The 59,676-nt window shown below is 52.6% G+C and overlaps 1 protein-coding gene across 1 annotated transcript; it reads left to right on the top strand.

Moving 5' to 3' along the window:
• Positions 1-7,706: 7,706 nt before the first annotated feature.
• ZMAT4 (zinc finger matrin-type 4) lies at positions 7,707-53,364 on the top strand. Its single transcript, XM_032712549.1, has 7 exons — positions 7,707-7,790; positions 22,790-22,891; positions 33,880-33,969; positions 38,752-38,908; positions 43,566-43,793; positions 47,217-47,313; positions 52,920-53,364. Exons 2-7 carry the CDS (start codon positions 22,790-22,792, stop codon positions 52,933-52,935), a joined length of 690 nt encoding a protein of 229 aa, XP_032568440.1. The 5' UTR covers positions 7,707-7,790; the 3' UTR covers positions 52,936-53,364.
• Positions 53,365-59,676: the final 6,312 nt, after the last annotated feature.

Raw genomic sequence — 59,676 nt, 5'->3', positions numbered from 1 at the left:
AATCCTGCCGGGCTGTCTTATCTGCTGTTCCCTTTGCTCATTTTTGATAGCAAGGGGCACTATAAATATACATAGCTATACATAAAAATGAGAAACCTTGGCAACCAAAGAGAAGGTTGGTTGTTTTCTCGTGTTCCTTTGCTGTGGGCAGGTGGGTGCGGGCAGACAGAGTTCATCAGCCTCCTTTCATCCTCACAGCCACTGGACTGAGGCTGCGGCCGTTTGTTGAGTGTTGGGCTGAAAGGGGGTCACGTACCACCGGATTATTTTTTCCTAGAGGTCCTTGTTACCCCTCCAAAAATAGCGGCCGTGGTTTCTGGGGCACTCTGACGAGGTTGGCGGGGGAACAGAAGCGACGCGTCGGAGCCGGGGGACGGGAGCGGCCGGGTGGTGACGGGGCCGGGGCTGAGCTCGGCAGCGTCCCGGGGAAGGGGCAGGGAGGGTGGCAGTGCCAGGCTGGGATGCTCTGGGATGTGCCTGCCTGGCTCCAAGGCAGGGCAGTGCAGCCCCGGGCAGAGCCCTACGGGAGCCGGGCACACACCTCCCTGTGTGCTTCCCTGTGACCTCCAAACCCCACGCAGCACCTTCAGCCTGCACTGCAGCACACAGGTATTGCCCTGTGGAGCCCACAGGATGGTTATTGCCCCCCACACAGGCGGGTCTCTGCTGCAAGGAGTGACTTGGATCGTTTCCACACGACTGGGCAAAAGAATCTGCCTGATCCTTTCCTTTCTGATGGCTCTTGCAAAGAACCGCTCTGCCAGGAGCCCAGCAGGGTCTGCTGAGCAGGGCTCAGCCTCTGCACAGTGGATGGAAAATCTGGCTCTTGGAGCCTGGGCCACAGAGGGGAGCTGGGGCCCTGCAGGTGGCACCCGCTGCGTTGCTGAGCTAAGTGCTCCTTGGCTGTTAAGTTTTCCAGTAATTTTCCCAGGCAAACGATGCACCTGCCATGGCCTCGGGAGAAAATGTTTATTGCCATATCCATCCACTGTTCAGAAAATGAAAAGTTATTTTGGCACTGAAATACCTTTCTCCCCTCCAAAAGCTGCACCTTGCGCACGCTGTCATAAACGGGAGAACTCAAACAGCAGAAGTTGGGCTGAAACCGCGTCAGGTGTCGCAAGATGAGCTTTCCTGGCATTAGCATTTTCTGAACTAAGAGCCCTTCCACAGAAATTCCTGAGTGCACTGTTAGCAGGGCACATGGAAAGGGAATGTCTGGACAAAGGGCAGCCGGGTTCCAGCTGGGGCCTGGCAGGACTGAGTGCTGTGTGACAGTGCAGGGTGACAGTGGGGGTGACAGGGCAGGGCAGGCATGTGAGAAATGCCCCTTTTCAGTAGGACAAAGCAAGCAGTTGCCTGGTAAATAAGGCAATCCAATTTAAAATCAAGGGTTAATTGGGGATCTGATATGAAGCAGGTCTGTACACTCTGGAGTGGTACTGTGAGGGTACAAATCACAGGTGATGTTTACGTGGAATTGCAGCTCTGTGAGATGCCACCCAAGGCTGATGGGATTCCTTTTAGTAACTTGGAGTATGTATGGTTTCCAGATGTCTCTTATTTAACATTAAGAAAGACCCTTTTATTTTTTTTTTTGCTTTCCTGCACTCGTGACTTGATATTCCTTGGAATGATGGAGGTGACGTACAGGGATGTTCTGCACAGAGCAATCCAGCCATGCTGGGTGAGTGGGCTCAGACATCTGCATAGTATCATTCCCCTGTCACCAGCTGATGGTGGTATAATTAGAAAAGTCATTAATCCTTGCTCAGCAGTGCTGGAAACTATTTATAGCAAGGTAGAAAACCCTGCACGTGAGGCGAGGGTGGATATAGAAATTGCTTCTGGTGCCATGTGTGTTGTGGGGCCCAAATCAAGAAGGTAATTTGCTTCTGGGAGGGAACTTCCCCTTCTGGCCATATGCAGACAGGTGCAAACTGCCTCCTCTGCCTGAGGTATCACCCTCTGGGCTGGCCATGGGGGATTGCTTTGGACATCCCCTGCAGGCTGTCACCATCCTGGGCTTGAGGGGCCTGGGAAGAGCCTCATGGTGCCTGTGGAAGAAGGCTCTTGTGGGTGCCTGCCCAGCTGCTCTGCATCTCCCATCGCTGTGGGCAGCTTGTGCCACGTCCCACCCTACACTGCTCACCCCTGGGCTCAGCCATGGGGACTTTTCAGGATGCTTTGGCAGGTCAGGACCCATCACTCACCTCTCCCCCCCGGGTTCTCCTGTGCCAGCTGTACCTGTTCCCTCGGTGTGTTACCACTCTCTAACTCCAGACTGATGCTGCTGGTGTGGGCAGAGGTTGGTTCCTGAGCCAGAGGAGAAACTGGGGCATTGGCCGTGCTCAGTAAGCCAGAGGCCAGGGAAGCTGCAATTTACAGGCTTCCAAGATGCAGCTCAGCCTGGGCTAAGGTCCATGTTTTCCCTGTGCCAGAGCCAATCTTTCTGCTCGAGGGGCTCCATCATCTCCCAGCGCCTGGGCTTTGCCCTGGTGCCAGCCCCCCACTGCCCATTCCCTGTTCCCAGCACCAGGGCAGGGGCTGCAGGAGGGCTGGGAGGGACCCTGAACTCTCTGGAGCAGAAAGAGGCTGCAGTGGAGAAGGGCTGGAGGTTGGATGTGTGCGAGGAGCCCGCAGGGCTGGTGTGGAGGTAACTCCTGCTGGGCAGGGGAGCACTGCAGGCAGCCGGGGGAGTGGGGAACGGGGGGAGCCACGGGGCTGTGCTGGGGTCAGCTGAGGTGGCATCGATCCGAGAAACGCTCCCGTTGTCGAGTTAAACACTTCACTGGGTTTTGCCTAGTGAGGCACAAATAGCCTGTCTGTGTGCTGGCAGCCAGGCAGCAGCATAACCACAGGGGAAATATGTTTCTGTCTGGGCTCGCTGCATCTTCCAGGCTTTGCTGGGAGGATTTCTCAGAAGAGAGTGGAGAATTATTTTAGCCTCTGACATTAGAGGACCAAGCCTTGCCCTCCTCAGCAACGGGACTGAAATCCCTCTCACAGGGGCCTGGTGGGCAGCTGCTCCCTTCTGTTGCTGCAGGGTGGGCAGCAGGGTATGAGGGAGAGGACCTGTTGGAGACGGGGCACCCGCTGTTCCAGCACTGCAGGAAATCCCAGTGCTGGCTTGGGCTGTCAGAGGCTGCACTCTGTGCTGTGCCTGTGGTGAGCCTGGATGATAAAAGGTGACCTCGGAAATTGCAATTCCAAACATCTTCCCCTCTCTGGGAAGGATGGCATTGTTCCCAGTGTTTCAGGCTGGGACTGCCTGGGGCTCTTTGTTTAAGCTCCCTGGGTGCTGCAATTCTAGCACAGAGCCAACGTGGCTCTTCCAGAGCCGGAAATCCTGGAAGGCGGCTGCGGATCAGCCTTTGTTATCCTCAGGATTAAAAACTGCAGTTGGGGATGGACTGACAAAATCAAAGTAACTTATCCAGGGACATCCTGCGGGCATATTTAGCAGTGTGATGGAGCCAGGGTCAGCCACTCCTTCAGGTTGTTTCAGGCAGCACGAGCTGGCAGGAGGGCCCACAAACCTCAGGGAAGAGGCACGGAGTGTTTTAAACACGCCCAGCAAACTTTGTTTTGCAAAGAACCTGCTGCTGTCCACTCTGATTTCAGTGCTGAATGCCAGGAAAGGAGAAGTCCAAAGGACATCGTGCCTCAGTGCAGGAAATGGAGCCTGGAGAGCACAGTACAGCCCAAGGGAGGGAAGGGGAACAGCTCATGCAGAGAGGAACACCAGATGTTGCTGCATTGCACAGTGGAGCATCATTTCTCCTCAGAACTCACTCTTGAATCCACAGGCTGACATTCGATTGCAGGCGTTCCAGGGGAAGGTCTGGAATGGTGCTCCCTGGACAGTGTGGCATTCACCACACCTCAGTTGTTTTACTGGACTGAGACAGAAAGTAGATTTTTAAAGTGAAAGATGCAGCTCCTTGCAGCAATCCCCCTCCATCTGACAAGGTGACCTACACCCAGTCCTGGTGCTGCTGTGCTTGGGCAGGTTTTGCAGTGTCCTTTGGCGTGCTCTGATGTGCAGGCACTGAGCTGTGAACACACACAGCAGCTGGGCCTCCCAGTGCCCTGTGAAAAACCCAAATATTGCTTTCCCTTTGCTCATTTCCCTTCCTCCAGTGCCTTTGCCTCGCCCCCGACCTGTGCCGTGGCCGCTGATTAAGAAAATGGCTTTGAAGAAGCAGGTTTCTCTTTTTCCTCCCCGGGGAAAGGAGGGTAAAGAGCTTTCACACAAGGGCAGATCAATAGTCCTGCAGAGCCTGGTTCTCTGTTATCCTCAGGGCTCTTTGCTGCCCCAGGGCTGAGGGTCCCACGTGGGGAACCCCCAAATGCTGCTGTGCTGGGCGAGGGGCTCTGCCTTCGGCCTTGCTTGCAGGGGCTTGGATCCCTGCACACCCTAATTAATGCCAATCAATTGCTGACCAGATAATAGGTCCGTATTTAATTGGTGGTTGAAAAAGATTTTGCTGAGCAGCCCTGTGGGGTGATGGTTACTGGACCATGTGCTTGCCATGGGCAGTGCTTGGCTTGGCCTTTGGGAGGGAGCGGGGCTGGTGGAATGGGCAAATTAGTCAACATGACTGCCCACCAGAGGAAAACTAGAGAGAAACGGATTTTTTCTCATGGAAGGGAAAAAAGCAGAGTTCCCATAAAAATACAAGGAATCTGAAATAATTCATTCCCATAACGTGTGTGGGGGGAAGGGTGAGCTTCCTCTGGGCAGGGAGGTTGGATGGGAAGTTCAGTTCCTCCCTCGGCTGCAGGGCTGGGGGTGCCTCCTGTGCTGGCTCAGGGTGCCGTGTCCGTCGGGCTCGGGGTGTGTGCAGGGCCAGGCTGGGAGTGCTGGGAGGGGAACCCCCGTGCAGGTGGCGTGGGGACATCTCAGTGTTTCCTTCCCAGCCGCGTCAGCTCGGCACGTTCGTTCCTTTGTCCTCATCTTCCGCATCCAGAGGCACCGTCCGAGGCAGCACAGCACGTCCAGAGCCTTTCCAGGGAGGAATCAGCTCCAGTCTGTGCTCTGCTTTCTTCCGTGGCTGCCGTAACCTCCCCTTCTTTGGAGAATAAGATGTTAAAGAGCTTTTGAAAATGATCAAACCCTTCAGCTTCACTACTGTGATTAATCAATCACAGCTGCTGCTTTACAGCTCCTTGTTTTGATGTGTTTCAGGTTGTTCCAAAGTTAGCCCAGCTCAGGGCCAGGAAACACATTCCTGAGCCCTGCAGGGTGCTGGGATGGAGCAAAAGCTGAATTTTCAGCATTATTTCCAACATTTTTTGTGCCAATGCTGCCATTCGTTACCAGGGAGCACGGGATGCTCCTAGGAATTACATAATCCTAAAAAAAAAAGTGAGGAAGGGATTTAAGAACCATCTCTTCCCTGGATGGCAGCTGCATCATTGCAAATATTGTCTGATCTGCCCTTCTTAGCACTGAAGTATCTGCAACTCCAGGTGGCAGCTCTAAAGGGTTTGTGTCAGTTTTGGAGGCTTAGTTAAATGTTCCTTAGCACTTACTTTTTTACAGCCAAGCAGGATCACGAAGCATCACAGCTCAGATAGTTTGTAAAACTGCTGTCAAGCCGATTAAGCTGGAAATGGAAAATTTGTTGGTGAAGTCTTTTCTAATATTTGTGTGATAGGGGGTGATTTAAAGTCTATTTCACCACCGAGGTGAGGCCCCAGGTAGCAAAAGAGCAGTGGCGTGGCTCAGCCTGCTGCATTGCACAAACAGAATCCCCGAGACAAAGCATATTTACTTTGTCTGCAAAGTATATTTAGCAGAAACAAATCAAACTACACAGACTCGCTTCTTGGAGGTCCTGCCAACACCCCCTTAGTGCCTCTCAGCCACGGCTGGGCTGTGGGTGCCTGCAGAGCTCTCACAGGTCCCAGGCCCGTTTTTGCCACTGCTCCATGGTGCGTGCAACAACTGCTTTCCAAAAGGGTGAACTGCTTAAGGTGCAGCATTTTTATCAGGCTCTGGCAAAGCTGACAGCAGAGCAGGCTGGGGAGAAAAGGGGGAGCCCTGTAAGTGCCCTGGTTAGCCAAATGTCCCAGAGGGGAACGATGAACACCTGCTTTCACCTGGCTCTGGAAGTGAATCTTGGCACGCAAGGCGTCTGTGCCCCTGTTCCTCCCGACTGCTGGGGGCTGCAAAGCCTTTGAGCCACCTCCCCTCCCCTGCAGAGACCTGCTGAGGGACCTGCTGAGGTGGAGCAGAGCCAGATTAACTGCCTTTGTCCTGGTTGTTTGCACAGCTGCACACCTGGAAATGTCACCTCGCAGGGCTTGAAGCACAACTCTCTGCTCCACCACATCCCTGTTTCTTACCTCACCTGCAAGGCTCGTCTGCTGGCAAATGAGGTGCCTGCTAATTCAGCAGAGCTGGGATAGAAACCCTGCCTGGTACCAGCCAGTCCATTGCAGGCAGAAAGGAGGGCACTGAGATGACATTGCTGCTGCAGGTGTGTGTTGGCAGAGGGTGTACGGGAGTGTGCTCACCTACACCCTGGCTCCCAGGACTGTCAGTGTGAATTCTCAAGTGGTTTTGCCTGGGCATACTGTGCACAAAGATAAGGGAAATCCACCCTCTTTCCAGATTAAGCTGTCACTGGATGTCAGAGTGGAGACACGGTTTGGTTGGAGGCTGGCTCTGTGTCACAGCCTCCCGTGTGCACGGTGCTGTGTTAGGGATCATCTCCCCATCATGTACAGTTTGCAGGGGCCTGCATTCCCCCCCAGTTTCTCCTTTCCCTGATTATTGCCTTGCCCTCCTCTGCTCTGCCCCTGGCCTGGGGCACTTGTTCATTGCCTGCTGCCTCCCCTGAGGCCACGACCACCCTCTGGCTGGAGACAAACCCACCCTGTTCTCTCTGGTATCTGCTCTCCTCCCGCTGCTTTGAGGGAGCCATTCCTGCCCCTGCAGGGACTTTCCTCCTGCTGTCCCCGTGTGCTGTGCATGGCAGGTGCCTGCAGTGCCAGGCGTGCTTGCTCCATAAATCCCGGGCATTAAAATGAGCGTGTCATCTGCAAAAGTATGAGTCTGTAAGTAAATATGTTCCCCCCGGCACCTGTGATACCCTTCACAGCCTCTGCCCTGCAAATCAGACCTGCACATCTTCTATTTTCACAGTGAGGAATATCACAGAATCGTGGGATGGCTTGGGTTGGAAGGGACAGTAAAAATCATCCAGTTCCAACACCCCGCCGTGGGCAGGGACACCTTCCACTATCCCAGGTCGCTCCAAGCCCTGTCCAACCTGGCCTTGGACACTTCTAGGGATGGGGCAGCACAGCTGCTCTGGGCAACCTGTGCCAGGGCCTCAGCACCCTCACAGGGAGGAACCTCCTCCCAAAACTGATCCAAATCTCCCTTCTTTCCGTTCAAAGACGTTCCCCCTCGTCCTGTCGCTTTCTGCCCGTGTCAGAGCTGTCCCCGAGGAGGCGGCCGGGGGACGCGAGGGATGCGGGGCCCGGGGGATGCGAGGGATGCGGAGCCCGAGGGCTGCGGGGGCTGCGGGCCGGGGGCTGCGGGCGGGCGGGCGGCCCTGCGGAGCGCGGCGGAGCCAATGGCGCTGCCGGGGAGGAGCCGCGGCCCCGGCCCGGCCCCGCCCGCCGCCCCCCGCCGCACTCGGCCTGGGCTCTCCGGAGCGGCGGCAGCGGAGCTGCGGCGGCCTCGGAGCCCCGCGGGAGCGGCCCCGGAGCCCGCCTGGAGCGGCCCCGCCGGCACCGACCATCGCGCCCGGAGGCACCGGCCGGAGCCGAAGGTACCCGGCACCGACCCGCGGCTCGAGCGGGGGCTGCCGCGGGATCTGTTGATGGGAGTTGGAGGAAAGTTTGCCGGGGAGTCGGAGCGGGTCGGTGGCGGTGCCGGTGCGGGCGGGGGGAGGCGATCCGGTGCCCGCGGGGAGCGATGCCGGGGCGGTTCGGGCGATGCCGGCGCCGCTGCGGATGGAGCCGGGCTGGGCTGGGGGTCCGCCCCGGCGGGGAGCGGGCGGCTCTGCCCCCCGTGCCGCCCCCGGACCCGCGGCGGGAGGGCGGCGGTGACCGACCGGCACCCGCCCTGCGAGCGCTCCGGCCCCGCGCCGGGGGTCGGTGTTTTCCCGGTGGAGTTTTTAGGGAATGCTGTATCCACCCGGGAGGCGGCGGCCGGGGGCAGCCAGGCCTCTGGGTGCGGGACCCCGGGACGCAGCCCCGGTGGTCGGTGCAGCCCGGGGTGCTCTGGCCGAACGGGCTCTGCGCGGGCGTCCCTGCGGTCCGGCGTGGGAACGGGAGCTCCGGGGGCTGCGGGGTGCGAGCGTGCGTTCTGCAGAGGCAGGAAAACAAGCCTGTTCTCTGTGTTGTTTGGGAAGTTTGGAGAACTTCCCAAGCCGGCAGGTCGTGGAGAGCAAAAGCACGATTCCAGGGAGGCGGCTGAGCTGGGGGCTGGGGCCGCCGTCCCCGGGGACAGCCCTGACCGACTGCAGCGGCCGCTCCCGCCGGCCAAGGGGACCGGTCCGAGCAGCGCCGTGGGGCTGCCTGGCCCCACGTGTTGCACTGGGGCTGTCCGTAGGTCAGAGCCAAGCCAGGGCTGTCCCTGACACAGAGTGAGCGAGGTGACACCTGGTTTGGGCTGTGTGGAGGATCTCTGGCAACTGACCCCTGAGCTGTCTGGATTGCTGGTGAACCCACTCCCTCGGTTAATGAGACTGGACCTGGGCAGTGCCCCTGGGCTCCTGGTGCTAATCATGCTCTGGTTGCTGCCCTTGGGGCAGCCACACGCTCCTTTTGCCCTCCTGTGATTCTGAAGTTACCCGAGTGCGCAGTGTTGGGCGAATAGATTTGCGAAAGATTTACAGAGTGTTGAGCAGACAGTTAAAAATCACCAGTTTGCATTTTCTGCATGTGAGGCTGTGCTGTTTGCTCTCGCAGGAGCACGTGCAATCCCCCTGCAAAACACAACAGCTGGCACCAGAAGGTGAGAGGTGAGCGGGGGCGATGCTGCTGGGGAGGGGCAGCTTGGAAAGGGGGTGCTGGGCAGAGGGGCTTCAGCTTTGGGACCCTCATCATCCCACAGGAAGGGGACAGGGACCTGGAGCATTGCCCGACACTTCTTGCACTGTGCTGTGGGCAGGGGAATGACAGGGACCTGATAAACAGTAAGAGGTATTTTGCTAAAGGTTCTAGACAGTGACTCATCTACTGTAGGAAGGGACAGGAGGGAGGGGCAGCACAGGAGCTTTCTAGAGTAAAAACGGGTCTTTCCCCTTGATTATATCAGAAACAGGAGGTCAGGAATCCCTTTTTACTCCCAGAACAGCACAGACCTGCGGGTTATAAACCTCCTGATGCAAGTGCCTCCTGCATCCCTGTCCCTGGGGAGGATCCTGCCTTCTGGCCGTGTCCTGGGGTGGGACTGTTCCAAAATTTGGGGTGATTTCCAGCCCTCACAATTGATCCTATCTGATCGTTCTTAGTCACTTCTGAGTCACTCCAAGTAATTGATCCTTCTCTGTACCTTGCACCACGATTCTGTGTGTCCCTGGCCAGCTGGGGGGTTTCAGAGGTCGTTTTTCACTTGGCTCTGAGTTGTTCAGTCTTAACTTTACTCCCACATCCAGCCTTCCCCCCTCGGGTTTTTCTGCTCTCCTCTGCCCTCTCCTGCCCTGGACAGCCTGGAGAAGGTGCAGTGCTGCTGCCTTTCACTTTCCCAGGTGTGCTGCACTCTGAGAGGCCTCCCCAGCTCTTCACGGTATTGCTGGCTGTGCCCTCTTGAAAAGGTGTCTGTGTAAGGAATTTTGCTGATATTTGCCTGGATTTGGTTTATTTGCTGCTTCCAGTTTGCAGAGGAATTGGTGCAGCTGGTTGGTCCTTGCTGACTGAGCACCTGAGCAGCCGGCTTCCTCCCTCTGGGGATTTATGGCTTCTGCACCACCTCTCCCCCTCTTCCTGCCTGTGGATTTACCTGGGAATGCTGGTGGCTGGTCTGGTCTGGCTGTGGATTTATCATCTCTCCCTGCAGGGGTATTGCAGGGGGCGAGGAAAGATTTCCAGACCCCCCAAGAGACAGCCCTCATCCCCCACATCAGTGGCTGAGGGGAGACAGCAACAGTGGGGGGTTGTTGAGAATTATTCCTTTTCAAGAATCAACTTTTGACCAAAAGTTGGCACCTTTGGAGACCCGTGAGTCTCTAAGCAGACCCTTTTCCATTGTAAGATGTTCTTTCAGAGTCAGGAGGGCTCCCCAAACCTTGGAAATGGCTACAGTCTGAGATGGGTCCTGGCTGGTCCTGGCTGGTCCCTGCACTGGGTGCCCTGGGCCCTTCGGATCTGGGCATCTCACTTTATCTGGGTTAAGCTCCCAAGGAAAGAGGTGTGACTTGAGATCCAGAACTGGTTTGAGAGATCAGAACTGGGCCAATTTCTAGGCCAGAACGGGGCTGCTGATGTCCCCAAGGGTGGATTTGGGTACAGAAATGGATGAAGGTCAAGGTTCTCACCTCCCTCCATTGCACAGGTGCCTTCTGCTGAACACAGAGGGGGTCATATCCCTGACAGCTGCTGGGCAGGTAGCAGGACATATGGAAGCTTTATTTTTCCTTTCAGAGCATGAAAAAACACCCCTTGCTGAGAAGTACTGGAGCTGTGAAGTGCAGACGGGGCTGCCCCCAGGAATAGCAGCAGCCTCAGGGCATGGGGAGGAAGCTTTCCTTAGCACCTCACCCTCTGCAGAGAGTGTTTGCTGTGCTGCATCCCCAGAGGAAGGTTTCAGAGAACCAGGCTTTGCTGTGACCCTCAGGCAGCGTGTGGGTGAGCCTGGATGGAGAGAGGGTTGAATGGGACAGTGCATCTTTGCCCCTTGGTTTCAGTTCTCCTGCAATTTCCAGGGTGCTTTGCTGTCACCACGCTCATGTCCCCTGCCCTCCAGGGAAGGCTGTGCCAAATGCTCCTTTCCAGACCTGCTGGAGTGGCAGGGAGGCAGCCCAGGCAGCGCCCAGCTCATGGGGCACCTCTGGGTGCTGAGGGCTCCCTGTGCCCTGCCCAGGGCACAGCAAGGTCCAGTGCCCAAAGGCTGCCCTGCTCCGTCCTGCAGCCAGCTGGGGAGGTTTGGTTAAGCAGTGCTTATCTCTAGGCGTGTATGTGAGTACGTTTAAAAAGTCCAAAGGAATTAAATACGTATTTTTCCGGGCTGTGGCTCGTGCTGGAGCTGTGCACAGGAAAACAAAGGGTTTTCCAGGGTTGCTCGTGCTCCGCTGTCGGCTCGTGGCTGCTCAGCCCGGCCCTTGAACAAGAGCATTTGGGTCTTTGCGTTTCTGGTCACCTTGCAGCAGACACAGGGGGTGGTTTCTGCTCCTCCTCTGCTCCCTGTTCTGCTGACAGCTGCGTCTTCCTCAGCCCGGAGGTGTGAGTGCTTTACCTGCCACCACCTCCTGCTCCTGCAGAGCAGGAGATGGCGTTTTGCAGGGACTGGGGGGAGCTGTGCCACTCACTTCTCTGTTATTAACTAGGGGGGAATAAAGTTGCAGGGAGATCAGATTTGGAGGAAGACCCAGAGTTCCAAAATGCTCCCAGAGGATAGATCCCTAATTGCTCTCTAATTGCATTAGAGTTTAATTTGTTGTTGTTTTTACTGTAATGTTCCCATTTTTCTCGATAGTTTGCTTTGTTCCATTAACTGGAAATAGCTGGAGATGAATATTTGCAATATCAAAACTTGCCTGTCGTGCAATGCTTGACAGGTTTTAGGCCTTTTCTGTGCTGGCAGGGACATTGGGGGCTCTACCTGCCCTGGCTGTCGGGGACTCGGGTGGGTTGCAGAGCTCACCCCGGGGCAGCGTTTTGCTGTCCGTGCAGGTCCAGCCCTGGGAGTTTTGGTGGCCACTGTCCTGCTTCCAGGAGGCACAGAAAGCTGAGCTGAGCTGGCCCCAGAGCAGCTCACGGGCAGCTGCACTTCAAAGGGCTTGTTTAATCCATTTCTCCCGAGCACAGGGGGGGGGAGCAGGTCTGGAAATGAAACTGGGAAAGCTTCAAAAAGGGCTTTCAGGAGCTTCATTTAGAAAGCAATAGGGGAGAAGAATATTGCTGCTCTTAATTTCAAAGCAGAAATATATTTACTTTGCCTTGTTAAAGAGGAAATTGGGTAGAAGATGTAGTTAGGCTTGGACCTACTTCTTGCCAATGCGTCTTTGTTGGTGAAACAAATCCTGAGGGTGGGAGAGCATGAATAAACCTTTGCAGTCTACCAGCCTGGGCACTCGAGGCCCTAGAGGTGTCACCCGTGTCCTGCCTGTGTGTCACACACATGTCACTTGTGTGTGTCACACAGGACAGCCGAGCCAAGCCCCAGCTGCCCATGAGCTGGGTGTGACAGAGCTGCACACGCGGCTCTCAGGAAACAGTCTGAGCACGAGGAGACGTGGGGAACTGCACTGTGAACTCAAAACTGCTCCTAAATTTGATCCAGCCGCTCAAAAACAGTGGGTGGACCCGGTGGTGAAGTGAGACATCGATATTTAAAGCTGCCTTGAAGGATGCAGCCAGAGACATGACACCCAGCAGTGAACTGCGAAGGTGAGACATGCTCTGGTTTCAAAATTCACCGAGAAAATGGGAAAAGCTTGGAGCACAGGATCTGCAGCGCCTGGAGTGGCTTGTCAGAAACCCCAAGAATGGGATGGAATTGAACACCCACTGCTTTTGAAGTTGTAAATTAGTCAGTTAAACCTGCTGTTGTACAGAATGCTGTGCAGGCCCCTCGATTATCTGATATATAATAAGCACATGTGAGCTGATGGTATTAGAGGCAGAAACTGTTGTGGCCTCAGTGCATGGTGAGGGTGCTCAGGCTGGCAGTAACCCTGCATCCCAGGACACTGGTGCCTTCCATGTCTGTGCTTTCCACCTCTGAGCTTCAGAGTCTTGGCTGCAGTGACAGCACGTGGTGGAGAGAGCCAGAGTTTAGCCTGACTTAAAATGCAAATTAATTAATCAATTCTGTTTTCCGTCCCACAATGTCACTGGTGCAAACATCAAGATGATAACTGTGGATTCAACTGCTCATTTGAAAATACTGAGCAATTAGACAAGTTTATGACAATATTATTACTTGCCACCAGAGATGCTCCACGATACCACTAATTGTGGTGATAATTAATCCGTCTCATTTTCAGGCACGCGGCTGTAGTTCATGGCAGGCTGGCAGGGAGAGGAGCCACACGGAATGTGGGGGCCCATTGTTTTCTCTCATTCATTGTCAGAGGGTTTCTCTGCCCTCTCAGCTTGCTGTGCTGTGGTGGAGAGGGGCTGGGCTGTGGCTCCCGGGGGATCCCCGGTCTGGGCACGGGGCAGTGAGGGCAGAGGGACACGAGGAGCCCACCTGTAGTGCCCTGCTCTGACAGCGGGCAGGAAAGGACCTCAGGGAGCAGCAGGGATGCTTTTGGTTCTGCAGAACACACAAAATGCATTTTTGAGCCTTTTTTCCTGCCTAGCCAGACTGGAAGGCTGATGGCCACGGCTGCAGGGTAACCTACAAACCCCACTCGGAAAACTGATGTTGTACAAAACACGTTAACTCGTTTTAGTGCCTTTCTGTCGAGCGCCACAGGGGGTGCCTAACAAATGCTGTAGGAATAGGAGTCCCCAGACTGTGCAGGGAGAGGAGACCTTTCCAAATCCGTGAGTCAGAGCCGGTCTCCGAAAGGAGCAGCCGGTGCCCAGCCTGGAGTGTGCCCGGCTCCAGCCCTTCTGCAAAGGCAGTTTAATTTCTCACTGACAAAAATAGAGCAGTTTGCATTTCTGGAGACCCTTTGGCACACGGAGCTGGAGCACTGCAGTGGGCATTGATGAACCATTTCTCATTGCTCATCTCTTGGTGAGGGACAGAACAGTGTTTTTTTCCAGAGGGGAAAATGAAGCATGAATTATCTGAGTGGCTTGCTGAGATGCTTCCAAGCACAAGGAAGGGAGGTCTGACATAAAATTTAAAAGTCCAGCATGCTTCTGCTCAGCGTGGCTGAGCGTGGGAGATGCTCCTGCTTCTTAGAAGAGAGTTAATGCAAAGAAAAGGAGGGTTTTGTTTTGTTCTTTTTTAAATCAAGGGAGGGCAAAGAAAAAGCTGTAGGAAGGATGTCAATGTTTTGTGTTTTACTTAAGGTAAATCTCCTTGTTGGTTGCTGGTGCTCACAAAGCTAATTGACAGATTACATGATAATGAGAAGGAGTTTAATGAATTCTGCTGATGTGGGTTAGAGGATGTGGAATTTGGATGCACAGTTAAATCAGGCCAGGGGTTTAGCTCCTCTGTGCTAAATGGGGGACTCTGGAAGCATTTGCATTCCCGGTGTCTTGCTTCTAAATCATTTCACTGATGACAAGAAGCTCTGCTGTGGCAGGGAGCTGTGGCTGAAGGAAGGTGAGTCCATCAGTCATTGAAGGCAGGGAGGGCTCCTGGCCAGAGTTGCTCGACTGCCTCAGGGGCACCTGAGCTCCTGTAAATCCTCACCTGGTGGCACTTGGTGAGGCAGCTCTGGCTGGCAAATACAGGGTGAGTGAGGGACCATCCCAGGGAGAGGAGAGGAGCTCAGCCAGCCCGCTGGAGCTTGGTTGACAGTGAGGATAACCAGGAGCATCTCTGCCTGTGCTGTCTCTAACCTGGTTAACCTGTGCTGGGCCGGGAGTGTTCAGCACTGTTGGCAGTGATGTTAAACTCGTCTGGGGTTGGTGCTGCTGAGGCTGAAGCTGGTTTTGGGAAGAGGTGCTTTAGCTTAGCCAGCTAGGCCAGCACGCAGGCTTTTATTAGGGATCCAGAATTAAAATAATCCCCCATCAGCGATGGACAGATTTGTTCTCTGGAGGCCTCTCCTGAGCCCGTTGCCACCTTACATGGCTTTGCCTCTTGGGTTCCTGAGCTGAGGCTGATGGGGACTGACAAGCCCTGATTATGCAAAGTACCAGAGGCGACGGGCTGCCGGCATGGGATTCGGCTCGCCTCGCTTCCTGCCGTTTTGTGCGTTATTAGGGAGCCACAGCAAAAAGTAGGTCCTGCTTATCCAAAAATAGACGTGGCGTCCCGACGGTGGGTGCGGAGCGGGGCTGTGCGGGAGCCGCTCGCCGGCTGCTCCCCCCGCGCCGTGGGGCCCGGCCCGGGCAGCGGTGACCTCCCGATTTTGGGGGTGCCCCCCAGCCCGGCAGCGCCCGCGCTCGGGCAGCGCCGGCGCTATTTCTGCCTCTTTTTGTGAGCACCCGTCGTTTCCATGGCAACCGCGAGCATCGCATGGTACCCCCGGCTCCGCCGCACCCCGCGCTCGGCCCCGCGACGCCCCGACGGCCGGAGGGGTCCCTGCGGGCCCCGGGGGGCTGCGGCAGCCGCTGCTCGGGGCTGGGGGCACCGGGAGCTGCCAGCGGCGCGTCCCTGGGTACTGGGGCGGGAGGGGAAGGAGCAGCCCCGGGGCTTCGGACCGGGCTGTGCCCGACCGGGCGTCCTCCCCAGGCAGGGGCTTGGCCAGGGCTCAGCCGAGGGGAATCTGTTCCTGCGGGAGGTGCCCACAGCAGCCGGGTCCCGGCCCAGGGTCCCTCCTTTCCTCTCCATCCCAGTGCGAGTCCCTCCCCTCTGCATCTGACTCCAGCAGCCCCTCCATCTCTGTGCAGCCTGCACAGGTCTGCTTTTAACCCCTCTCTCAGGGGGTTTCTGGGCTGTCCCTGCTGCTGAGGGTCGGGCTGTGCTGGGGTGAGGGACAGAGCCCCATCCTTGAAGTGTGCAGGGTGCAGAAGTGATGCCCCGAGGCACGAAATTTGATTTCGGTTCCTACAAACCGTATTAAGCAGTCTTAATATATCAGCCTCCTTTTTAAGATATATTTTCATTCAAGTCAGCACGTGTTTGCAATTAAACCCTGCCACGAGATGTGGTGTGAATGATTAGAGCAGTTCATGTGCATAACGGGATACTCACATTTGGGGGGGGGATGGTGCCACTCCCAGAATCGCAGCGTGGCTCCCACGAAACTTGGCAGCGTCCTTCCCTCATCCCTCCCGGGGCAGTTTGGGGCATGGAGGGCTTGTCTGTGCTGCACACCCGGATCTGGCCTTTGCCCTCTGAATCTCTGTGCCTGCAATTCCCTTCGCTTGCCTTTTGTTCCCACTTCAGACAGGCAGCAGGTCAAAAAGTCACCGCCTGGGTTTTGCTGCCACGTGCAAGCTCGAGCCCCATCCTGTGCTGCCCTGCCAGGTGGGTGCTGTGCTGCCCTGCCAGGTGGGTGCTGTGCTGCAGGTGGGGGCTGCACGGGCTCACCTGGAGCCTCGGCCCTGCTGCTCTTCTGCCTGGAGGGCATCACCTGTCCCTCCTGGCTCTCCTCTGCCAGAGTGCACTGCTGTTCCTGATGTGTTCATCAGGCTCTTTTCTTGCTTGGTTCTATTTATAAACTGTACCTTGATGATCAGGTGAGGAGATGGGAACATCTGGCAGCTTTCCTTCTGACCCAGAGTCAATGAGTCTTGGGAATTCAGTGAGACATCCCTGGCAATCCCCATGGTGTGGGAGCAGAGAGGCTTTTCTTAAAATCCCCATCCATTGAGAGGGCATGGTTGCTGTCTGAGTGTCCCTTTCTTAGTCCTGGCAAACACAGAATCCCAGAATGGCTTGGGTTAGAAGAGACCTTAAAGTTCATCTCATGCCAGCTCCCTGCCATGGGCATGGACACCCTCCAGTAGCACAGGTTGCTCAGAGCCCCATCCAGCCTGGCCTTGGATACTTCCATCAAGAAGTTGATCCCAGGAAAGGAGCACCTTGCCTGTTTACTCTGGGGGAAGTTGTGTGAAGTTGGGATTGTGGGTTGCTCAGCTTGAGCCTCATCTGCACCGAGGCACCGTCTGCCCCATGTTGCTCTCTCTGTGCTGCCACATGCAGCAGCCACGTGCAGGATCTCTCCTGCTCCCCAGCTCATGCCACACACAATCTTGTTCTGATTTTCAGGGCTCCAATAAAGCGTGTCAAAATGCATCAAAGGCTGAGCGCAGAAGTGAAGCAAATTGACTCTGTGGAGGATTTAGGGAATGGAGGGGGTAGGGATAGACCCCAAACCAAACAAGAACTGCAGAGAAGGTGAAGCGTGGCAGAGATGGCAGATGTGCAGCACAGCTGGAGGGACATGGAGCATCTCTGACTTGGCAGGAGAATGGGAAAACCTGGAAGTAGCACATGTATCCTCTGGAGATGTGGCTCGTAGGGATGTGCCACCATCACCTCTGGGACGCAGGATTGTCTGGGCCCTGTTACATCACTCTCTGTCGAGGGCCCTTCCCCATCTCTGCAGGGCAGGCAAGGAAACTCCTGTGCTGGTACAGGCAGAGGCTGCAGATCCCCTGGCTGTGAATTCAGGCTCTTGCATCAGCTCAGGACGGGCTGCAGAGGGTCCCACCATCACCATGGGATGGGGTGTCCTGCTCTGTCTGTGGCTGGGTGCCCTTCCCTGGGGAGAGCCAGCAGTGCAGAGCTGCCCTGGGCTGTCCCATCCCGGCCCTTTTCCTGCTGCTGGGAGGCTGCTGTGGCCTCCAGCACCCCCAGGGCTCCATCCCAAGGTGATAAAAGCAGGAGGAGAATTGTGCTCATGGAACAGGCTCAACCATCTTCCTTGTGCTGACAGTGCCAGGAAATCAGGCACTTCAAAAGGCAGTTTTGCATTTCTTCAGATGCCTCGGTGTAAGTGCAGTGACAGAGTTGCTGAAAGCACATTAATTATTAGTAAAGACTTTTTTTTCTTTTTATTGCAAGACAAATTAAACAACAGAAGAAAACAGGAGGTGTTACACGAGATGTTAATCCACGGGAGAGTGACAGCAGCAAAAGCCACAAATAATTCATAACATGAAAGTCGGGACATTTAATTTTTGGCTTCTTGTTAGCATTTGGCATTCGTGCACATACTCAGTTGCCACTTCTCTTGTGCTCCAGTACAGAGGTTTCAGAAGCTGTTAGTTCTAGAAAAGATGATTATAGGCCTTTGAGATCATATTGGATAAGGGACCACAATTCTTTTCTTTCCTCTTGACTGGAAGAAGCCAAGTTGCTGAATCCAGTGCTTTGTCCTGTGGCACTCCTTGTCCTTGATTGGGCAGTGGGAAAAAAGAACCTGTGCAGGAATTCCTGGTGCTCCACAATTAACAGGTGATGGACTGAGTGCCTCGGGGACCAGATTCCTGGCAAGGTGCTCCAACTATTCCATGATTCTGTGAGCCCTTCCCAGGGCAGCCCTAGCACAGGGTGAGGTTGTGTGTGTGTCTCTGTGGCTGCAGCAGCCAAGTCAGCAATTCCTGGGATGTCTGCTGATTCCTTCTATCCATGTCCCTGAGGCACGTTTTGAGACAGTGGTTTATGGCTGAAATACAGAAATAATTGACAGTGAACTCCACCAAGGCTGATCTGTGAAGTGATACGAAAGGTGAAACTTGGAATTAAAAAACCTCTATCTTATTCATGTTTGCCACGTACTCTGGAACTGTTGCTGCCAGTTGTGAATTTCCCATTATTAAAAAACTTCTTTCCCGATTCACTGAGCTTGTTGCTCAAAGAAGGGGGCAGTGAACTTGAGAATGGGGTGTGCAGCAGCACAAATAGAAGTGTCCTGCTGAGGGAAGATTGCTGGGAAGGAGATTACAGCAGCATTTATCAGAAACACGATGGGAAGTGTTTGCTGACAACACCAGCAGCTCGTGATGCTGCCGTGGCAGCAGCGAAGGGCCGCAGCAGTTGGCACCTGCTGGAGCTCCAGCCTGGACTGAGGTCCTGTTCTACTGGGTCTGGATCCCAAAAACACCTCCTGGAGGGGCCCTTCCACCACTGTGTGATGGGGACACATTCAGCACATGCCCCTGTCTGGTGGGATTCAGCTGGTGCAAAGCATTTCCTTAGGAGGGAATTTGGCTTTGCACGTGTCTCCGGTGTCAGCTGTGGATTGCTGCCCTCTGAAATTTAGTGCAACTTAGTTAGCATCTTCCTGGCTGCTGCCAAAAACTGGAGTCGGCCCCGTCAGATTGATTTTCACTGAGCTGTTGCAGTCACTGGAGCTGCTGAGGAGGATCTCAGCCATATGGCACAAGGTGCTGCAGGGGGGCTCCCGTGACGCAGCGAGCGTGGCTGGAGATGCTGAGCTGACACGTGCAGAGGTCACGGATCTGGAGCAGGGAGGGGACTGGGCACTGGAGTGTGGCACAGGAGGCCACAATAAATCCCCTGGAGGAGACAAAGTGGTCAGTGCTTGTGGTGGAGGCCCCAGCATGTCCCCACCCGAGGAGGAGGAGGAAACCAGGAGTGTCAGGTATTTGCACCTCGCTGTGCAGACCCAGCCCTTCTGCTCAGCACAGGGGTGGGGTCCAGCTGACAGGGCTGCAAGTCCCACCTTATTCCTTCAACTCCCAGCAAAAAAAGCCTCTGACTGAGAGTGTTGAGGGAGAAGTCCCACCCTGCCCAGCACCTGCAGCTCCCCTCACAGCCGAGGACACGCTGGGGGCTGTTGGCAGAGAAAACCCTCCTTTTGGGCAGCCAGGCTGTGTGGTGAGATCACTGAGGGCTGGTCACTCCTGGAGCACATGTGGGCAGGGAGAGTCACAGTGGAACGAAGTGATTAGAAATACATAAATATTAATTGCTTATGAACTCCCTTTATGACACTTGCAGGCAGAAGAAGTTAATAAATCACTGCTGGGATTAGCCCACAGAAGGGCAATGCAGAGTGTATCTGAGAGGAGACAGGAGCGGGGAAGGGGAGCTTTTCTGGAGAGGAGGAAGCACTGTTTTAGGCCAGGTCCCAACAGCACAAAGCTGTTTTCTTTTTGCCAGGGTTCTGTGTCTGGAGTTTGCCTCTTGCTGCAGAGAGGAGCCTTTGCAGCTGAGCACAAATGCCATCAGCTGGGGCCACCTACGGTGACCTCGCTGTACCAGTCCCTCTGTAGGAACCAGACATTTGGTTCTTGCATGTAGCAGGGTCCCTGTGCAGATCCCCAGGGAAATATCCACTCTGGACCTCCCTATGGTCTGGGTGTGAGCCCAGCCAGTGCCACCCCGGGCACTGAGGCAGCTTTAAAACCTCATTCATTTCACTCCATGTTTCCTGGACATCCTTTGGCAACTGCTGAGAAGGGAAAGAGACTTTTGCTCTTCAGTTGCATTTCTGAGGGACAGGTAGCAGTCTGTTTTCTCAAGAATGGTACTTGAGTTTAAACTTGTCCCAGGGCTGTCTTGGTTTCAGTGCCAACTTTGCAAGGGTTGTATAAATGGGTGCTGGTAGTGGATTGCTTGTGTGCAAATCTACCTTGCTGAGGTGAATCTGTTATTTTTTTGTCAAAATTTAATTTTGCTCAGAGCAGTTATTGTTAGCAGAGCTTTCTAATTATTTTTAATAGCCAAGCTTACATCTGCTTGAATCCTTGCAGCAGTTTAGCCTAATATATTCATGCAAAAGCATGAAGGAGGCTTTTCTTCCGTTTGTTCTCCCGTTCCCCCTAATCCCCATTCCTCTCTCCTCTGCCTCGCTGTCCTTTTCATCACTGTGAAAAAGCAAGGCCTGGGAAGAGCAACAGTGGAACCCTGTGCCAGGATCCCGGGCGTGAGGACACCCCTGTGCCCAGCGAAGGGACTCTGCCATCCTGCAGGCTGGGGCAGTGCCAGGCTTGCTGCCCTTCCATGGGCACAGGGAGCTCCCAGGGAAGCAGGACTCGCCCGTGCAAGCAGTGCTTGAAGCCAGGCAGGAGGAGCTGGTCACCCAACTGCTCCGGGGCAGAAGGGTTGTCCCGGTGGTTCCATGGGACTGAGGCAGCTTGGGGACAGCAGCAAGTCCCAAATTGTGCTGCACAACAGTCACAGCATCAGCACAACCACTGTGTTCTCCTGGTGCTGAACCCGTGATGTCGAGGGGAACACGTCCCACACCTGTATCAGAAGTTACTGCTCAGAGAAACACCCGAGATCCTGTTCCTGGATGACCCTGTTCAGCCCCTGCTGCTGTAGAGGGGGACAGATGATTCCATTTGATGAGGCAGGATAGACCTGGGCTCCCTTATCAGAGCACAGAGAACTGGACTAATACAGAGAAGCTTTTGATTTACTCTGATTTTTGCAGTGAGGGTTTGTGCTGTGAGCATTGCAGGCTGCATGCAAATGAAGGCGACGTTGCCTGAGTCTGGCTTGGTTGCTGGATTGAGGTTTAATGAGATTCTTTGGTTTGCCTTGTGTCAATCTGTTGTAGTTAAGTGAGATTTCTTCCCCCTACTGTGTTTTGCCTTTGATGCAATTTTGCAACACTTCTTGTACTCCTAAAAGGGCCTTTTGGTGTCTTTGAAAGTTTCTCAGTGCAGCATCTCTCTGGACAGAGTAAATGAAGATTAAACCTCGGCAGATAGCAAGAGAAAACAAGCAAATGTCTTTGCAGAATCAAAGTGCAAGGGCAGCAGTGGAGGAGCTTCGAGGTTTGTGTCTTTTGTCTGGGAAACCAGAACACTTGAACAAACCTTTTCCTGGACCTGGGGGCTGACTGGTCTCTCCAGGCTGGGAATCTCTGATCTCCACTCAATTGCTGGTTTCCATAAAATGTGCAGGGACCCCAAGAACTGTGGGGCAGCAGGACACTGGGGATTGGGCACAACCACCTCCAGCTCTGCTGTGCAGCCCGGCACCGACCGGCCTTTCTCCACCCGACTTTGCTGATGAGATCTCATTCATTGCCTGTTCATTGCCATACTGTTTGTCTTCCCAATCAGTGGAATAAACTCTATAAAATCTCTGTTATCAGTCTTCATTATGCCCAGGTTTGTTATGATTGTGAATTAATAGACTTTATCTTGGCATAAGTCAGAAGGCGTCAGCCTCTCTTTTCCCTCCTAATTTGCACAGGGATTAGTTTTAAATATTCTCTCTATGAAGCCGCTTCTGTTGTTTTCTGGCTCTGCTTGGGTTCAGTCTGTTTTAAGCCTCAGTGTTCCTGAAATGCCTCTTCATTATGAGTTCAGAGGAGGAGGAATGTGTTTCTGTGAACCAGGGCGCTCAGCAAGCTGGTTTTGTAGGTGCAGGTGTCCTCATTGTAGGTGCAAATGCCCTCGTTGTAGGTGAAGTGTCCCCGTTGGAAGTTCTGGGGAACACACAAGTATTTAAGCAGCTGCTGGAGAACAGCCCAGCCCAGCCCAGTAAATCACCTGAGCAGTTTCCTTTTGTGCCTAAATTGAGGAATCCAGCAGAGTGCTCCTCCAGCTTAAACTCTCCTTTCCCCAGGTTGTGATGCTGTTTGCCTTTTCTGTGAAACTCCACAAGCTCCTCAGTGTTGTACAACAAATGGTTGAGTGTGTTCTGAGCCATGAGCCGTCTGGGAAAGGTGACAGAGAGGAACAGCCATTCACGAGTAGCTCACACATGGATATCATGGCAGGGAAGGGGTGTTGTGCCTGTGGCCAAAGGTGTTCAGGGCTCGGGTGCTGCTTGGGCAAAGGGGTGTGTCCGGCTGCCCCCCCTGCAGCGGGGAAGGGGACACACCACAGGTCCCCAGCAGTGCCCAGGAACTGCCCAGGGCGAGGAACAAACACTTGGCACGAGCTGGTGGTGGATAAACCTGGGGACTCTGGATGGGAGGTGCTGGGGGCACGTGCAGACCGTCACATTTGCACCAGTTTAACGTTGGTTGGTTCCGTTCCCCACGAGAACTGCTCGGCTCCGGTGCTGCCTTTCCCTGCAGGACCCTGGTCAGGCACCTCTGCCCACCCTCTGTAACTGACCCTGCTTCTCGTCTCTCCCCTCTGTCGTGCACAGATGAAATCCTCCGACGTGGACCAGGAGCTGTTCACTGAGAGTTACTGCAAGGTGTGCAGTGCCCAGCTCATCTCCGAGTCCCAGCGTGTGGCCCATTACGAGGTAGGATGTTCCTGGCTGGGGCTGTTTTCCGCAGTTCCGCTCCAAAAACTCGGGATTCGAAGAACTGTTTCTGCTGGTGGCGTCTCCCCCTGCCAGTGATGTCACTGCAGCCGTGTCTGCTGCGTGTCTGGCTTTTCCCTCTGTCTGAATTTGCCAAGTCAGGCTGCGATTTAAACGGGGCTGAAGGAAACACCGTTAGCAAGGAGAGCAATTAAGAGTGCAGCAAAACGAGCTCAGGTTGTATTAAATTTGCTGCACTGTGCTTTGCTGAGTAGAAATCACTGATTGTGCAGAGAATAGATTAGTGTTTGTGAATGTATTTAAGCACTTAAGAGGTGGCAAGCAATGAACAATTAGAAAGGGTGGATTATTAGAGATGCGTTAGAGCAGCAATTAACAGCACTGCGTGTCCTCAAAACAAACTTAAATACGTTCCTATTAAATAAGGAGGAAATTATTGAGGGGTATGCTGCTGTAAATCCTTCAGGAAAGGAAACCCACTGCCTCTCCTTGTGTCAGCACCTGCTCCCTGTGCTGTGGGGAATGTTCTCCAGTCTGCAGCAGCCTGGTGTAGATCCTGCCATGGTGAGGGGCTCTCAGTGTTCACCCAGTGAGAGAACAGCCATTTTCAGGTTCAGAAGCAGAGGAGGTGTAGGGTCACTGTGTGTGGCTGTGCAGGAGGGCTCAGAGCACAGTCCATCACCCCTTGCATGGTAGGAACTGTGCAGGGACTGTCCTACCCTGGGGATGTCAGGCCGAGGAGGGACGTGTGAGGTGGTCCAGCCTCTCCTGGAAGACTCCAGGAGAAGTGATGCATGTCTGCATCATCTGTCTTTACACAGAGTGTCTGTACAAAGTAAACTATATTAACTTCGTGTATTTGTCATATATAACATAGAGATAATATAGATATTTAGATAATATGGAATAATTTGGTTGGGTTTGATGGCCTTGGTGGTCTCCAACCTAAACAATTCTTGTGACTCTGTGTGAAGAGCTGGGGGGTGAGGGACCTCTGCACTCACAGGAGCTGTATTTTGCCCCTGCTTTTGGGCACTCAGTGCCTGTAGTGTTCCAGCAGGGACCTGGGAGATGAAGTTTCCCCAGACATTTGCTCTGACTCAAGTGTTTTGTAATGGATACACGGTGCAGACATTTGTGTGGCCAGTGGAGACGTCCCAGCAGCTCAGTGTCCGTGCTCCGAGGATGCTGTGCTGCATTAATTAACAATGGGAACAAGAATGCACGTTCCCTTGTAAGGCACTTTACACGTCTTGTTTTGGTGACTTCCTTAAGAGCTCTCCTGTAACTGCTCCTCAGGCTGCCCTGGGTGTGCAGCAGAGATCCCTGGCAGCCAGTGGGAAGTGGAAGGCTGGAGTTTTAGGGACACCTTCCAGGTCTTGCTACTGGGCACCGTGGGTGCCGAATTTTTGCCCACAGGAGGCAGGAGTGTTGCTGCAGGAATGGGAGCAGCTCCTGGTGAGTGCTCAGCCAATCTCTCCTCCTCTGCGCCTGTCACTGTAGGTATGAGCTGAATCATTAATTCATAGCAGATGTTTTTGAAACGTGGAAGGCAACACGGTTTTCTGTTGTATATTTTAGTGCGAGGTGTTGTGCTCGTTTGTCAGGCCCCGTGAAATCCCAGCAGACGCCGGAGACGTTCGGCACAATAATGTCATTCCCAAACCTCGCCTGTGGGTTTGCATAACACGGAGCAGAGGGGAGAGGGAGTGAGCTGAGGGGGCTGCTCAGGGTGGCCCAGGCGCTGGGGGTGCCCCTGCCCCGGGGCTGCTGGGGAGAGGCTCGTCCCTTTGGGGTGCCTGTCCTGGTCACACTTTGGAGTGTGACAGTCATCCTCCTGGCACCTCCTGGAACCCACAGGCACAGCCAGAGGCTGCAAACCTGCCCGGAGGTGTTCCAGGGAGGTGGGGCTGGGTGCTCCATCCTGCCCGAGGCTGCCAGCCCTTGCTGCCTGGAGTGTGAGATTCGCTGTTTCTTCCTAACTGACAAAGTAGCTGCTCTCTGTTTGCACACCTTTTTTTTTTTTTTTTTTTCCCTTCTTACTTTTAAAAAGTGTCCTGTGGTTAAAAACTGATTCTTTTCTGCCAGTCTGTTTTCAGGAGCCCCCCAGGGTGGGCACCCTGGCTGTCCACGGGCACTGGGGGCCTTTGGTGTCCGTGCAGCTGGGGGTGCTGGGGTTTATTTTGGTCAGCATTGCTCTTACCCTTCCTGAGCCAGAGCCTGGAGAGAAAGGGGATTGATCCACTGCCTCGCTAGCGCAGTTGAGTGAGCTCTGCAGCCCTTGTGCCAGGGACTGGAATCTTGGCTCTCTGTGCATGCAAAATAAGACATTTCTCTGTAAGAAAATAGAGGGAAACAGCCTATGAAAGGGGGATGTTTTTATCTTGCCAAACAGGAATAGTCAATTCCAATCACTGTCTTGTCTCCTTCTCCAAATCACCAACCAATAATTCTCTTCTTCTGCGCTACTTTGCCAGGATTAAAAAATAATTTTATGTCAGTCACGCAATATTAAGCGATATTATTTCCAAGGGCAAGTGTAGTGGAAAAATGACAAAAGGATCGGGGTGTGTGCAGCATATTTTTGCTTCCAACTTGACATAGAGCAAATACTGCCCTTATTTCATGTGCTTTGTGCAACTGCGTTTCTGGCTTTGTCTGATGCTGTGCCCTGGCTTTCCTTCTCACCCCGGGGAAACTGCCAGGTCCTGCCCTCCTGCCCAGGGTTCACCCCAGGACAGAGCTGAGCCCGGTAGCTGCCTTGGGATATTGGCTTGTAATGACATTCCCGAGTGAGGAAAGGCCTTAACGAGCTCCGTGCCCACTGCGGTGCTGAGGGTCTCGGGGGGTTGATGCTGGGCAGCTTTTGTGCAGCTGTGAGAGGTGAGACAGATCTTACTGGGTGGTGTCGATGCCCTAAAGGGCATGCCTTTGAATATTGTAATTGTTAAAGCAAGTGAGTATCTTAATTCATCCCTTGAAGTGTCAGAAAACTCCCTTCCCACCTCTGCTCCTGGAATAAAGCATCCAAGTGCGGATGCCTGAGACCAGTCCCTGCTGGGTGATGCTCCCTGTGCTGCCCTCAAGTGCCAAGTGTCCCTTCGGTGCCCTGGCTCCCATTTCCTCCTTGGGAGGGACAAAAGGGACTCTACCCAGGGTGACTGTCTGGGTAGAGGATCACAGAATAAGGCAGGTGATGCCCCAGGCTGTGCCAGGCGGGTGGTGGCCAGTGCAGGGGGGGTGTTTCACACCTTCTCGTGCCCCACTGTCCATGTGCTGTGCTTGCTGCGATGCCACTGAAAGTCTGTGCCCCAGAGATGGGTTTTTTCTTTGCTGTGTCTCTGCATCTTGTCTCCTCTGGAGCCCGAAGCCTCTTTGCTGCTGAATTCTCTGAGGATCACCCGTAAATTAACACTTCCTTCCAGCTCTGTCTTTGAGAGAGGTTGTATCACTCTGGTGAGCTGCTCTGTAAATTAAAAAGCTAAAAAAAAAAAATTAGAGCTAAGGTTTTTTAGTTAGCTCCGAGTCCTCATCTCTGTATAGAAGTGTTCACAGCCATTAGGAAGATGTTACCATTTATTTTCATGTTTCCCCTTGAAAATCCTGCAGGAAAATTACCTCATATGCAAAGTTGCTCTCGGATTTCACCCTGAGCTGCACATTCATCACCACGTTTGCTCCTCAGGCTGCTATAATGCTTTTCTCCATTGTAATCTTTATTGCTTCAGGTGTTCAGATGGTGCTTTGCTTTGCCATTTAAAATGAGGGAAGACGCCGGGTCTGGAGGAGGAGCAGCCCGGGAAGGTGCTGTGCCGGTGTCAGCTCTCCCCCCGAGATGAGGAATGGTGCTTGGATGCTCGTGGAGCAGCAGGGGAGGGCAGAGGCAAGGCGTGTTAAAATTCAAATGTACAGGGAAGTGGGGAGGGCAAATAAAGTGCGGTGCCCTTTGGCTCCTCTCCGGAGCTGAGTGCTCTTTGGAATTTCTCACCCTGTCTCGGAGCGGAGCGGGCGAGCGCTATCGACAGCCCCATCAATACTGCTCGTCTGCGTGGGCTGGAGCAGTGCTGGGGTTAATCTGCTTCCAGTGGGGCTGTCCTTGGCTGGAAACGGCATGAAGCGATGGCTTGTCTGAAGGAATAATAAACATTGTTTACTATTGGCACATTAGTGCCTTAAGGATCAAGATGTGTGTGCTCAGAAAGGCAATCCTGTGTCTGAAATATTAATGCGCCGCAAGAGCACATACTCTATTTAACAAAATAAATGCTGGGCTAGAAAGCAAGGAGCTGGAATGTTCTGTTTCTGCTCCCAGCTCCCTGCGTGAGATGCTGCAGGCATTTCCAGGATGGAGGAGTGGAAAGGATGTGCTTCAGCTGGAAATAAGGGCTGCACTGGGCTATCGTGTGTCGGGGCTCTGCTGATGTCAGTGACCATGGAAGGGAAGGTGACATTTGCTGGCCATGAGCTCTCTCCTATGTTCTGCCACTGCTGCTGCTCACCTGTCACGTTGTGTCTTGCTTTGGTGGCAGTAATGTGTAAATCCTTCAGAGGATGAAGGAGGAGGGGACGTCCTACCTGTTGTTCCTGCGTCCTTCCCCACCAGCGCTGGAATCTGCTCTGCCATGGTGTTGGTGGTTTTTGGTCGCTGCTCAGACATTGCTGTTATCCTGCAGATTGTGCTGGTGTTTGGTAGAACCTTGGCTTGAGGAGGAAAAGCTAATGAAAGCGTGTTTGTGTTGCAGAGATGATGAAGGTGCTGCTCTGTTCTTTGTCTGTGCCCACACAGGCCTCCTGCAGATTCCTTGGCACCCAGTTCGTGTCGTGGTGACAGCCCCAGCTAAAATATGTTGAGGTAAATGTGGTCACCCACTGTACATGAGGGAGGTAGGTGGATGCCAGTGTTTTAGGGCATGGGGCTCGTGCTGCCATCCTGCACAGAGCCCATATGGACACGCAGCACAGTGGCAGCTGCTGGGTCACGTGTGCTGCAGAAACCAGCGGAGATGGGGTGGGACTTTACAAGGCTCTGTGTTACTGCTCTGTTGTCAACATTTATGGCTGAGCATTACTTTTAATGCACTCCCAGCGTCAAAATCTATTGCTGAACAGCAGCACCAGCAGAGCAGATGAAGCCCTGTGCACAGCTTCCTTCCCAGGTACCTCTGTGCAGAGGCCTGTTGCTGGCTAAAAATAGCTGAAGGTCAAAGGTCCTTCCAGAGCAGCAGTGAAACGCTCAGGGAATGGGACCCCAGGGTTGGCAGCAATGGAGGGGCACCAGGGATGTCACACTGAGCCTGCATGGAATGAAAGCAGTGAAAGGCTGCTCTGCTACCCACGAGGGGCTGGTGCTGACCAGCATCCCTGGGAGAGGTCCTGCAGCTCTTGCCTTTCCGTGGCATTCCCCTCCTGCTGCACAGGAGGGCACCTCTTCATTCCAGGTGTTCACTCCTGCTGCCTTTAAAATATCAGACTTGCAGCCCGTGTTTGGGTGGGGGCTCCAGGTGTTTGAAAGCAGAGCCTTTAGTTCTCTCTGTGTGTTGTGACAGGCCCTCCCCCGTGTGCTCAGGGCTGACGGGCTCTCAGGAGTGACTGGCACTGATGTGCTGTAACTGGGGTTTGTTTCAGACAGGGAGGATGGAATGGGAACAGTGATGGAATGGGAACAGCAGCATCCCTGCTGGTGCTGCAGAGCCAGTGCTGAGCAGCTCGTGCACACAGGAGATGCTGCCTTTGTGTTAACTCTTGTTGCCCACCTGGTGCTGGCATGGTGGGGCTGTGCCAGAGGTGAAATCCACCCACACCTCGAATGTTGGTACCAAATGGCAGCGTGGCCTGAGCTGAGGGACCTGAGCTGCAGTTGCAGGCAAGCAGGAAGGGTTTAGCTTGCTGCACAAAGCACGTTTGAGAAGTTCCCAGCCTACTTACTCTGTCCCTGCGTCCCCCATCCCTTGGCTTGTTCCTAGAGTCATAGAATGGATTGGCTTGGGAGGGACCTCTAAAGGTCTAGTCCACCCCCTGCCAAGGGCAAGGACACCTTCAGCTCGATCAGGTTGCTCATGGAGGTGCACTGCCTGGAAAAATCCCTTAATGCCAGTGGAGAAGTAAATGCATGGTTGTGTTAGTGTAGATGTAAGATCCACTGCAGAGGGAATGTGAGGGAGTGATGTGAGAAGGGACTCCTGGTAGGTTTGGGGAGGAGCAGATGCCTGTGATGACCCTGGTTGTGGGGGACAGGTCTGTGGGTGCTGGGACCACGTGAGCCGGGTTCTGAGCCCGGCTGCTCCTGCCACGCTGCTCCAGCAACAGCCTCCAAGCAGAGTTATTTCCTCTCTGCAGGATACCCAGCAGTGTGTTGGACAAGAAATACTTTGACTACAGTCAAAATCGATATAGGACGTGGTGAAGTTAAAGATCACAGCTGAAATGGTGATTCCTGAGACAGAAAATTCATGCTCAGGATCCTCACTTGGAGTCAGCTTGGCAAGCTGGGAGGAGTGATCACAGATGTAGGGAAGATGAAGTGAGCTCGTGGCTGCTTGGCTGAATAGATCATCAGTAATTACCCTTACATGTAAACAAATCAATGTCCAAACCAGTAATGTTCTTCTCTGCTGCTTTGAAGCAGCCGGTTTGATGGGGGTGAGAATTCAGCTGAGCACTCAGGAGCTGTGGACACAGATCTGGGTGCCCAGGGAGGCACAGGCACCAGTAGATGCTTTTTAAAAAATTAAACTCACGGAGGAAAAAAAGGGGCAGTTGATAGAAATGACCATAAATTATAAATGAGGCTTTGCAAAAATTACAAAGGGAGAAAAGGGGCATTGACAGGCAGCAGTGTCTGGAATAACAGCCGGAGTTTGGCTCTGCGCTGAACCACGGGGAGCTTGACAGGGTTTGCTGGTCGCGTGGGTAGGAGAGGCAGAAAAGGGAAGGCGTTTGCTGAAAATACTTCTGCCCTCTATTTAAAAAATGCAGAGGATGTTGTTATATCACAGAGGGAGGAATAGATTGGTCCCGTTCCAGTAGAAATTCGGGAGTTTGTCAGGCAGCGATTATGAAATCCAGAATGTTGTTGTTGTTTGAGTCGGCAGGTCCAGGAATTAACTCACAAGTGTTTGGAGTGCACTGGCCACACGCTCTGCACCAGCACTGCTGACCCTCCACGGGCCCAGGAAGGTGGAGGAAGTTTCCAGGAGGAAGGGAGTGCAGAGCTGGGCACGGCAGCTCTGGGGGACCCACACTGGGAGCTGGAGCCCTCCAGCTTGGCACAGCTCCTGGGCACAGCAGGCTTGGGAGAGGGGCTGGAGGATGATGTAATGGGGTTTCTGCATAAGGTTTGGAGAACTGGGCCAGCCAAAATAACTTTCTCTCTTTTGATGAGATTACGAGCAGGGCCAATACAGATAATAAAGTTGGTGTAATCGTGTGACTGCACGTTGCATGGCAATTTAATTAAGAAACTGCCAGCACACACAAAAAAATCAACACCGTAGACTAAAAGGATTAAAACCCACCCGATGGGTTTCTGAAAAGGAATTTTTTACAAACTAAGAGGAGCTGCAGCCATTTGGGCTGTCTGGGTGGATCCCTCCTTGATCTCCCACTCGTGTCTCCAGTGATGCTTGGTGTGGCCACACTCCCCAGGGCTGGGACCCCTGGCCTTTGGCTGGAGAGGAGGTCACAGAGCAGGAGGAGCAGGAGGGGAAGGGCAGACTGACTGAAACCACGGAGCTGCCAGCACAGGAGGGAGCGGGGATTGATGAAGGGTTCTGTGGGGAACAGGGAAATGAGCTCAGCTGCCAGCACAGCGTGAGGGAAGCTGCAGAGATGGTTGGTTTGAACCTGGCCAGGGGGGACGGGAAGAAGGCCCTCACAAAATGGTGAAGTGTTGAAGTGTTTCAGACTGTCAGCTCAGCTTGGATCAGCGGTGCAGAGCGGGGCTGCAGTGGGGTGCTGAGCTCGTGTGGTCTGCTCGCCCAGAGCCCTGGGCAGACACAGGGCAGGGGGGATCTGTGTGTGTCTGTGCAGCCTCGGGCTGCTGCCTCAGCTGGGGACTTCTGGCTGTGTGAGGGGAGACGGGTCAGTGCTCCCCAGAACCGTTGGTAGATGTACAGAGAAAGGATGAGCAGCCCCTCCATCATCCGGGGCGAGCAGGGCTGTGCATCCCAAACCAGCCCTGCCTGCAGCTCCCCAGGCCCTGCCAGCTGCCCCCGCTCCCACAGAGACCTCACTGCCTGCTCTCGCCTCTTGCTCCGGGCACAGTGTGCTCCAAAACCTGATTTATGCAAGACCAAATTGCATTTCATAGCACAGTTTAGCTCTGCTTTGCCCTTTTATGTTTCAGAGTTGAATTGCCAGAACTCTGCTGTCTCTGCCACAGTCTTCCTGTGTTAGAGTAGATTTGATAGAGATAGAAATGATCCATTTATTTACTTTTATTGATGAGCCTTACAGTGGCACATGAGCTTGCAATGCAGAACTCTGCAGCAGCTATGTGAAAACAGGCTCTCTCTGAGCTCCCTGCGTGGCCAGGGCTGGTTTTCAAGCCTACAGCATTAAGCCAGACTTCGTGCCTTTGAAAGGTGCTGTTCCCACTAGAGACAGGGAAATGCCTTTGGTGTAACGCTCTGTACAGCTACAAAAGAAATATTCCCAGGCACAGAAACACCCTTATTGCACCCAAGATGAGGTTGTGGTGGCTGTTGGAGCTCCACAGGCAGGGTGCTGGTTCCAGACTGTGGATTGACACATGTGGCGAGGTTTTGTCTTTTCTGAGGCTTGTGCGTGTGGTGAGATGGATCAAAATGGAAGCTGGAGGTGCCCAGATCCCAATTTATCCTGGTTTCCTGGCTGCTGTTCGTGGCTCTTCCTTTGGCCCCGCTGTGTGTCTGGCACTTGCCCTCCTCGTGCCTCGGAGCTGCAGGTTTGCTTTGCGGAGGGAGAGGACAACCCACGGGGCTGTTTGCGAGCAGCACGCCAGGAATAATCACTGTGCTCCTGCCGTGCTCCTGCCGGGGTGCTGGGCTGATAAATACACATGTAAATGTAGGAAATACCAGAGATAAAATGGATGACAAATGGGCTGTGCTTCCCCCGCCCCGCAGAGGGAAGGAGACGCTCACCACGGACGTGCAGAGGCCAGGGAGGATTCTGAGCTCTGCTTTTGTAACCGTAGGATAATGAGGCTGCATAAGGAGCCGTGTGGTTTTAGATCTTGCCAAACATAAGTCATTTCCTTACCTAGGCTTTCGTAAATCCAAACAAACGCGTGAGTGAAGGTGAGAGGTGTTTCACAGAGGGCTGAAGCTTTGCTGCCTTTTAACGCCGACATTTGGGCGTCTTTGTGGCCCAGCTGAGTGCCACGGAGCAGAACCACAATAATGATTCCTCTTAACATCTTGCCTTTGTGGTTTTCACACGCCCAGCAGCCCCCCCCCAAACATTTTACCCTCTAAAGCGAGCAGGCTGTGGCTGTGTGTGCGTGTGGGCATCGTGACGTGCTGGATGAACTCACCCGAGGGAAGAGCCTCGTGACTGTGGGGAGGATGACTCGAGGGAGGCTGGCTGCTCTGCGGGGTGTCAATGCTCAGGGAAGGAATTCAGCTGAAAAGCTCAGGCCACATTGCCTGTTTGGGGTGTTGGACTCTCCCTGAGCGGGCGCTCCGGGCAGGAAGCGCGGCCAAGCACCGGGAGTGCCGAGAGCCGCCGCCCCTCCGTCCCCTGCATTTCAAACATCTATTTTGTCATCTCCTAATCACACAGCTCTTGCTGCCTGGGCTGCTCATCTGATAGCTGGAGCTTTGGGGTTTCCTGCACTTAGCTCTGACCGTGGCAGGTCACACTGGCTAAATGCAGCAGGAGGACAAGCTGAGGACAGATACTTGACGTTATTTATCTTGACTGATTTGCTCCGTGGATAAAAATTATTGTATAGTCCCATTTCTGCACACAAATACAATTTATAGCTCTCTGCAAATTTAGCTCCATGTTCATACCACAGGAAAAAGAACTTTCCAGAACATGCTAATGATAATTTAGTATTTTCAAGTTGCGGCTCTGTGATCTGAAATTATGGTTTTGCAGTGCTGTTGTTCTGTAGGGCAATCAGAAAAGGGAGATTCAGAGGAGGCATTTGCACGATAACAGCTGCCCACATATCTGGACAATGTGCTGGGTGCAGGTATTTTGTGGCTGCAGGTATTTTGTGGCTGTAGGCTTTTCCTCCCTGCGTCTGCTGGAAGACAAGAGCTGACTGTAAGTCAGGGTTTTAAAGGTTTATGTCTGTGCTCCTGCTGTAGAAGCTTTAAAATCTTCCTTTGCGTTTTGCAAGTCCCAAGGGTTTGCTTTGGCTGCTGCTGCTCCTGGCACGAGCAGGGAACCTCCCGTCCCCTGTGACCCTCACCTGCCCTGTGACCCTCACCTGCCCAAAGGTGAGGGTGAGCTCCAGCCCTGCCCAGAGGCAGCAGGAAACCTGCTCGTGTGTCCCTCACGGGAGGTTTTATATCCCTGTTATGTTTTATCATTCTGGAAGTGTAGGAGCTGTGGGTTTGGTTTGTGTGTGTGCCTCTGACCCCCCACGATGCCATCCTGTCCCCACCCGAAGCTCAGTAACCCCATATTTCGGGTAACAAACGCTGCCCTTCCCTCGCCACCTGATCCCCCCCCCGTGTCTCTGAGGGGCTGCAGGCAGCAGGACTTAGGGGGTGGCTGGGGTGGACCATTTCCCCTGCTACTGGCAGGAGTCCCAGTCATCCCACAGCTCGTTTCAGCTGGGTGCAGAGCTCTGTGAAACCTCTGTGGGGTGCAGATGCTCCTCGCCTGGGTCTTTCCCCCTTTCCTGCTCCGGCGTTGGATACCTGTGCGAAGGGGATGTGAAATCTGACTGTGGGTTGCTTTAGTGAGCACAGCAAGAGTCTCCTGCTCCTTGCAGCTTCAGTTCTCCTTTTTCTTTTGCTTTTGTTTTCCAGAGTCGGAAGCATGCCAGCAAAGTCCGCCTCTATTACATGCTTCACCCCGTCGACGGAGGCTGCCCGGCGAAAAAGCTCCGGTCAGAAAACGTGGGTACAATCCAGGTCCCTGTTTATTCAGCTGCTTTGTGACTCACTGACTCTGGGCCACAGCGTTCTCTCTGTCACGGGCACAGATGATCAGGTGCCCAGAGGTAACATTCAGATTAGCTGAAATGCAAAGTAGCTGGAAATAATTTTCCATAAACCGCACGAGAACGATGCGCATCAGCAGCAGGGATTGCATTTCTAGTTATTGGATGTTCTTTCGTAGGACAAAACATGCTGATAGCAGGTGCCCAGGGCTGACTCCATTTCAGTGTGGTGGCTGGGTTTGCTGGTGAGCACCTGGGGCAGGTGATGGGGGCGATGGAGGCTCCAGGAGTGGGTGGTGGCCACTCTGGGGTGCTGCTGGCGGGGCCTTTGGGGTTGCTGTGCATGGAGCAGCACTGGGGTGAAGTTCCCAGCACGCAGCATCCAAACCAGTTCAGTGTGACTGGAGCTGAGCACTATTGATATTTACTGAGATATCTTCTAATCAAAGGGAGAAGGGTGCAGATTTTGCCCAAGGAATCTGAAAGCTCCTTCACACAGTAATTAAAACATTAGAGAACATTTCTGTTGCACATGGAGTACTTGCAGTTGCAATCTGCCCCTTGACAACAGGATCTCACTGCATTTTCATTGAGTTATTAATGACAGTGTGAAGGGCTCAGTGGGCAGGCACATACAGACTGGGAACATGATCCTCCAAGGGGTTTGATTATGTCTAACAAGGAACCACATACTGCATGTGCATCTCAGCACAGGGATATGGAGGACAGAGAACCAACCAGACCTCAAATAAGTCAAAGTTGAATTGTTTCCCACTTCTTTTCTGAAAGTCAGCATGGAGGAGTGTAATTCTGTGTTTGCTGATGCTTGTGCCAAGGGAAGCTCTAGTGGGGGGTGGATTAGTGAGTCCTCGTGCTCTAGGTGAATGCTGGGCTAGGCCAGACCTAAATTCTAAAATTATTTGTGTTATGAAAATATAGCAGGGAAAATCTGCCAATGTTTACAGCTCAAAGTGGGCTCGTTGCTGATCAGATATTACCCAAGCCTTTGCATTTAGAGAGAACAGAACTATTTAGGACACCTTGAATGCTGCACAGTGACATCCCTGCCACGGACACGTGTGGCTGTGGTGCCTGATCCCAGCAGTGTCACAGCACTGGCACGGCACTGGGCCGTGGCACAGCAACTCTAGTGAGTAGTAGAAATAATCCATGAAAACCAATTAAATTCGTGCAGAAGTATCTGCAACTTAACAAAATGAATATTTCCCTTTTTTTCCTATCAGAACTGTTCCATGGCTGTGTGCCACTGTGTTTGTGTCCTGCTGAGCACAGAAACAGCACCTTGTCCCTCTGGCAGCAGGAGGGAGAGGCAGCTGCAGTTGTGGATAGTGCAATGGGATCGGAGGCAGCATTTGCTTCCTGACCTTGCTGTGAGGTGAAGGGTAGTGCTGTTTGTAGTTTGAGGGCTGCAGAAATACCCTGCATTCCCAAAGCACCCGTTAGCCCTTTGGAGTGAGAAGCAGGAGGCTCATACAATTAGTCCTGCACTGGATAAGGGCTCTGTTGTTGTGCTCTTTGTTATTGGTTTAATTTTGTGTGGAGGAGGGGAAAAAAACCTCATGGCTTGACCTTCCGTTTTAAATTTCTGCTTAACATTTCAGCTGAAAGTCATCTGAGAAGGTGTCAGGGCCCTGCTGAAATCAGGAGTCCTTTCCTCAAGTCCCAGGATTGGTAAATCAGGTTTAATCAACCTTTTCTCGCTGCCTTTAACTAACAGGACCCTGTTTATGATCAGAACAGACATGATGAAAATGTCTGATGTGTTATGAAACACATTTTTTTTGGCATGGGAGAAAAGCCTTCAAATCCTTTCTAGCCCTACTGGTACTGTAGGATAGTAAATTGCTTTAACCACCTTTAGGAAAGGGCTCATAACAGTGAGGATGAATGGTCTGAGGGAAGGCAGCAGGATATTAGATTCTGTGGCTGAGGTGATGTGTGTCCTGCCAGGCAGTGCTGGGGGTGCTGGAGCCAGGGGCTGCCTCAGCTCCCCATCAGTGAGGAAATCACAGTCCTGAACCCTTCTGGGGCAGAACTGACCGTGTGCTGTAGCTGAAATCTTCAGCACCTCCACTGAGACTAAGGTGGTTTTAGGGCCAATGTTCTCCCTGTGTCTTTTGTACCCTACCACAGGTTTGCAACCAAAGCACCCAGTACTGATTTAGTGAAAGAAATCAGCGATGGAAGACTTTAATTCATTCTCCAGCAGGTTTAAATGCCCACAGAGACACAGCTGGGTGGTGGGAGCCGGGGTCTCCTGGGTCATCCCATCCTCCCCAGGCTGCCAGTGGCTCTGCTCCAGCCAGAGTGGGGACTGTGGGACATGTGCTGACCTTGTCACACCCCCGCACTTCACCTGGGGCTTGTTGTTTCTCAGCATGTCCAGACCCAGTGTTTCAGCTTTAGGGAGCCATAAACTGGCTCTTTTCTTGTGCCATGAGAAAAACAGGCTCCAGAATGGCAATGGCCTGAATTTCCTGTGGAGCGTTACAGAAAGCAGCCCTTTAACAGCAGCACCTTCATGTACAGAAAATTAACTCAAATTTAAAAGTTATTTTGCAGTGCTGTCAGTGCTGTGGTTTATACTGCTGTATTCAAGGGCTTGTGTAATCTTTTCTTCTTAGTAAAACCTAGGAAATGAAGACAGCAGATTTGTATCTGTGGAATAAAAATCCTTACTTTTCCTGTGGATTGCTTAAGGAACACCCAGCAAAGGGCTGCAAGTGCCTGGCCCTGTGTGGGGATTATGCCTTTTAGCAGCTTGTTAACAGGCAGCAGAATAACTGAAGTTAATTCTGTTGGATGTACGAGACTGGCTTTGAAGTTTCTAATATCACAAAAAGAAGCCCTATAAATTAGGCTGGCTCGGCACAGCTGTGGAGGGGGGGAAGAGGTGGGATGCCAGTTTTGGGAGATGGGTGCTCTGACTCCCAGCCCGTGGTTTGTTCTGTTGTGTGAAGCTCCTGTGCTGTGTCGTGGCCAAGGTTTGGCTGGAGAAGGCTCAGGGAACGAGGGGTGGAAATGTTCCCTGGCTGGGCCTGGCAGCAGGGGGTCAGGGAGCTGCTGGGTGGGTGTGTGGCAGCTCAGAGGAGCTGTCAGTGCCCGTTCACTGCTTCAGCCCGGGCTGGCACGGGAGCTGGGCAGGGATGGGCAGGGATGGGCAGGGATGGGTGGGTGCATCCCCGGGGAGCAGCTGCTGCCCTGTGCCCCGGCTCGGGTGTCCTGGCAGACAAGGGGTGTGATTTCACCAGCTGGCTGCACAATCCTGTCAGCGCCGTGTCATTCAGGGGGTGACAAAAGACACCCGGCTCGGCTTTCCCCGGCCCCTCCGGTTACAGGTAAAACAGCCGCTGACAAATGAGACGGCATAATTACCCTTCAGGGCTGAGCAGCCCGGAGCTCTGGCTCTGTGCAGGGCCTGGATGGTGGAGGAGGGAAGGGAGGGGATGGTGGAGGAGGGAAGGGAGGTGATGCTGCTGGTGGAGGATACGAACATGGGTAAATGCTTAATAACTCCCGAGCCCAAACACCTCGTGCATCCTGCTGAGGAGGAGCAGTTCTTGGTGTGTGGAGCTGGCTGTGAAGGAGCAGGGGTCTGTCATGTGTGTGCAGAGGGACCTGCAGACCCACCAAGAGTTTGGGGGTGACCCTCCTCCCCTGCCCACTCACTGAGGTGCCCACCCAGAGACTTGGGTGAACCGGGGTGAGCTGTGCAGTGAACTGCACAGAGTAAACGGGACCCTGGGCTCTACATGAGGTGTCATAAGGGTCTTTGAGGGGGGTTTTATTTTCTTTTTTATGACTGCAGTCTAGCTGAGAAAGTAGGTTGGAAAGGAAAAAGTGTCACTGAAGAGCAGCCCTGGCAGAGGAAGAGACCCTGGTGCATTAACACCGAAGTGTATCAGCTTTTCAAACGAGCTCTGTTGGAGGCTCTTTATATGTTGCCACCACTGATGATCAATAGAGTCTGGAAATTTTTTACTCTGCTCTTAACTTTCAAGTGATTTCCCTTTGAAGACATAAAATATCTTGAGAGAAAGCTATTTAAAAGAAGTGCAAATTACCCTCAGAACAGTACTAATCACCTCTTGAGATTTCTCCCTAAGGTTTAAGTTGATTTACAGTTATCAACAACAAAAAAAGTGATGAAAATCAGTCATTTTTCTAATAGTGCTTTTCTGGGGGAGAAGATGACCTTCAGTGGTGGGTCAGGTGGGTAGGTTCACCCAGAGCTGGTGTCAGATCCTGCTGAGGGGACATGCACGATTCTGGCCAGTTCATTTGCTTCTCCCACCTGCACCGAGGGTTGTGCCCCCCAAGTCCTGTCCCCCAGGGGTTTTGGGGTCTCCTACAGAAGTGCCTCAGGGGGAAGTGCTGGTGTCAGAGGGTAGGGAAAGCTCCAGGTCTGTGGGACCTCAGCCAGAGAACAGGAATAAAGGCTGAGGGAAGGGAGGCTGGGGATGTGCCAGGAGCCCTGTGGCCGTGGGGGACACAGATACAGGCTGAGCAGAGCAGGGTGAAGGTGCCAGGCAGTTGGAGGTGTCCCCTGGGCAGGGCTGGGACCAGGCAGGAGTGGGGTTCAGAGACACAAGGAAGGGAAACCTCTTGGCAGCCATGGCCTTGGCATAACAACCTGGATTCCTCTCTTCTTTCTCCGTGACTGTGCTCGGTGGGCTTACACACCTCTTTTTTTGTCCGTGTTTTTGTCTCCACCCAGGGCAGTGATGGTGACTCAGTGGATAAGAACAAATGCTGCACACTATGTAACATGTCCTTTACCTCAGCAGTGGTGGCCGAATCGCATTACCAAGGGAAAATCCACGCCAAGAGGTTAAAATTGTTGCTAGGGGAACAACCAGCATTAAAGGCCACAGGTAGGTGCAGAGGCAGCGAGCGGAGCAGGAGGGGCTGGTGTGGGGGGCACGGGCTGTGCCCGGGGGGCTCGGTGTGTGCGGGCAGAGACGGGCACAGCCTGGATGGCTGAGTGGTGGTGGCTGGCAGGAGCAGCTGTTCCTTTGTGTCGCTGTCATAACAACCTTTAAAAATTGCTGATGCTCTCGTTATTGTCTGCTTTGTTCGTGCAGATGAGGGGTTGGGGCTGGCCCTGGTGTGAGAGCCCTGTCTCTGGCTCCACGCTTCCCAAGGGTTTTTGCTCGTGGAAGACAATGTCTCTGCTGGGCACAGAGAGCCAAGCCTGGCTTTAATTATCAGCAGTTACTCGACAGCTCCGCTAATAAGTTTAATAAACCTTTGGTGTTACTGTACAGAGCAGAGCATGAGCTCAGAGGGAAATCCAGGCTTTAAAAACTCTTGGATTGATTGTCTCTTGATTTTTGCCCAGATGGGTTTTGTGCTTTCCTCCACAGTGATTCCACTAATGCAAGCCTATTAACTTTCACATTTAAAAAGTCAAGTGTTGGAATCGGATAATTTAACCATCTTATTGTTTGCTTAACCATAAAGTCCCTGAAAAATGCTGATAATCTGTGGAAAAAAAAAATAATTCCTCTGTTGTTGAATGCTCGAGCAAAGCACTCCCTGTTCTCCAGGAAGGATCCCTGAGCTGAGGTCCTGCAGGCAGATGTGACCCAGAATTGCTGCCCTGGGCCCTTCCCTTTCAGGGAAGAGCACAGAGACTGATTCCCATGTAAGCTGATGATTTGGATTCTCCCGTGGGGACTGTGCAGGCAGGTACAGGGACCATGGGGCCCGGCCAGGGCAGGGCTTGCCAAGGGCTGCAGCCTGGCATTGTGTTTTGGTCTCACTTTTGAATCATCTGGATCAGCCTCACAAGGCTCTAAGTGAGCCACACTTGGTGCTCCAGAGTAATGGGCTCTTCAGCCATCCTAATCACTGGGAAGGAGTAACTCAAGGACTCATCAGCTCTTCCAGGCACTTGATCTGGAAGATGAAGCTGAGCTCAGGAATACATTAATAAGCACCTCCTTGCTCTCCAGGAGTTCTCAGAAATATACCCTTTGGACACAGCATTTTTCTGGGCTTCCTAAAGTCACCCAGCATTTTTCCACTGGATTTTTGTCCCAGTCCTTCGTGTCTGGCACCAGGGAGCTTTAATTCTGTCAGACAGATCTTCAGAGACTCCAGTGCTTGTGAGTCTTGGGAGTGAACTAAGCACAGCCCTGAGTGTGCTGGATGCTCCTGGGGAAGATATTCTGCTGCTTGATATTCTGGGGTTTCTGTCTCATCAGTCCTGAAGAAAATCACATCTAGTCTTAATCTCCTTGCAGAGATACACCTTCCCCTTCACTGTTACCATCCAAATGGAACACAAATCTCTCGTTCTCTGCTGGTGCTTTCAGGAAAGGGAGAAGTGCCCCAACAGTCGGGTTTCTCACAAAAACGATGTCTCATCATGACAGTGAGGTAGTTGTGATCTTTCCTGTTGCTCTGCTGTGCAAGGTTGTACCCCTCAGAGGCTTTATGTCACTGCCATTGCTGACGAATTCCTCTAGTCATCTCCGACATCCTCTGTCAGCTTGCATCCCATCATCCCCAGGAGTTATAAACCAAAGAATTGTGGGGGGAAAAAGCTGCTGCCTTCATTGATCCGAGTGAACCTGCAGGGATTGTTCCAGGCAAGTGGCAATAGTCCTGGCTTTGGGACACCAAGGGGGGCAGAGTAAATGACTTTTGGATGCAAGGATCTGTCCAGCAGTGGCTGGAGTTTGCCTGAGTCCCAGATTTCTGGGATTTCTTCTGAAGAAAAACCGAGTTTCCCCAGTGCCCCCTTGTTGTGGCTCAGTTCTTTCTTGTCCTCATGCTGGGTTCCTGGAGCGTGCCAATGGAAAAGTTGGGTGCCATTTAAATCCAGCTCGGAATAAAAAGCTTTGGATGTGAGAAAGAAGTCAAACGTTAGTTCATCGCTGGAGTGCTAAAGTGTTTCTAACTTTGTATTTTGCCTCTTGCAGCAAAGTAAGACTTTCTCACTTCCCTCCCACAGTGAAAGGGAGCGTAAGGCAGACTGTCATGAGCTATTTAGCATTTTGAAATACTTGAAATAGTCAAACTCGCAGCTTTTATGTTTGTGTTTTAGATGGAGAAACATTTTTAACGTTTGACGTTTTGTGAGTGTTTATTATTAATTTTCGTGTCGCTGCTCAGGGAATGATGGCATTTGCTGTTCTGCAGCAGTTATGTAGCACATATCAAACCAGTGAATCCACATTTGGGGAGAAGTCAACTTTCATCTGTTTCTCTTCAGGAGGATTTGGTGAATTTGGGATGTTTTCATTAACTGCCAGGCCAGCTCAGCACACCTTAGGAGTGGTGGGGGTTGTCAGTGGGACCTGAGCAGTGTGACTTTACAAACAGGTGTTTTGTGCTGAGTGCTGAGAGGAAATCCCTGCCTGGGGCAGCCCCTCTGTGGTGTGGGCAGGGGGTCCCCACCGTGGGGCTGCAGCCCACGAGCTCACAGGGAGCCAGATGTGGTGGTGGGCTTGGAGCAGGGCTGGGGTAGGCATGGGGGCTGTGGTGCCACCCTGCTGACAGCCTCCTGCCCAGCCTTTGGGGCAGCACAAGCCACCAGCCTGGGGAGGGCTCAGAGGCACAGCCACGGGGCTGCTGGACCAGCCTGGGGCTGAGAGCAGAGATGCTGCTGTCGGGTTCCCTTAGTGAGTGGAGATGTAACTCCTGCAGACACCACCAGCTCCGTGAGCTTCAGCCTCCCTGGTTCCCCTCCGGCCACAGGAACATAGAAACACGGGGAAAGCTGACCAAAAGGGTGGATAGATTGAACTTTGCAGCCTGGGGCTTGCAGAGCAAGTCAGATCTGTCAGAGCTCCGGGGCTGCCGAAGTCACTGGTTGTTTACAATGGTCTGAACATCTCTGCAGCTCAGTCTGGTGCCCCAGCACAGCTCAGCCCCGTCCTGGGGCACTGCAGAGGGTCCCCCTGGCATCACTGGGGCTGTTCCCAGTCCCTGTGTCATCACTGGGGTCTGGGCATGAACCCCTTCCTGCAGGGGGGCTCCTCAGGGAGTGCAGAAACGTGTCTGCAGCAGGCAAACTGTGCTTCTTTTTGTGAGCCAAGCACCTGCAGGGTCTGTGTAATCCCAGTTTGGAGAGGCAATATTGCAGTTCCCTCATTTATTTCCCAGTGGCTGTGCTGGCCCCTGGCTCTGCTCTCCTTGCACCTGCAGTTCTGCCACGTGCACCTTGGAGGGGCTGGGCTGTGTCTCTCCTGTGGAAACTGTAGGAAAGGTGTTGTTTTTAGGAGCCAAATCCAGCTGGGCCCTGCCTGGCCCTGCCCCTGCCCTGAGCAGCTCTTCAGAACTCTGATACCCTGGCAGTCATCACCAAAAACAATAGAGGCTTACAAACCCCTGGAAACTGAGAAGGTTGTAAGTAATGTTATATGCAAGATAGAATTTCCTCGAAGGAAGTTAATAGACGAGCAGGTCAGCAGAAGATTTATAACAATATTAACTTTCTCAAGCCGTGGAGTCAATCACAGTGGGCTCCAGGCATGACTGTGTGCCTAAATATATCCCTGTGTTGCCATTCCTGGTGTCAGACACTGAGGTGGGTTTGGCATCCTCTGCCCTGTGTGCTCATCAGGGCTCAGCTGGATCACCTCCTGATCAAAGGGAGCCACCACATGCCTCTCTCCACCTCCAAATGTGCCTATTCCAGTGCCACGGAGAGAGCAGGCTGTTAATTATTTAGGGAGCAGACACTTCATCTGGAAAAGGAAAACCACATAAAAGGGAATTTTTCAACGAAGTGTGATAATTAAGTGCTAGTCATTGTATATTTTTGTATCACGATGTTGTCTGAACTTTATTTCACTTTAAACTGTTTTTCCGTGGCTCTGTGACTTGTACTGTACAAAGTTTTGGGGAACTGTGTTGAACAAGGTGCACTCCATTATATAAAGACTAATCACCCATTTTTATTTGGAATGACACCCATCTTTGTGTTCCTGGATGGGCTGGAAAATGGAATTATGTTAAGATCAGGGGTTGCTGGTACCTGACAATTCACAATATGAAGGTCTTTGAAGGATGGGACTGACTATTGAGTATTCTTTTTTCATCTGTGACAATTTACAATGACTACGGCTTTCCCTGTTCTTTCTGAGACCAAATAAATTAAAAAATAAGAATCCTGAGATAGTGATAAATCTGTCTCTCTGTCGTGAGAAGGAGATGGCTCTGCATGGTATATTTATCCTCCATCGGTGATTTTTCCTTGGAGTAGCAATTTAAGCAGGATAAGTTTAGCAGATTTAGTCACAACAGTGGTAAGAAGTGTAACTGAACTGAGAGCATCCTCCTTCCCCAGCTACTGAAATGCAGAAAGCCAAGGAACAGTCCCGGGCTGTCCTTTCATGCTGCTTTTTTTAATGAGCAGTGGTAGATTTCCAAGCAGCGCCATCCAAAACATCCACCGGGACCCTGTAACTGCTGCTAATTATTCCCCGTGTCTAATGTGGGATCTGCCTGGGGCTCCGCTGTTACTCAGGCAGCAGCACAAGCCTGGAAAGCTCATGTGTGAACGTTGCCTTTTTGCAGAAGCTGCCCTGGGCTCGCTGAAGGCGCCGCACTCGGACAGTCCCCCGGCGGTGCCGTCCCCGCCGCAGCGCCGGGACTCGGACAGGTACTGCCAGCTCTGCACAGCCTGGTTCAACAACCCCATGATGGCACAGCAGCACTACGACGGCAAAAAGCACAAGAAGAACGCGGCCAGGGCTGACCTCCTGGAGCAGCTGGGCAAGACCCTGGACCTGGGGGAGCTGAGAGGTGAGGGAGCGGCACGTGGAGATGGGGACCTGCTCCCCGTGGGATCCGGTGACCCCTGCCTGCCGTGGTCACTGCTCCCCTGCTCCAGTGGTGCAGGGACCCCGGGGTCCTGTCACTGCTTCGTGAGGTTCCCACTTCTGTGAAAAAAAAATCCCCTGCTCCAGGGTGCCAGCCTGCAGTGTTAGCAGCATCCTTTCGAAGTTGTTTCCTAGGTATCTCTTCTGCCTCCTCCTAAAATAGTCCCTTCCATTGGCACACACGCCTGTCCTCGAGCAAGTGTGGCCCATCCCTGGGAGAGGAGAACACGTATGAGCACTTGGCCCCACGGGGACACGGGGATGGGAGGATGTTGCTGGAGGCAGAGCACTCCCTACATGTCCCTGATGGAGAGCGGGACAGAGCTGTCTGCTGTGATTTAATTAGTGCTTGTAAAACACTGCGGTGGCCCCGGGGCCGCACAGCCAGAGGAGCTGAGCACTTGCTGCAGGGATGTTAAACACAAGTTTTCTGTGTTCCTGCAGAAGGGAGAGCAACCTTCCTCTGTCTGTCTGTCCACCCGTGCTGGCCCCACGGGGAGGGGCTCTGGCACCTGTAGGGTCCCTGTGGGGGCTGTGCCCTGGGGTCACACAGGTTTGGGCTTTGCACCCCTCTGGGAGCTGCTCTTGTGCAGAGCGGAGCCACAGCCCCCTGGGACCCCCAGGCCCTCCCGAGCCCGTGGTGGGGAGCTGTGATTTGTGCTGTGTCCAGGACTGAATCCTGACAGAGCACAGGTTTGCTCTGAGGGGCAGGCACAGGAGAGGCACGAGCCTCTTGTCTCTGAGGTCTGGGTTATGATCCCCTGTGCAGACCAAGGCAGCTGAGGCAGAAGGGCAGGTTTGATTCAGAGCCACGTGGGAGAGGTCTGGTTTGCCAGTGAGGCTTTGCGATAACATTTTAAAATACCTGGTGGTTTTTTTCCTTGCTAAGTGAAATAATTTTCCTTTAGATACTAATGACTATACAATATATTGTGCATTTCTTGATCTCCCATAAACCCTGTAATGGTTATCCAGATCCTCCTGTGCTACCTAGTGTGACTCATGGTGTCATCAATGATTCATGGGGCTGAGTCACTGCCCGCTGCTGGAAGGATGTGGGAATAAAACCTGGGACAATAACATGGAAGTGCTCGGTCCTTTGAACTGTGCCAAGCTCCAGAGTGGCCGAGGATGTCATTAACTGTAAATAAATCAGTTGTGAAGTGTTTTAGTCATTTAGCTTGTGCCCAGGAGAGTTGAAATTGGAGGCCTTCACAGCCTCATCAGCCGCTGGTTTTTACCCTCTGGTGGTGCTGTGCTTGGCTGGGGTTTGCAGCTGGGTCCAGTGTGGTCCCTCTGGAGCTGGGGGTGGCAGGAGAGGGGATAGCAGAGCTGTCCTGGCTGTGTGTGTGCCTGGTGCAGGGGAACAGCTGTGGCCCTCTGGTTGGACATATCAGGATGCTGTTTTGGAGGCTGCAGCCTGTGGTGCTCCCCAGCACCAGGGAGGTGTGCAGCCAGAGAGCCAAAGGGGCTGTCCCTGAGCCCATCCCTGAGCCCATCCCTGAGCCCATCCCTGAGCCCATCCCTGAGCCCATCCCTGAGCCTGCCAAGCTGGGAAAGCTTTTTTCCACTTTTTCTTAACTAGGCTGTGTCCATCTGTCCATCTCTGTCCCTCCAGAGATGCTCTCCTGGATGCACTCAGCTGCCAGCCCAGAGCAGATCCTTACAGGTGTTGAAGGCAGTGGCTGCCTCAGTTTTCCCTGGAACACAAAGTCATCCCCTTCCCCTGCATCCCTGGTGGCTTCTCCCATCACAGCTTAAATATTAATTCTATTTTGACTAGTGTGGGAGACGAACATTTGATGCATTGTGTGAGCCTGGAATAAGCAGTGTCAGTTGAAGTACAACATTTCAGCAGCCTTTGATGTTGTGATAATGGCTGTAATAAAATATTTATTGATAAATATGAATGTGTATTTGGAGAAATAAGAATAGAGATGTATTTTTGGACAACTGATATTTATAGGAAACAAAAACATTGATTCTTCTCACCAAGTGCTCATCTTGCAATTTTGAAGTCTTATTTTCTTCTCAGAAATGAGAAAGAGGAGGAAAAAAAAAAAGGAGAAATGAGCACCATTTCTGCAGCGTGTGGTGTGTGTTGAGTTAAAGCTGCAGCACAGGGGAGTGCACAGGCACAAATCCCTGGGCTGAGTGGAGGGCAGGGTCCAACCCTCTCTCTCTGAGCAGCTCCATGGGGCTTTCCAGCCATGGCACTGAGCTGCTCCAGGTCCCCCTGCTCCCAGGGCTGGCCTGGAACCCCCTCTGCTCCTGCTGGGCAGGGAGGGATGTGGGCATAGGCTGAAAGAGGGAGAAATTAGGAGTTCTCTTCCTGCAGAGCTGCTACCCCTGAACCCTGGCACAGATCATAGAAAGACAAAACCTGGTGGGTCCCAAACCTCAGGTTGCAGGCTCTGCCCCCACAGGCTGTGCCTGTTCAGCAGCAGGAGTGGCCGTGGCTCGGGCAGAGGCACTGGCACAGCTCCATCTGGCAGCTCTCGCCCTCCCCAGCCTGTGCCAAGCACAGGGAGGAAGAATGGCAGGTTTTCTCTGTCAGGTCACACCTCACCAGTTTCAGTCCATGTCTGGTGTCCCCCATGGCCGAGCTCTCGTGTTCCCTCTCCCAGGCAGGTTGGCTCCTCGGGGGCAGGTGGTTTGTAATGGACTCTGCCTGGTGCTGGGGCTGAGTCAAACTCTGCAACAGGTGCCCTGAATCCCTAAAAGAAAGCACAGCAGCCTGTGCAGTACAGCAGGACAAGGGCACAGGGATGCTGTCACCTGGGGCCTTTGTGTTCTCAGGTGTATTGGCAGTGTTGCAGATGCTGTCTTGCAGAATCAGGCAAAGAGCTGAGTTTCATTTTCTATCTCGTCTCGTAATTTCTTTGTATGCCTTATAAATACTTCTCGTTCTGTTCTGTCACTTGTGGTTAGTAAGAAGCAGTTTAACAAGAACTCCCCTGGAATGGGTTTTAATGCATTTTATGCAGAATGACATTAATGACTTGGCTTGTTAATATTTCATTTAATGGGGATAGGAGGACATTCAATTTTACATGAATGCATGTCACGCTGCAGGGGAGGGAATGCTGATGTGTCATGAGGATGCAAAAGGGAATGTGAGCACAGCCAGAGCCCAGCAGCTCCTGGCACGGACTGCTCAGGCTGGGACCACCTTCCCATTGCAGATGGCCCGGGGGGCTGAGGTTCAGTTTTATGGAACCAGTTTCAGCCAAGTAGCAGCTTTGGTGAGCTGCAGTGGGATGAAGTCCTGGTGGTGCTGGTGTCCTGGAGGTGGTTACTGCACAGCCAGAGCCTGGTTAATTAACACTCTGGGTTTTCTCCGCAGGCCTGAAGCGCAGCTACACCTGTAACATCTGCAGCGTGACCCTGAACTCCATAGAGCAGTACCACGCGCACCTGAAGGGCTCCAAACATCAGACCAAGTGGGTATTGTCTCGCTGCTCCCCTGGGCTCCAGCCAGGCTGGGCCTGCTGGGCTGGAATCGCCTGTCACGGTGCTTTGCACTCCGACAGCCTCGTCAGCAGAGCAGCTCGGGGGGCTCTGAAAACACAGAGGCCCCTCCAGCTTGAGGAACACATGGGCTTCCTGGAGTCCTGCTGGCTTGTGGTTAATGATACCAAGTTTGCAGCTTCTTTCATGTGTGAAACCTCAGAAGAGACACCGGGAGTGTAATGGGATTAGGTGTTTCCCAGTGAAACTGTTTTTGCTGTGATTTAGAGCAATTATACATTACCCAGCTCTGAGAACTGGGGGGAGCCTGCTCTGTCAATTAGTACAAATTATTAAAATGAAGTGATGAAGATACATGGTACCAGAGAGTAGATTAATAAACTAATCGCTCTTAATGCACTTACATGTGAGCTTTGGGAACTGTTTCAGGCTGGAGCACTCAGGACTGCCCAGATTAGGAGAGGAATATAAAGGGATATACCTGAAGTGCTTCAGGTAGCTTTGAGGGCAGTCTGAAAGGTGAGCAGGATGAGCAGAACCAGCAGTAACCACTAATGGCTCATTTGGCTTAAGCCAGCAAAGGGTAAACCCAGCCCTTCCCCAGATGATGTTGGACCTTCACAGATTCCTATTATTCTGTCCTATTTATTCAGGGATTTGGGATGTCTGTCAGATGTGGTGACCCAGCACACCTGCCAGTGCAGGTTGTTGTGGAGCAGGGGGCAGGGGCCAGGCAGAGCTGTGGCTTTGGGCTGTGCCAGGAGCAGTCTGGGACTTTCAGCAGCTCCTTTGCTGCCTCCATCTCCCTTTCTCCTCCAGCACTTCTCCCTGGTGGGTGATCCCTGCTCGGCCAGGTTACAGTGGGGACAGTGTGGACAGGGGGGTCTGTACCCAGTGCAACAAATTCCCACTGCTGGAAAACAGAACTGAGAGCTCTTCCAGTGGGAAACCTGGAATGAGAGCATCTGTGCTGAGCTGCCTGGGCCCAGAGCTGTAATTTATCCTTCCCCTGCCGGTCCTTCTGAGCCTGTATGATTATTGCTGTGCTTGCTGCTGGTATTACTGTGAGGGATAAAGGAGTTCGTCTCAAACCACAGCAGCCTCATGGATGGGAAATAGAGATGTGCAGAAAGATGTGCCACCACTTTGCAGTGCCAGGAGGGTGCCTGGTCCTCTGGGTTATCCCCACACCTGCTCTGATGTGCAGTCTCCTGCAATTAGCAGAGATGAAGAAATCTTAATTTCTACTGTTGGGGACGAACACCTTGGGAAGTTATTTGTGCTGTGGCTGTTGTAGGGAGTGCCTGGCTGTTGTAAGGAGTGCCTGGCTGTTGTAAGGAGTGCCTGGCTGTTGTAGGGAGTGCCATGACTGTTGTAGGAGTGCAGTGGCTGTTGTAGGAGTGCAGTGGCTGTTGTAGGAGTGCCATGGTTGTAGGAGTGCAGTGGCTGTTGTAGGAGTGCAGTGGCTGTTGTAGGAGTGCTGTGGCTGTTGTAGGAGTGCAGTGGCTGTTGTAGGAGTGCAGTGGCTGTTGTAGGAGTGCCATGGTTGTTGTAGGAGTGCAGTGGCTGTTGTAGGAGTGCAGTGGCTGTTGTAGGAGTGCTGTGGCTGTTGTAGGAGTGCCATGGTTGTTGTAGGAGTGCTGTGGCTGTTGTAGGAGTGACTAATGGCACGTGTGCCCTCGGCTCAGCCCGTTCCCAGTGCAAAGGGATGTGCTGGGCAGCGCAAACGAGGGATTTTGGCAGGGCTGCATCTGTTTCTGTAGCTTTCTCTGAGCAATTACCTCTTCTATACAAAGAGAGAGAATCTGGAAATCCAGACCTGGTCCTCTGCCGAGTTTCCACAGCCATGATGTCCCACTGGGCCATTGCAGCACCGTGGCTCCCAAGGGTGCTCTGCACTGGGTGAGGATCATCCCCTCCTTGTACCTTGGCCAGTGTTTTCCCACTGGTTTCTGCTGCTCTCATTATTGTTGGTTAATGTCAAGACTGTCCTCTGCCTCGTAACTCAGGCTGAAGCCAGTGGACTGCAGTTACCAAGGCAACAAAACATTTTATGTAGCTGTCATACTTCATATAATTAAAAACTAAACAGACCCGAAGAAGGGGGCAACAGTTTGTGAAGGAAATGGATGAAGGGATACAGGGATTTTGCTCCTGGACAGGTGAGCAGGGAAGGTGATTGCATGGTAGAAGCTGGTACCACCCAAAAAATACTGGGCAGGTGTGTTCCCAGGACCCTGTCACTGCCCCACACAGGGCTGGGGGTCCTGCAGCTCTGTGGGCAGCACAGAATTTGGGGGTCATGTCCTGGGCAGTCTGGTGGGTAGGGTTGAGCCGTTCACAGGAATTTCAGGGGCTTCCCCCAATGTTTCTGACTACATTTGTTTGACCAGAACAGGGAAGATAGGGCTTGGGAGGGAAGCTGGAAGTGCCTGGGCTTGTGTTTTGGTGTTGAATAAAAGATGCAGGAGGAGGGAGCTAATACTGAGCCAGTCCTTATCCCTCCGGCCAGTGAATATGCAAAGCAGATACATCTGCCAGCTCCCATCCCTCTCCAGGGTGCAGGTACTTGAGCTGTGCATTTGAAAATTAAGGTAAAATGCTGCCTTGAACGTGTGGGAACGTGCTCTGCTCGGGCTCTGACGGGAGATGCACGGGGCAGGTTTTGGGATGTGGATGGACTCTGGAACATCTGCAGTGGGGAGGAGCACTAAAACCTTTAATTAGGGATTTATGAACTGCGTAGAGATGATTGAGTCATTGTTTGACTTGCTTTCCAGAAATAGATGTGGGTTTTTTTAATCTCCTCCCTCCTTCCTCCCCCCAGAGGAGCAGTGGAGCAGCAGTGCTGGGCAGGGTGCCAGGCTGAGCCCTGGTGGGCACCAGCAGCTCTGTCCTGGGGGGACCAGCAGCAGCCAAAATGCCAGCTGTGAAGGTGTCCTCCAAAGGGTTGGGAGGGAAGCACGTGCCAGCCTGGCTCCTCACTGCTTGCCGTGGGCTGGCAGAAACAAAAACTCCCTCTTTTCTGCTTTGTGTAAACTGCGAAGATGAGAAATCGCTGCTCAAAGTGATTTGCAGGGAACAACAGGGATTAAAGGTCCCAGGTAGCTGTGAAGGGAGCCAGAGGATCCTCCAATTCCACGGGTCAAAGCAATGCTTGTGTAGAATAGAATGTTTACCCTGGGGCTTTGCAAAAAGCGTTTCCCTCCTGGCAGGGCCTGGGGACAGGCTGGGGATGGGCTGGGGACGGGCTGGGACATTGCTGAGGCCAGGAGAAAATAGCTGTGTTAAGGGAAGATGCTCCAGAGGGCCTGGATCTGGGTCTGAGGCAGCTCCTCAGGGTGTGTGGGTCGAAGGACCAGAGGTGGTGCTGGCAGACCACAGAGCCCAGACCCACATTTGGGGTCAGTGCCATCCCTGGGCTGGCTGTGGATCCATCACAGGTTGCAATAACGTACCAGGGAGTGAGAGCTGGGAGCTGAGAGCTGAGCTGAGAGCTGAGCTGGGAGCTGAGCTGGGAGCTGTCCTCCACCACTCGGGCTGTCAGTGATGGGAGGCTGAGATCCAGCCCTAGTAATTAAGAGTCTGACTGTGTGGGGATAATGATTACCACTTCCATAAAGAAGAATTTTCTCTTCTCGCCTTCATTTTGTCTCTTTGATCAGCCAGGCCTCTCTGCCACATCTAGAGCTCACAAATGTATTCTGGGGTTTTATAACCACTCATTTACGCTTTCCTGGGTGCTAATACACGTCTGGGTTTCCCTTTCCAGCTCTAGGTTCCTGATTAATTTTAGGGCTTTTGCAGAGAGGGGACCCAATCCTGCAGCCATCGTTGGGGTAAAACCAACGTAGTGGTCAAGATGAATCCTAAAGAGTTGGGAATGGTCATGCCCAGTTGGGGAGGTGGCTCTGCAGCCCTTCCTGCACAGCCCTTCGTTGACTTTGGGCTGCACCCTGTGGAAGCCCAGATGGTCGATGTCCTGCTGAGGAGCAGGGACAGCAGGCTTGGGCCTGGGTGGGCTCTTTCCTTTTCTTTCCTTTTTTTTTTTTTTTTTCCTAGTTGAGAACACAGATGTCTAATTGGAGCAGGGCATTTATCACCACAAGCTGCTCGGCTATTCAGGAATCAGAGCTAATCAAAATATTGTAAATATCGTGCCTGGAGAAATGTCAGCCTTCCCCATGGCTGCGTCTCCCTCGCTTCTCCCGTCTGTTTAGGAAGGTGTGAACAAATATTGACAGCCTGTTGTGGCTGCAGCTCCTCCTGGGCTCTGTGTGTCTGGCACAGCCGACGCCTGGGCAGCTCCGTTTGGGGCACATTTGATGCCAAGCAGGGTTTCTGTTCCCTCTGGGTGTTTTCAGCCCTGTCTCTGGTACCAGAAGGTCGGGCTCCTCCTGGGCATCCTCACCCGGAAGGAATGGGTTCTTTGATAAAGGATTTCCAATACATTTCTGGAAATTAGAGTAAATCCCTGAGTCCTACCATGCACTACACACCCAAGCCAAATGAGTTTGCTCTTACCTTGGTGGCTGCAGCTTTTGTTGGTAAGAGTAACATTTCCATGTGCTTTCTGTAATACGTGGTGTCTGATGCCTAAAGAAGCCTTTAAGATCAATAGCAGCTCCAGAAGATGAATAGTTATAAGAGGTAGATAGAATTGAAAGGCATTTTAATTTGTCATTGCTTCAGTTCCAGAGAGCAGCTGAATAATTGCACAGCCTGTGAAGAGAGTGTGTAATACTTTCTCTCATTATAGGTCTAAATTGCCTCCCTTCCCTTTTAATGTAAGTGAAAATAAGATATCTCTGATATCTTCTGTTTTGATCATAATTTGAAAGCCCCAGAATGGCCTGTGCAACTTTATGTCATGGTGTCAGGTGTACAGATTAATTTTTTTAATGTAAAGCCCAAACACTGGGCTGAGTGCTCAGAGCACAAACCTGAGCTTGCCAACACCAATTCCGGTGAGGAATTCCTCATCAGCTGGGCCATGGAGGGGGCAGGTTGGGCAGGGTTTGTGAGGCTCTTAAATTCAAGTTCAGAATCTAGAGAAAGGATACTTTTTTTTGAATTGCTATGGGGATTTGCTTTCACAAAATGCAAAAAAAATGTCCTTAAAATTGCAAATGTGCTTTAGATGGAAAGACTTTATTTAGATATATATTTTTTTTTAGATCTGAAGTCTCCCCTTGGATCACATAAAGCATTTCTTTGGTTGTTCTGTGGAGAGCTGTGGGTTTGCACCCCAGAGCTGGGTCCCCTCAGCTCTGCCCAGGCACAAGGGGACAGTGCACAGGCAGATCTGTGGAGTGGGACAGGGAGCAGCAGGATGGAGTGGGACAGGGATGGATGGAGTGGGACAGGGAGCAGCAGGATGGAGTGGGACAGGGATGGATGGAGTGGGACAGGGAGCAGCAGGATGGAGTGGGACAGGGATGGATGGAGTGGGACAGGGAGCAGCAGGATGGAGTGGGACAGGGAGCAGCAGGATGGAGTGGGACAGGGAGCAGCAGGATGGAGTGGGACAGGGACCAGCAGGATGGAGTGTGACTTTGGCCTTGGTTCTCTCTTGCAGCCTGAAGAACCAGTAGTAGCTGGTCAGTGGGGACGAGGACAAGCACCGATGCTGCTTCTGCAGAGAGGAGCAGGTCAGCAGGAGAGGAGGCTTCCTTGGACAATGATCCCGTGTGGATTCAATAATTAACATGTAACTAACCTTCGCTTTGGACAAATACATGGATTTTTTTTTTTAATTTTGTGGTGAGTTAAAATATTTCGATGGATTTTTTTACCCTTTCAGGACAATATTTATTCAGCACAGAGTCTAGAGTATGATAACTATCCTGTAAATACAGCACTTACTCATCAAGTCATCTTCAGGGACAGTGGAAACAAACTATTTTACTTTTTCATATTTATTCTTAGATTTCTCCCAAGAGCATAAGATTATTCTATTACATTATCCATGATAGTGTTGTAATCAGTCTTCAATCAGAAATAAACACACTTTCTTCACCTTCTCCAGCATGGTTTGTGTCAACATAAAGAGCAACAGCAGTGAATCATGGGGACTGTGTAACGGATGAGCTTTTTCCTTCCCTCTTTGTCTCTGGAGAAACAAATGGTTCCATGAGCAAAGAACACTAAAATGAAAGGGTAAATTCCTTTTTTCCCTGCTGCTGGGATTCCTGCAGGCTCGACAGAAGCTGTTTGCTTGGTGGACTTTGATGCAAGCCCGAGGCTGGACGCTGCTGTGCCCAGCAGCAGCTCGTCCCCTCTGCCTGCTCTGGGGATCTGAGCAGAGAGAAGGAGCCCAGGCAGAGGATTGACCTTCGCTGCTCCTCATCCTGGAGCTCTGCTGGGCCGGAGCCTCGGCCCCCTGGGCTGTGCCTGAGCCCCTGGTCCTGCCAAGGGATGGGTCAGGGGTGCTACAGCATCACCTCCTTCGCTCAGTGGGGACAGAGGGAGCCACTGCAGAGGCTCTGTGTGATTAATTCGTGCTCTCGCATCGATGCCTTTCGTGTGCGGAGGAGAATGGGTTGTTCACAGATGAGTAAACATCTCCTTGGGTTTCGTAGCTGTGGGGTGGTTTCATTTATTGTGTTTTGGGTAATAACACAAGCTGCCAGTGTTCCCGAAGCTAAACTGCCTCTTTACAGAGAGAATGATTTACAGAAATAGGGCACATCAGTCATGCGGGTGCAGGGCTGACTCTTCTGAGCCTCCTTCCCCCAGAGGAGTCCTCCCCCAGGCGGCACCCAGGGTGCTGCAGAGGCGTTTTTGTCAGGAGAGAAAAACAAAAATCCTCTAACTGTGTGCTCTAGTAATCACTACAAGCTAATTGCAGCAAATTAATTACAGCACAAGCACAGTTTCTTTCCCCAGGCAGGTGTGGAGACAGCTCTGCAGTGAGCTGGGTCAGACCTGGCCTCTGCTCCCAGCCTGTGCAAGGCTGGCTGTCCTGCTGCCCTGGCTCTGAGCTGGCCCAGAGCTGGTGGCTTGCTTGGTCTAAGAGGATGAGTAAAGGCAGAGGTCCTGTCTCTAATTGAGGAAGATCCAGACTTTCTGCCCCTCCAGCACCTCTCGGGTGGGTGGTTTGTCCTGTGGCCCTTCAGAGCAGGAGGGTCAGTGCTGCCAGTGGGATTCCCATGTCCCACATCCCACCTCCCACACGGCCCAGGTGAGTGAGGAGCAGGTGAGTGAGGGTGAGGTGCCCCATCACATCCCCCCAGCTCTCCTGGGGTGACAGAGCAGTGCAACGTTTGGGTTTGTTGCAAATATTGTCCTGGTCCAGTCAATCAGGCTTTGGCTCCTAAATCCTTCTAATCTCTTGCTTTTCCTAAGTTCATTAGGCCTTCAAAGCAAGACATAAAAAGACAAATCTCCTCGTGGTAAGTCAGTGATCCCTGCAGAAATGCTGCCAGATCTCTGATGTCGAGCCTGGTCCAAGCACCCCAGGCTGAAACACTGTGAGTGGATGTATCAGAGAACTTTGAAAACGGTTCAGTGCAACCATTGTGTCCCCCAGGGTTACTTTCAACTGAAGGGTGAAAACACTTGCATGTATTTTCTTAATTAAAAAGAAACCAAACACGCACTCTGCATTTTTCATGCGTTCCATCTATCTGTACATTACAGAATTTAGTTTTGTTCTGGCCAAATGTTTTCCCAGCTTAAAATTCTGTGCAAGATGTTCTGTAAAGGAAGTAAATCTCAATAACTTGTCATCAGTCTGGCTGGGTGTCGCCCCACACAAACTTTGCAGAGCAGTGCTAACTGGAATAGTGCTGTCACTGGGAGACAGCTGGAAATGTGGTTATTAACACTGCAACTGTAATCTTTTGGATGTGTTTTATTAGAGTTACTAAGGCAGCTCCCTAGGCTCTGGTGCAGATGTGCCGCGTTATGTTTTGGGAGCAAGACACTGTGGTGTTTCATGCTCAGACACAGCACAACACAAGTGTGTGGTTTTATCTGGCTCTGTGTGGAGGCAACAGAGCTCTATGGCAACGGGGTGTAACGTGAGGCTGCCCCGAGACAGCCTCACACAGAGATTAATCACAGGGGGAGAGTGCTCCTGGTACCTAAGTGCTGCTTCCTTTGTTAAGTTCCTATTGCATCAACTTAATTAGCAAGCCCTGACCTTTAAAACCACCTTCCATGATCTCCAAATTAAGTATTTTGGGGAAGTCTGATTCCTCCTCGGGGCTGTGCTGGCAGCTCCCTGCTCCTGTCTGAGGCCACTGACCCGACCAGCTGCCAGCCCTGTCCCACCAGGAGGGGCTGTGCAGAACCCCCAGGGCTGGGGCACCTCTGGGGACAGGTGGGACCCACTTTGGGGGCTGAACTTTTGGGATCTCAGGAGAGAGAGCAGATATCCATCAGCACTGCAATGTGTTCCCAATGAAGTTACTGCACTGGGCTCAAGTGTAGGACTTTATGATGGATTTTGTAGAGGGCCACTGCTCCCTAATTGAGCCCCGTCACCCACTCGTGGGTCTCTGACAAAAGCCTTTGTCTAACATGGTTTTAATCAGTGTGTGCGTTTCAATTTGCATATTAATACCAAGGAACTCTTATTACAGCTGCTGTTGATGAGATGGTGTCAAACCCATCTTCCCATCTGAGGAAAGAAAGGAACTGCATCTATTGTATGAAGAATGACATTGGCAGAAAACATGTCCATTCTTTGCCTCTGTCTTCCTTTCTCTCCACCTTTATTTTGCTCCTGATGGCTCATATGGATGCATTCATTAGTCTTTTCTTTTCCCCTTATAACAAGGATCATTTACCAGGAGACTAAGACAGGATTTCACTCCTGTTGTGACAGCTCCAGGCTAAACACCACGGTTCCGTTCGGCGTCTTTAACTTGGAAAATGGCAAAAGGTGGCCCCGGTCTGGGAGCTGTTTGTTGTAGCAACCCAGAGCAGTTAACGTGCCATCATGAACCACGGCACTGCCTGCTCTCCAGGGTCCAGCCCTTCCCAGCTCCAGAGGTGTTGGCGTTGCCGTCCGTCCCGGTGCCGGTGGAGCCGCTTCCCGTGGTCCGAGGGGCAGCAGGGGCAGCTGGAACGTGGCTGCTGTGGCACCTTCAGGAGGAGTGGGGAGAGAGAGGGCTCGTGGAGCGGCTCGGAGCGAGCCCTGAGCGAAGGGAAGCTTCACTCAGTAGAAGTGGGAAATGCAGAGGAAAATTCCGTGGAAAAGCCAGCCCGTGGAAGGAGCTGGAGGAAGAGTGAGCCCTGCAGTGAGGGGGGTGCTGCTCATGCACATTTAATGAGAGCAGTGCTGGTCTTAGCAGACAAACGACCTCAATTCACCCACTGCTCGGTGCTATCGATTCAATGGCTTCTCCTAATGAGGAAATTATTATCTGTGTTAGGGAATGTGGAACCCAGCAGGTGCACAGCATTAAGTAATGAAAAAACCAGCTTTGCCGGTGCCAGAAACACGATGGTGCAGTGCCAGGGACGAGCGGGGCCCTCGGGTGGACACTGTGAGGTGGCTGCCTCTGTGTTCAGCCTTCCAGAGGTTTGTGCCACTGGGCATTTTGGTTGGGGCTGCCAGGAGCAGGGCTCTGGCTCTGCTGGGCACCACTGTGGGTTCTTTGCTCAGCCTGCCCTGGAGTGAGGCCCCGGCTGCTCAGGAGTTGCCTTTGGCTGTTCCCCCTGTTTGAACAGGGGGGTCTGGCCCGAGTCCAGCTCAGGTCGTGCATCTCTAAACCACCAGGGTGCTGTGCCCATTGCTCCCACCATGACTCGCTTTCTAATGCAGATTTTTAGTTCATTAGTGCAGTGGTGCATTAAAAGGGATCTCAGTAAAAAGGCTAAGCTAATGTAAAAAGTGCCAAATGATTCCCCCCCCCCCCCCCAAATTCTCTGATTCATTTTTGCCTTGATTTGGGCAGAGGGAAGGGCCAATGTTCTGCAGAATTCAGTCTGCTGGCTGGGGAGCCCTGGGCACTGAGGCCCTGAGGACTGTGTGTCAGACCTGCAAGACTTCAGGATCCATCCCTGGAACAGACTGAGAGGTGACTGAGAGACTGTCGTGTTTTGCTTCATTCCCGATGGAACTGGACGGGGATTTGTGGTAAGTTTACTCCTGAGTCAAACTGGAAAAGGCAAAGGAAAAAGGAGGACAAGATCTAAAGCAAAGCAACCTGTAGGGAAAACCAACATCCCCACTGAGCTAAAACTTCAGAGAGCAGAGCTAAAAGCGAGGTGATGGGCTCTTTCTGGTGCTCTGACTGGGTGGGCATTGTCTGGGGCCACTGACCAGTAAGTGCCTGCAGGCTCTGGAAACAGGAGGGTGAAATCACAGCCAAAGGTTGTTTCCCTCTCCAAATGCCCTGGCTGCAGCCTCTCCCCAGCACTGCTCAGGTGCTTATTTCACCCTCATAATTAGTCCTATGTAATTTACTATTAGTGTTGTAGTAGTGAGGATCTAAGCTTATAGGCTAATTAGGTTTATAGTGAAATTAGAGTATCCAGTCAATAGATTTAGAGACTGGATGGGCTTTAGGGCAACAGATTCTTCTTTGGGTCTGGAACAGGAACAAGAAGCTCCAGCTAGATCCAGGCTTGAAAACAACTCAGCTTCAATTTCATGTAATTATGGCAACAAATTAGAGAGTTTGGAGGGAAAAAGTAGTAAGTCCCTGTAAAATTAAGTCGTATAAACCTCGTTTATTATTTCAAATTTGCAAGCTTTAGTTAGCATTACAACCATTACCTAATTTCACAGGGTTTGAAATAGATTTGTTGTTCTGCATTGGACAGGAGGTTAAAACTGTCGGTTGCCAGCTGTGATTGTACATGTCATGGGTTGTGTTTGGGGCTTTGTTCAACCCTCTGTTGCCATTCAGTGTCATGCACTTGTATGTGAAAATGCCCAACCTGGTGATTTCTGTTCTGGGAACAGGATATTTGTGTCTGTGCCAGTTCTGAAGTGAGCACAACCATAGACATGTATTGCAAAATAAATGATTTGAAGCTGCAGTTGGATGAATTTTGGGGCTTTGAGGATTTATTTCAGTTGTGTGTCTTTTCCCCCAGCCAAACCCTGTTCACCTCAGCGATGCTCTGGCACAGCCAGGTGCCTGTTCAGGTCACACCAGCCTTTCCCTCTCCCCCCTGCCCCTCTCTGGGGTTTCCCCTTGCAATCAGAGCTTGTTTCATCCCCGTCCATCCCAGCTCTGCAGGGTGGCACCAGCCAGACCAGGAGTCACTGGCTGGCGAGGGCAGAGCCCATGGCACTGTGCCACTGCCAGGGGAGATGGGAAAGCAGTGCTGGGAACAGCAAATGGAGCTCAGGAAACAATCCATCACCCTCCCAGTGCTGAGATCACCGTGGCAAATGTGCTGACTGCCCGCCTGGCCCTGCCTCTCCTCTTTGCTGGTCGCCTCAGTGTGTTCAGGGTGAGCAGTAAAAGCAATATTTTAAGTTCAAACCCAATGGCTCTGACCCATTTCTCTGCATAGCAACACCAGCTTCCTGTCCCAGGAGGGGCATTTGGAAAAGCCTCAGAGACATTTAGCAACATTTTCTCTTGGAAGTTGATCTGGAGAACAGCTCTGGAGCCATTCCCTGTTGGCGAGCTTCGATGTGTGTGTTTTAAATAGTCAGCTGCTGTGTGAGTTTAATATAAAACACGAGTATTCTATTTAATTAAACACGCAGTTAAAGAATATATACTGCTTGCAGAGTGCTCTGTGACTCCTCTGCATCTCCACAGGTCACCAGGGTGCTGCTGTCTCCTCCTTGCTGAGTGATGAACCTTGAGGGTGGTGCTGGTCCCCAGAGAGACTCCCTCCCCTTTGCTGCTGAGAAGGACCCAAGACTTATTAAGTCATTTGGCCTCCTGGGAAGAGTTGTTCCTGTGACAGAGTGGAGATGACACTGCTGAGCCCCACAGTGCCATCCCTGTCAGACAGCCAGCCTGGAAAGCCTGGGTCTCCTCCTCTCAAATTTTACCTCATTTTTCTGGGCCAGGTAAGTCCTCCCACTGTTTCAGTTGGACTTTGCATGGTTTTTCACTTGCTGACTTTCCTTTCAGAGGGCAGCAAAGGCCACAAATGGGGGTCTGCAGGTCAGGTGGCTTCATGGTGTTGTGAAAGACACCATGGAAATTCAGTGTATTGTTGCTGGTGCTGTCACAGAGGCAACACGGGGGCTGGAGGTTGCAGTCCCTGAAACTTTGGCCCAGGCTGGCACCGGGCAGGGTGGCAGTGACCCAACTGGGCTTACAGGGGTGGCTCTTTGCCTGAACTGCAGCAGAACTGTTGAACTCACTGGTTTCCTTCAGGATGCAGATTCACTGCTCTGGCTTCTCCTC

Source organism: Chiroxiphia lanceolata, chromosome 28 (genome assembly GCF_009829145.1).
Source record: "Chiroxiphia lanceolata isolate bChiLan1 chromosome 28, bChiLan1.pri, whole genome shotgun sequence".
Taxonomy (NCBI): Eukaryota; Metazoa; Chordata; class Aves; order Passeriformes; family Pipridae; genus Chiroxiphia; species Chiroxiphia lanceolata.
Note: the sequence above shows the minus strand (reverse complement) of the source record. Positions and strands in the feature narration are given on the sequence as shown.

Bases quoted from the DNA above. Each gene is read 5' to 3' on its own strand.
- ZMAT4 (XM_032712549.1), top strand. From the start codon at position 22,790: ATGAAATCCTCCGACGTGGACCAGGAGCTGTTCACTGAGAGTTACTGC. The intron at 22,892-33,879 runs GTAGGATGTTCC...TTTGTTTTCCAG, and splicing joins AGCGTGTGGCCCATTACGAG to AGTCGGAAGCATGCCAGCAA. The intron at 38,909-43,565 runs GTAGGTGCAGAG...GCCTTTTTGCAG, and splicing joins ACCAGCATTAAAGGCCACAG to AAGCTGCCCTGGGCTCGCTG.